Source organism: Apteryx mantelli, chromosome 1, assembly GCF_036417845.1.
Source record: "Apteryx mantelli isolate bAptMan1 chromosome 1, bAptMan1.hap1, whole genome shotgun sequence".
In the NCBI taxonomy this organism is placed as follows: domain Eukaryota; kingdom Metazoa; phylum Chordata; class Aves; order Apterygiformes; family Apterygidae; genus Apteryx; species Apteryx mantelli.
The window spans coordinates 156038480-156110568 of NC_089978.1; the positions used below are offsets into that span (position 1 = coordinate 156038480).

The 72089-nt window shown below is 38.6% G+C and overlaps 1 protein-coding gene across 1 annotated transcript; it reads right to left on the reverse strand.

Moving 5' to 3' along the window:
* Positions 1 to 11195: 11195 nt before the first annotated feature.
* SYT10 (synaptotagmin 10) lies at positions 11196 to 47901 on the reverse strand. The gene is made up of 7 exons (XM_067289860.1): positions 47751 to 47901; positions 35327 to 35684; positions 27651 to 28215; positions 14943 to 15063; positions 14438 to 14609; positions 12831 to 12960; positions 11196 to 11395 (listed from the first exon to the last, which is right to left on the reverse strand). Exons 1-7 carry the CDS (start codon positions 47899 to 47901, stop codon positions 11324 to 11326), a joined length of 1569 nt encoding a protein of 522 aa, XP_067145961.1. The 3' UTR covers positions 11196 to 11323.
* Positions 47902 to 72089: the final 24188 nt, after the last annotated feature.

Below are 72089 nucleotides of genomic sequence, written 5' to 3' on the forward strand. Positions count from 1 at the left end.
AGAAATGAGAGGCTTTTAAGGACTCCTCTTGCAGTGACTGCAGGGACTTTTGGCTCATGTGCAAGGAGCAGGTGCTGCCAGCCCACTTCCTAAGGTGGGGAGGACTGGGCAGAGCAGGACAGTGAGTAAATGGAATTGGCTTTGCCTACTCCTTCCTGCCTAGTACAGCTAAGCTGGCATGGAGGGTGCTGAAATGGGCTTTTAGCATAGACTAGCATTAAGACCCACTACATCAGTCCATTCCCATTCAGCAAAGCACCTGAGCAGGTGCTTCATACAAGCTGTATGCCTAAGTCACAGTGACTTCAAGGGGACTCAACTAGCAGCTCATATTTAAAAATATTTCAAATGGTTTGCTGAACAAAGGCCCTTATTGCGAGCCCCACAACAAAGGGGAGAAAGCACGAGTCAGACGTGCGTCTCCAAATCAGGACACCAACAGTGGCCACTTGTAGGGTAGAGAACTAGCCATATTCCCTCCTTAGATGCGTGCATTTAAGTCCAATATATCCTATTGAGACTACTCATGTAAATAGAGGGGAAGAGTTTAGACTCACATTTCAAAGAAGAGGAAATAAGAAACAATACCAAATATATATCTATATTTTTCATTACACTGAGAAATTGTTTTCTGTTTATTTAACAAAAGTAAATTTTGTTTACTCTTTCTCCATAGAAATATAAAGTGAAAAGAAGTGCTTCTCATCTGATGTGCAACAGGATTATCTAAATGTTACATATTAAAAATTTAATCTATACAGACACCCTCTGAGCTTCAGTAGCAAGATGGCATCATGTGGAAAACTGTAGGCCACTATTAAAAAGGAAAAGCCCAAGAAAAATACATCTGACCTCTACACCTGACTACAGAGACCAGACTTTTTTATTCACCAAATCAGGCAGCTGAGGCTCATATTTCTTACCAGTATTAGTAAAATCAACATATGCAGTAACAGTTCATACCCTAGAGATGCACTGAAGACTTTGAATACAATCTGAACTGTCAGCAAGCCACAAACATCCATGGTGGATATAAGAGAATTCATTCCGCTTGCCCCAAGACTCCTTACTAGGTTCCTTTCATAAGATGCTACCATACATCATCACATGCAACCTGATGCAAAGCCAATTGAAATCAGTGGCAGTATTTCTGCTTGATTTCAATGGTGGGCTGGTCAAGTACATAATGCTGTGCTTCAGAACGAAATGACACATTAAAAAGACCTACAGAATCATTTTGCTGGATATATTTAATGGTCTATTGCCATGATATTAAAAAATATTTTGATTTTAATTAACAGCAATTAATAGACTTAAAAGAAAACTTGTTTTGAAAGCATATTACAATTTTTGTATATTGGAAATATAATGGTAATGAATAGATTTCAGTAAGCTTTCTTTATTAATGCAAAATATACAAATGTGTATTATTGTTAAAAGTACACCTTAAAGGCTGAATTGAATCACTTTTTGTGCTATATTATTTTAATAAATATTAAAGCTACAGTAGATACATTTACCATTTTCTGGTTTTCTTGAGAGAGCCAAAAAAAGGGGGTGAAGTGTTGTAATTCTAATTAAAAAAGGAAAAAAAATCACAGGAAAAGCTAAATGTGTTCTTGTCAGCATCTTTATATTTTGCTGTCACAAATATTTTTGCTAAAAGGCTTTTAAATTTTTTTTTGCGTCAATATTATCTTCAGTGCATGAGTAGATTGGTACTTGAGTACCGCTTTTTGCCCTGCTTAGAGATGGAATTATCAAGTTTTGTCTTAAAAAAAGTATGTTTTTAACAACAGTACAGAAAACAAGGCAAAAAATTCTAAAAGATGCCTTGAAATAATCTGAATGAAGTCTCTTTTCTCAGCATGGATTGCTCATTATCAAGCCCTCTTTAGGTAGGACTGCTATCTGACTTCATGGGTTGCCCTGTTTCTTGAGGGCTTGCAGAATCAGACTCAAGACTTAAGAAATTAATGCTCAGAGCTTCCTGGCTATGACCTACAATTGTCTACCTGCTACTGGCAAGTAGCTAAAGTGCAATAGCGCCAGGCTCCCATTTGGAATAATACATAGAACATCTAGCTGTGTAGATTCAGTTGCTGGCTGAGATAAAGCTGTACACCTTATAGTTGGTGATTTTGATTCTCTGGCTCAAATTTACTTAGTAATAGATAAAGAATGATTTGGTGGACTAAGAACTGAGAAGGTTAAAGAGCTAAATAAATTAATCAAGTTCCTGTGCCATAAGGATAATTAAGAACATTAAACACTTACTCTGCGTAAAGCATGAAAGGAATAAATGTAATATTGTGTAAAGTGCTCTTTGGAGAGTCTGCTGAATCTCCTCTTTTTTCGTTTTCTGGGGTAGCCAAGTCTCTCTTTACATAAAGAAGACACACACCCCTCCACACATACCCATCTGCCAAAAATAAGTACATTTGGCACCTCTATGACTTGTTCAGCTATGTAGTCATTTCCCTCATAACTATTATTATGCAATTAAACCTCAGAAAACTGTGGTGAGGGAAGTATGGATCGATCACTAATTTTTAGTAAAATGCAGCCACTCCCAGGGTGAAACAATCACAGCACACCCAGTACTGTGTGACAATTCAGGACAAAGGAAGAAGAATTCATTATTCAGCTGAACCTGCATGAATAGGAAGAACAGGAGGAGATGAGATTTGTCCGGAACATCAGTTCCAGGACCCTACTCATACACAAAGAGTTGTGGGATATTAAGTGAGAAATACACTATAATTATGACCTCACTTTTGTGAGTCATCTGGCACCTGCAACAGCCCGGTGACTCTTACACCATTGTGTGACATTAGTCTAGCCATGATCTGAAAACAAAACTGGTACCTTGTGAATCACAACAGCGTTTTTAAAAAGTGTTTCCTAATGGTTTCTAATTCAAGTACTGATTGTCTGAAGCTTTGAAAATGCAAGAGGTGACATTAAATAAAAATTATTTTTCACCCTTCAGAGACTCTCAAATCTATGCCAGGTGCCAATAAACTAAGAGGCCATTAGAGCAAATAGAGAGGAATGTGTCTGAGCACACCCTGGCTATGCGCGTTTTGGCCCCAGTCATGCTGCAAGAGACAGACCGGAAGGGTAGGATAGGCTGTGAGCAATTGACAGTACTCTTTGCTGTGTAAATCCTCTGGGATCAGGATCTCTGGGGCTGAGAGCCATTTTTATTTTAAGAACAGACCCACGATCTGCAACAAGGCTCCCCACTAGCCTTGCAAGCTTGCAAATGGCTATACAAGACATGAAGTAGGGGAATTGCATGCAAAATCTTTCTTCTGGAAGTGTGTGCTACATGCACTTTTTCTGACCATTGAAACACTCACAATTCACCCCTTTCTTATATTTTTCACTTTCATTTTTAACAGTTTTTTCTAGAGAGCTCTTTACATGCTCAGTGGGCTTTCTTTGCTTCCTGTCTTCTCTTGTGTTCATGACCCAGATGCTACAAAAGCATTTAAATATCTTACTTGTTCAGTCCTCTTCACTTCTGATGCAACTATCAGTCTCAACTCCTAGCTTATTAAACAAACACGGCCCCTTTATCTCTCCCCTTTTGCAAACTGTAAGTGTATTCATATAAACAGACCTGCTTTATAGAAACAGCTGACAGCCCACAACTCCTCCTCCCCAGAAATTTATCTGCAAGCTGTCCCAGAAAACAGATTGCTTTTTGGTGATGGTAATGTTAAGTGCCTAAAATGCCAGTGTCTTATGTTGACAAGCATTTTTTAGAACATCTCTGATAACAGGAATCACATAAGGGCTAAACAAGTCAGGAAGCCTGTACCTGCAGGAAAAGATAGTTGAACAGTAGGAAACACATCCTTTCCTTTTAACTCTAAGCTGTCTCAAGATATCAGATCTTAAATCTATACCATTCTTTTATACAGGAAAGGAACTTTAGGCGTGTTCTAGAGCTTTATGGATTTTTAGTGAGGGTTTTAATTTTCTTTGCCCTTTTTTCACGTGGGTGGATGCATGGATAGATTCATTTTACTTCAGGTTTTTGAATTTCTAAGGTATAATAATATCCCAAACTATTCTTAAAAGTAATCTCTCTAAAACATTTTCAAGTTTTTATTTTGAGGGAGAATAAAACTGTGTACACTGGGCAGGTTACTGTAGTGAAAACATGTTCCTGGAACTCTTTTGCTGTGCCCTGTATGATACACAAGTGGCAAAGCTCTCTGTGAGCTGTCATGAAATAGTTGTACCTCCCATCCCTTCCTCAGTCTGTCTCCTCTTCTCCCTTCATGTCAAGCTTCCTGATTTCACTTCTCCAGGGAGAGGTAGAATTTCACATTTTTCCTGCAGTTAGGCTAGGCCAGGGACACTGTCTCTGTAATAATTGTGCGAACCCAGAAAGTCTGAATGGATTTGAAACTTTTTTTTTCAGAGAGCCTGTGAATGCTCCCTTGAAAACATAATGTTTAATGGTAAGCTTAAATATTTAAAAGAAAAGGATTTGAAAATAACAGACTACATGTGTATCTATCTTGGCTAAAGGTTTTCCACCTATTAATGGGAGACTAATCCAGTCTAATTTCTCTGTGAAGTTCAGCAACTTGCATCCTAGTCTGCTCAGACACAAATCTTCCCTTTTCTGAAACAGATCTCTTGATCTTTACTATTCTGTTTTTCCTGTCCATGCCTGGGCTTTCACCATTTTGGATGACCTGCATTTTTGGGACTGGCTGTGGAGCTGGTAGAATCTCCAGAGCCACCAGCACAGATATTAACTTTTAGGAAACCTCTGTTTTTGTTAAGAAGCACCTTGATGTCAGAAGTGCTCTGCTCATTCCCCCCCCCCCCTTTTTTTAAGCTTACTTATTCAACTCACTTAATTTTAGACCAATAGCCAAGTCAACATATTGTATTCATAAATTATTACAGAGAAGCTCCACTTTCATCATAGCAGTTATCTGACTTCCTGCAGATTCAACTTTCAGAGCACGCTGTCATGAATTATATATCATCATATATCATTATACATATCATATATCAATCAATACATCAATCAATATATCAATATATCATTATATATCAGCCCTACTAGATAGTGCTTTGGTACTCTGAGAATCTATTTAACCTGTATTTATATTTATTAGTCATATTTTGCCAATGTTGACACTGAGGGTCTTCAGTAATGCTAACATACTTAATCAACAATTTATTAACATGGGCTTAGCACTACAGAGCACTCTAGGAAATGCTCTGTTGGTTCAGTAAGGCACCAAAGCTTGTCCTTAGTATCAACAAAGTGAATAGTCCTTGTGATAGTACAGGGCAGTGCTTTAATTGATTTTTCCTGTTTTAAAGATTTTACATGCTTTGTGTCCTTCTAGAGGACTGAGCCCCATGCAACATAAGAGGCATGGTCTGTGCTTGAGTGGAAAAATTTTACATAGCAATACCAGTGGCATTCTCTTCTCTGAGTCAGTAAAGAAGAGGTTTCCCAGCAACAGCAACATTGTAGAGGTACTATCAGATAAAATATAAAATCACACCCCTGAGCACTTGCTATCACCAAGCATCCCCTAGCACTTCGCACAAGATTGAAGGTGTTAGTTCTGTTTTCCTGGCCAGATTCCCCTGTGATATTTAAATCCCACATGCAGCTTCACTTTATCTTAGAGTTCCAGCTCTTGGTTTCCTGCGTGCTATTAAACAACTGCCAATTTCCAGCCAGGGCTAAGGAAAAGGGGAACTGTGTATGAGACATTTATTTATTTGGACTGGCGACATGGAGAAAAAGAAAGTTTTAAAGTCAAGGTATTATTTGTCTTGGACATGGCAAATGGCTGTGATCAGCACGTCAGTTAATTCCTGTACCTAATGCTAACTCTTATTCAGGAACCTCCCACTTTCTTCATGCTTTATAGTACACGAAGAATGGACAAGTGATATGAATATCGTAATGATCATCAGTTCTAAAAGGAGCTTTCCATTTCAGAGCTTTGCCGTTGCACTGAAGAGCTGCGCGTTTACTACCGTATCCTCTCGGTCATTTTCCTTTGTCTTTATTAGCTCTGTGGTCTGTTGTGTGGCACAATTTATCTATTTTCTGGTAACAAAGAGCACAGAGTTTAGAATGAGAAGCCTCAGAGTCAAGCAAAAGTGAATCTGTGAGCTAAGGATTAAACTGAATCTCAGCTGTGGTGTGAATGATAAAGAAGATTTTCCATCAAACATGACTAATATTCTCATCATATACTATAGTTTAGCCATATTTTGGATTGTCTGTTGGATATTATATGAGCTTTGTCCGGAAGTTAATTAACACCATGTAATTAACAGTGCACATGTAGGTCATACTTCACACCTACAGAATTTTCAAGCATATTTATTTGTAGGAATAAAGTCATATGAACTTTTCAGGTCAAGAAACTGTCCCTCAATATGTATTTATGAATATATATTTATCATAAATTGAAGCCTATTTCTGATTAGGCCTTATCGTTTGGTTGTAATAGAAGTGCTAAATAATGATTATACATTTTGCAAGTGGAAATACTTGTGTGTGCAAATCTAGGTTTTTGCATGTTCAAATAAGAAAAATTCAATTTTTGCAGGCACATTCATGGATTTCTGAAAAATTTGGCATTTTCATCAAGAGAAGAGCTCTATTACTGAGTTCTGAAATAGTTCCTCACCCGCTTTTTCAACCTTTTGCACAGTCTAAAAATATAGACAAATGATTTCAAAAGTTGTATAAAGTAAGACCATTAATCAAATTAATGGAGTTTAATAAAAAGCTGATACATATAAAAGTGTGTGGGATATAGTCAGTTAGTTGATTAAAAAATATAGCAGAGTAATCCGGGAACTAGATCATCATATATGTGTTGTGCATCACCATGTTCACCAACTTTCAAAAGGATTTAACTGAAGTCAATAAAAAAACTGAGAAGTAGGAGAATGGATGGATTGAATATGCCTTTTTTTGGAAACTTTGTTTTTTCAACATTTTTAAGAATATACATCCATAGAAAGAAGTAGTTAGAAAGTGATTGCTTTTTCCTTCGGAAAAATTTAACCCAAATGAAAACGTTTCATGCTTGCTCAAAATTTTCTTCAAATATATTGAATATGGTTGTGATTGTTTAAGAAAAATGTCTAGTTTTGGTATTTAAACATAAGCTGCCAAAACATTTCCATATATTGAAAAAACATTTTTGAAGTGGAACTTTTGACCTGGTATACTAGGTTTTGTTTTATCTTAGTGAGTACTGACCACTTTCTCTGCTCCTGACCAACGGCTAAGGAATATGTATTTTGTTCTCTTAGCTTTCTAGAAGCCAAAAAGCTGACAGTATTACTGCTCCCTGTAACTCTGACGATCATAAAGGACTTTGGAGAAGTTACTTCCTTGTCAGCTTTCTGTAGAATGACAATAAAGACATAGCTATCCTATGCCTATTGGTCAAAATCCCACAGGTTTCATACTCCTACATGTTAAGGCCAGGAGTTATCTTTCAGCAGTGCAGACAAAAGTAAGGGTCAAGTCTCTACTAATTGAACAGAAGCCCAGTACAGAAGAGAGATGGGGGGAAGAGACAGTTATTTGCTGGGAGAGTGAGAGGAAGGGCCATATCAGCAGAAGTATACAACACAGAGGTTTAAAGTTGAAATAAAGGAGTGCAATATGTGACCTGCATCTTATTGAATGTAAGCTATTGTTTGCAGTTGCACTGGAATCCTAAATCTACCTGGTTTTTAGGCTCCTACTTTACATTTTGCATAGATCTAATAACAATTTTATGGTTGCTTAGAGCAAATCTAATGGTCCCTGAAAACTTATTTAATGTGGGGAGGGGAAACAATTGATTGAAAACAATATTTACCCAAAAGACTAGAATGGCCCATTAGATACATTTGTATGTGGGCTTTTTCACTTTCCAGTGCATTATTGAAAATAAATATAAAAATTTAGCAGCTCCCCTGGAACCACTTAAACCATCTTATACTTTCTCTGTACAGTTCTGTGGTTTACTGTTTTGAAAGTACAAAAAGCTCTGCAGTGCAAAATACAATTCTTATTAAATACAGTTAATGTTTCCTGTAAATCATTTCAATAAAAAATAACTCAGGCTTTTAGAAGTGCAAGTTTTTCAAACTGTTGTAAAATTACTAGAATATACTTTACACCAATCATTTACCAAATTCAGTTTTTCTCAAATTAGGCTAATGCTTGTGACATGGCAGATAAGCAACATATAAACATTCAGGATGGGGGCAGGGAGTTTACACCTCTGCTGCAAACTAAAACATCTCATTTTACATCTCTTAATGAAGACCTACATATTCATTGACTAAAACTGTGCTGTTTTCACTCAGAGAGTACTTTTGTGAGTACACCCAGAAAGTAACTTGCAAACCAGGCTCTAAAGCCAATGGATAGGTTACATTAAATATGTACCCTGTCTTGTGAGATATCTAAGATAACAGTGAAAAATGAAAAATGATAATCTTTTACATTAATTCTATTAATCACTGATAAGGGACTAAAGAGAATTAACCAGGGGAGAATTTTTGAAGTTAGATGTCTTGACAGTATTGCAGACTGATTTTTCATAGATGCAGAGCACCCATAATTCAAGTTTAGATACAGAAGTCATTCACTATTGTTATTAACAATACCAAAAAAATCAACAAGCGGGAACAAACTAAGCTATTATTCCTTTGGTGTTTGATAATAATTTAAATTTAAGAAAGTGAAAATTGAAATATCTTACCATTTATAACAAAACATACATGATACTAACAGAACAATGAAATAGTTAAAAAGATGTTGCTCATTGCTGAACACTTATGCTACATTTGATTGTGAAATTGTTAGCTTTTTGGATATTAGGTGCAAAAAAGTGCAAAGAATATTTAGTCAACTGTTACAGTACCACATTACAAAAAGTATCTTCTAGGCCACAAAGGCCACTTCTGATATAGTTTATATTAAGATAAATGTATACACAAAATAGCTTTTCAAACTCCACATGTATATCTATGTATCTCTAACAATCTTGCAAAATCACTGTGAAAATGATCTAGGCCACAAAAATCTCATGATGATGACAGTGATGGGAGAAAAAGTCCCCACAAAGGAGAGCTTGTTCTCCTATTTAAAAATTTACCCACCCAGAGCAAATGGAGGAATGAAATTCTGCAAGGCTGCTCTGTATTTACAGTGATTAAAATACAATCTTGAGGACAGAGGTTCAGTGGACAGCATTACCAACCCTCTCTGGGAAAAACTATTTCTATCCAGAGGCCATGAAAAGCAACCTGCAATGGACATTCAAAAACCTGGGCTGGAGCCTCTTCTTTTTTTTTTTTTTTAAATATGTAAAGAATGACTGAAAGCTTTATTTGTTTATTCACTTTCAGTGTGTGTATGAAATTATTCTATACCTGATATTTTTTTGCCTCAGAAACACCTGGAATGTTAAGACCAGCCTTCCTAGCTTTCCTGAAGCAGTTAAGACACTTCAAGGCATATTTGACTGTCTCAGGGATTAGTTAAAGGAATGGAGGGACTGGATCTTTATAAACATATTCTATTTTAACTAGGCAAAACAAACCAAGCCAAAATGGTTCTTTAGAAGTTTGCCTAAAACCCTTTTCTGTTCATGACCAGATTAATTCTCACAAATTCTTTCATTATTATGGAACACTTATACACTGGCATTTTTCTGTGTATGACATTTTTCTGCTGTAAACATGCTACTTTGGAAAATATAATCTTCACAGCCTTCTTTATACATTACAAAGATATGAAAAAGAGCAACCACCCCAACTATTTTCTAGTTGCAAAACCCCCAGCCCAATCATGCAGTCTTTTCTGTGCCCTTCACAGGGCCGTTTATAGGAAAATATAAAGAAAATAACTATCTGATTGAGATAAACTTTAATGCTATCAAGAAGCAAGTTCACAAAATAATTTGCAGTTCTCTTCCAGCTTTTAAACTAGCTCACTTCAGCTAACATTTTTTTGAATTTGCTGTCACTGTGTGCTCTAACAAATGAGTTTACTAGTTTATAAAATTGTTACATTTTGATTTCTCTCTCCATATATTGATACAAAGCACATCTCAGATTCATAAATACTGGACACCTAATTCTCGACACATCCAGTCAGGGACCAGAAACAATCCCATGTGAGCTATGCACTCAGTCAAAATAGCCTCAAACAAATCTAATATTGCCGCACTAAATCAAGAATCACATGTCTGTTGTGTGTAACTGCAGGTGCTGGTCATTTTTTAAACAGCTAAAATTCATTAAATAAATTCTTTTACTTCAGAGTATTCACTCAGCTACAGTTTGGCCTGAATAAGGATTGCATGATGACCACAGCAAACGGACTATTTCAAAGGGGCTGGATCCACCTCGTCAGGAGACACATCTCTGTGGCGCTGCATTGACCTCAGCAGGACTCATCATGGACACATTTGTTGTCCAGACGGTACCCACACCAGCGTTGTTTAGTGCCAATGCAGAGACACCTGTGCTGGCTCTGAATCAGCTGGTGGGCAGCTGAAGTGAAAGCACTACACAAGTCTGGCCCTCAGCAAGTGCCAGGTATTTATGCTGGGCAGGTGAATGAGCTCCCATGTGCGCAGCTGGCCTCCTGACTGCTGGAAGGGTCGAACTGCATAGCCCCGGCTGCGGAATCTGATCCACAAAGGCTGAACTAAAACCCAGTGAAGCCAGTAGGGTCCTCCCCATCAGCTTCAGTGGGCTTTTGATCAGTCCTTCCTCCCTACTCGCGAATGAACTAATTTTCCAAAATGCGACAACAGCTGTCTTTTCATGAGGTGTCTGCTTTGAAGTGTTATCTTAAGAAGTCATACAGGATTTAGTGCAATTTAGAGGAAACTTACTACAAGAGCTATATATGACTATTTGCTCTACCTCAAAAGAAGTATGCATTACAAGCTGCAGTTGTTTTGAATTGCTTAAGAGAGTTTTTTTTCTGATTTCTTTGTCTATGCAAAGGTATAGCTCGTACCAAAACACTGCTTGGATATGACACTGGATATATGCCAGAGAGAAAACAAGTGAATGAATTTGCATCAGGAAAGATTATATTTGGCTCAAGTAAACTTCATTTATAAGTTAAGAAATTATTATAAACTGTAATATAAGACTTAGAATAGGAAAAATGTACTTTAATACAAAAATATGGATACAGTTCATCTGCAGAAGCCAAACCTTCTGTTAATGTAGATGTGAGCTACATGGGAGCTTCGGACACTGAACACGATGAATCCATTCTTGTGCCCTAGGGCGTAAGTGGTGGTTTTGGAGATGAACAAGATCCCTGGCTATCAAAACTGGTTGCTCGGCCAGGTAACTGAAAGAAAAGTGTTAGCTTTATGAATGTCATCATATCCATCCATGCATTACAATTGTTTTTGAGGATAAAAGAATCCCCCACAGAAAAACATGAATCACAATTAGATTCTGTCTGTTGTTTTTTGGCTGATAATCAAAACCAAGTTTTTAATCAGTTCTTTCTGGATCAAAGTTTCCAGCAGAACTAACAATGGAAAGGAAATTCCTAAAGTGACCTCCTGAAAACCCCCTCTGACTCATTCCAGAGGAGCAGGCTTATTTCACCATCCAGGGTTGGTACCTCTGTCCCCAAACCTACATAATCCAGAGAAAGGCAGGAATCTGAGAAGAGGCTTCTCTCCTGCACTCAGAAGAAGAAGAACTCCTGGCTTATATTCTTCTTCTGGAGTTTAACTGGAGCCATAACACTGGGCTTTTTCTACCCATCCCTGGAGATTCTGTGTAGCCAGGTGCTGCACAGTGGGGAAACCAAATGGCTAGTGACACCTCAGATGGCAACTAATTTTCCTACAGAGATTGGTTCATGAGAGGGCTAAACAGTGCATCCTCTGGGTCCTAAAGCAAGGCCTGCTGCTTTTCAAGGCTTCACTAAGAATCCTTCCAAACCCAAAGCCAATGAGCATTTTGTATACAGAAAACCAGTAAGATGTGGCCACAGCAGGCTTCTCTCTAAGCCCAGGGAGCTGTAGGTAAAATCACCCATGCATCTGAATAAGCTTCCAATAAGCGGCTTAATAATTCTAGAAGTAGCTGCTGGTATGTTGCCTCAACTTAGCATAATTAGCAGGCCAGTTTCAGATTAATATTTTAGCAACATAACTCTTAATGCTAAAGATTTTAAAATAGGAAATGATTGCTTTTGAAACGCTTGCAGATATTCTCTTCTAAGTGGATGTTTTAAAGGTTTTAATGTTACAATGCTGCCAGTGGATCATGGAAATTTTTGAAATGGCACATCTAAATGAACATTAAATCCCCAAATTGCAGTTAAAGGTTACTTCTGAATAGCAACAGGAGCATTTGAATCAAAGTACATATATGTAACAGTCCCTTACATGGGAAAATTCTGGAGACTTAAGGGCATCCATCTTCTATTTAAGTGTGATACAAGTGGCTGAAATGCTCCTCTCCAGCTCCAGGTGAATTTATGATCTTTGTACTTCCTTATCCAGCTTTTCAGGCAAGCCTTCACCAGCTCAGGGAAAGGCTTGTTCTGGAGTATGAACCTATATAAACCAGTAATCTGCTGGCCATTCACCTGGCTGACCGGCCAGGCACCTAGGTTTAGGTTGTGCTAAGGATCTTACTCCTGCCCCATCAATGGGCAGTGACACTCATGCTGCCGTGATTTTCATGATTCTCAGAAGCTCATAAATGTGTGAGAGAGAATTAATTTAATACACTGAGAAAGAGAGCATTTGGCTTCTTCTTACCTCGACTAGTGGATGCCAGTGAGTTATTGGTTTACGTGGGTAAGCCAACATTTCGTTCCAATGATCTCTTCCAAGCCCTTCTGCATCAATTCCTGTCCGACATACTCCAATGACCTCATTGTGCCCTACTCTGAGAATTGTAAGAAAGCAGAATTTCTTTTTAATGAAAATTGTTTTAATATCATGTCTGATGTATAATTCAGCTGACTGGTTCAATACAGCATGGAATAAAAGATGCCCAAGGTTTTCGCTTTATTTATTACAGACATTACTTTTAGTGGTAGTATAGTAATATTAAGTTCTGTAATGGTAGTATCCAAAAATTCTAGTCACTACCAGAGTGCTGCTCGGAGTTATAAAAATAGTGATGAAGACTTAACCCTTACTGTCAAAAGGTTACAGCCCAAAAGACACAAGGACAGAGAAGGACCATGATATAGGGAATGATGTAGAAGGAAAATATGCTTACATTTTGTGGGATAGGAAAGTGAAGGAGAATGCAGGGAACACATTTCCTGCTCCAAATGCCTCAGACATTGTTTCACACTATATTTCTTAGCTCTAACTGTGGTGGCCATTGGAACTTCAACCAAAGGTGTGAAAAGCAACCCAAGGGTATATCCATAGTAGGCTATACCTTAATACTTCCATACTCCTGGCATGCCATAGACTGATTGAGGGACTGGACTCTTTACCTTGCCTGTATGCACATTAGAATATTGGTATTCTACCTTCTTCTACCTTCTTCTTAGCAAATGCTTTGAAAGTAGCAGTTGAAGAGGACTAAGGTACACAAGTTGCCATACAGTTCTCTCCCTTAAGGCACAGTTGTGCCCCTTTCACAGCTGAGGGAGACTGTCTTCCTGACAGAAGTTGGTGGAGTATTAGAAATTTAATGACGAGGAAAAATAACCTGAAGTTTTTGTTACTAAACTAGACTTTCACTGTTTATTTGCCCTGCAGCCTCTAAGTACTCATTACTAATGGCATTTGAGTGAAGCAGACTTGGCTCAGGCATGATTCTGTCCATAACTTTCTTTTTTAACTTCTAGTCCTTGGCTATTCTAAGCAAGACTCTCTTCCTGTGATTTCTCTGTGAGGACATGAATTAGTTGAGATCCAGATGTGTTATCAGTGAGGTTTACAAAGCATCTCTATTGCTTCAATGAAAGGATTAATTATGACCAAAGTCAATGAGGTAATTAGGCATTTAATTCTTACCTCCTAGGCTTTGAAATTTTCATTGATTTTATATGCCTGACATTTAAACATAAATTAGAAGTATAAATGCCTTTTTTTAAACTGGAAGACATAATTGATTTATAAAGCTCTTACATAATCCAGCCACCAAATGGGGACAGAAATGTATACCAATGCTAGTGGCACATGACACCATTCAGCCATGTTACTTCTTCATCACAGTTATTTATGACACAGATAAAATTGTTTGAGCTCTAAAAGGCATGGAAGTGTTGAACCAGGTTAGGAAAAGGCCCAAAGGATCTATTTTCTGTGACACTTGAAAGTTCAAAGAGGTGAAAAACAGTTGCTTACAATAAGAAAACTTCTCACTGAAGATTAATGTTCAGAGAGCAAACTGTGCTTACCGATCGTAATCCATCACTGCAATGGAGAGGCTGACCTGGTCCACATTCTCTGGAGGGATATCAAAGATGATGGCCTCGTTATAAACTGGATTGAGTGTGTTCCTCTTCGTAGTTGTTTTCCGCTTTTTCAGTCTTCGACCTTCACACATCAGTGATACTTTGACATATGGATCTGAGTAACAGGTAATCAGTTGTGTGCACTTTAAATCATTCGAATGTGAATCAAAAAAGCAATATTTTTGTATGAATGTCATATTGATAAGACACAAAATTACATAGGTCTTAGTGATGCTGGACAACAGTGCTTTCAATACGCATGCAAAGGAAAGGTATAGGCATATCTACAGCCAGACCAAAGAAAGCAAGTAGGTCTGAATAGGGCCTATACCAATTCTCTTGCTATTTCCATTTTGCAACCATGTTAAACACACAGAAATAAGAAGCTGCTATTTGCCACCTTTCTGAATAGACTCTGTCCTGTTATTTAAAAAAGAAGTAGATTCACCTGATGAGCCAGTTATATCCATTGCTTTGAGATTTCTACATTTGATGACTGTTAATGTCATTCTCCCAGCAGTAGGCAAATAACAAAGGGAAAACATGATCTCACCCAAATCTATGCTCTCCTGAAAAAGAAAAGCAATGGTTAGAAGTCTGACCATCCTGATAACAAATCAGTTCAAATCATGCAAAATTTTAGAGATACTTTTTAACACGCAGAAACTTCTTTTGAAGCTCAGATGCTTTTGAAGACATTACACACAGGAATTTTCAGAAAATATATTTTTTAAAAATATGGAAAGAGTACCAGCAGGATAATACTTTAGTGACAGGATCTAGAATTATTAGACTGAGGAATTTAAACCAAAAGCAGAATGAACACTTTCAGGATCCCTGAAGGGGCAGGAGTATGTCTGTGTTGAATTCACGGTTAGAAAGGGTGCTGAATGTAGAATGTTAAGTTCTGCTCTTGAAAAGACTCTGCCTCCATCTTCCCCAATAAAAAAAACTTGTGGGATATTTAGATGACACACATTTACATGCATTTTAGTCACTGAAACAAATGTACGAAAGAGTTCTGTTTGTTCACATATGGATGCATGTGAAAAAATTAACCTCACTACCTAAGAGGTTTGAAAAACTAAATGTACTTTTAAATGTTGCCAGCTTTATACTGGGTTTGGGAGGTGTCCTACTCTAGAAGAAAAGCAAGCAATGTAGTAGCACCTCTAACTTTCCTGGCTCAAGGGCATCTTTTAGGAGGATGATATACTAGGAAAGATAGACAAGGTCCATATGGATCCTAATAATCCTCACAGAGAGATTGTTTTTATGTTCAGACCAGCCACTGACAATTCATGCAATATGATGTTAGTATATAGTCCAGATGCTACAACATTTGAAAAACAAGATCTACAGAACAGAGGTTCCATAAACTCTTATTTTTAATTTCCTTATAGATATATAATAATTGCCCAAATGCCACATACATTTAGTTGCTGAGATGTCAGCTATGTTCCAAATTGTTTTCCATTCTTTTAAGACTTTCAATACCCAAATTAATTTAATTAATTAATTTAATTAATTTAATATTGCCCCAAAACCCCAAAATGAAAGTAACATATTAAGAACAGCCTAGCATTCTTAAATGTAAGCTTATCAGGAGTTTATAAGGTGATCACTTCTGCAAGGCAGCAATTCTCAAACTTACCCATGTGATCTCAAAGGACTTTCTTTGACTACTACTAAAACGCTTATTTTTAATATCCCAGCTTCAATACTTCATCTGTCAAACCTGCAACTACCCTGAGAGGAAAAATTCTTTGGAGAACTGATGGATTTATGGTACAGCTTTTCTATCATCAGAAGGCAAGTGTGATATACTTTTAAATAATATATACCAAAATAATTATTGCTGTGTTGAAGACAAATACATTTCTTATAGTTATGAGACAGAGTGGGGCTTCTTGTTCACACTTTTTCAGCTGCTTATATGAACAGTTGTACTGACTTTCGTGGGAGTTAATGCTCTGTCTAAACTGAAAAAGGTACTTCAGATCTTTCTTGAGTAAAGATGGACTTAATCACATGCCTCAGGTTCTTTTCCTGCAGATGCTACACTGAAGAATGTGGTTTTGGAATAGCTTTAAATTCTCTGTTGCACTGTTAATAAAATATTGACTTTTGTGTAGGTTGGTTAATTCACATGTTCAGCCATTTTGCTGGGATTCTGTTCTGAGAATTAATAGATTGATATGCATGTGAGCATGCACACTGGGCAATTTTCATTGCTTGACAAGATTTCTCAGGTTTTCAAAATGATTTAGCTCAGTCAGTCCACATAGGACAAATACATCTATTTGACATATTTCCCCAGTCCCTTACTTTGCCACACAAAAGGCAGAATTTTGTGCCTGAGAATATAGTAACAAATTCACCTATTTCAGAAAATATAAATAAAATTTGAACAAATGAAATCTGACTTCTTTTCACTCATTTGTTAAAGTGGCAAGTGCCTTCTGTTACAGTTTTTACCGTATCTGAAATCTGTTTTAAACACAGCTTTTGTTATTAGTATTACTTTCTGAATTCAGAGTCTGATCATGTTCCTTATATCCATATGTTAAAGAGATCTCACACTTTCATTTGAAAAGGAAATATAGTTCCTCCACATTCTTCCACATGCTTCAAAATCTATGTTGAGGGAGATGATGAAGATGGATTGGATCATGTAACACAGGGGGCAGGTCAGGAAAAGGACTAAGAGGACACAAATCCTTCCTTCTAGATCTGTAGGAGCTACAACAAAAAGATAACGTGCTCCAAATTAGTGTTATTTTTCCTAAATACTTCCTTTACTCCTATCACTGGTCCACCAGACCAAATGGCAACCACACATAAAGGGAGAATGACTTACAATTTTAAATAGGATCAATTTTCTCTTTGAATTAGATTTTCAAATAATAATAACAACTAATAATTAAACAACTATTTTCTGATAAGTTACATAACCTGATGTCAGATCCATGGTATTACTGGTCCTTAATTTTTGTTGCTATTTGTTCTTTATTCACTAAGAAGCAGCAATGTGCATGGCACAGTATCAAATATACGGATAGGACACAATACGTTCTTAAAGATCTTCACACCATTTTTTCTCTGAAACTATTTTTCATTAACTTTTCACAATTTAATTCCATGCCCCTCTCCTCGTATACTAATGCATCCCCTATCTCTCTGCTGCCATCCTAAAAACTTGGGAAAAGCTTGAGCAGGAATAGCATTACCAGACTCAGAGGAGGATGTTATCTTGGACTTGAGAAAAAAACTTTAAAAAGTCATTGTTCCAGTAAGAATAACCATACTGTTATAGTGCCTGGCAGTTCACAGAGTGCCTGCCAAAGTTAACCATACCTAAAATGTTGGCAACAATAATGTACAGAAATATAAACGTTTTTAAAACTAAGGTGATACACTGTTGCAGTTCAAATTATACTATGCTAGAGGTGAAGGCTGTGGACCCAATTCTTCCCTGGGATTGGTAGCTGGCTTGGGAGCCAGATGATGGGGGTGCATGAGCAGAACTGTCTTCTCAAGCTATAGACTCAGGAAGCTAATCAGGAAGTTACAAGACATCTTCAGAGACATGCCTTGTGTAGGCAAATAGAGAAAAACTCGTTTTGGTAAGATGGGAGTATGAACACTAGTCTTCTGCTATTTCTTTTTGAAGAGAAATTTTATAGACACTCAAAGGTTTGTGTGAGCTCAAAGGATAAACAAGAATGCAGGCAGACAGGACAATTTACTATGACTTAAGAAACATTGCTCAAAATGCTTGTAAAACTCCTTAAGGCAGTTACTCTACCTTAGTTTTCTGAAGAGCTGAGCAAACCATCAGTGCTTAACAAAATAGCAACAATTTATTCTTTTTTCTTTCCCTTCTAAATTCCAGGTACTATAGTTATATCGAAAATGAGCTAAGAAAACACCTGCAATCAAACCCAATGTTTTTGACCTTGTAATAAATAAGCAACATGCCTTAATGTAAGAAGAAATGTTTTGGCAATGAATGGGGGATCCTTCCACCCCACACAGCAGACTGACCAAAGAGCAGATGCACTGAAGTTATCATAGCTCTGTAATCTGCGATACACTACTCCTCAATCTTAAAGTGGTTAGGGATAGGTTTAGAAGTGGAAAAACTCCACTGTTTATGCAGATATTTTCAGATACCAACAACCTATGCCTGGAGAAAAAGGGGCTTGTGCTGCCCTGAAATGCCCAATTGTCATATGAAAGAACACTCATGTGGCTTCATGTGCTATTATAACAGATAAATTCTGCAGTATAGTAGAATAGATATTACTTCAAATACCTACTCTTGTCTATATCAAAGAGATTTATGAGTCTCCCTGTAAGATCAAAGGACTAGAAATAAAATTACTAGCTATCCTGCATGAGCCCACAGATACAATTTCACTCTTCTTCCAGTGGCAAGAACTGGATGTCATTAGATTGCCGCCAGAGACTAGGAGTTCACATGGTCTTTGGATTAAACTCAAATACATTTCCTCCAGAATCTGTTGAAACAATTCTTATGATTTTCTCTTTTTAATTTGATTTCATACTCATTGCATCATCTGATGTTTGCTCACATTTTTGTAGACATTGACTTTTTAGTTAGTAAAGAACGGAAAGTCCTAAAATTTTTACTCAGTTTCTACTCTGAGCATCTATTGAGATGGGTTGTCTTTCTTCATATTCAGATTAACCATGTACATTTTGTTAGGACCCCTAGAAATCATTTGGCAGCTGGGGATTAAGATATCATAATGCATCATTATAATAAATATTCTTTGGAACTGGTTCACAAAGGGTGAAATTGTAGGCTAGTCTAAGACTTATGAACATTTTAAATGCTCTTTTGAAGGAAGATTATAATTCTATATATATAGATGATGATATCTGAAGTTGGGTATTGGGTAAAATGAATTATCACTTTCTTGGTTTTTTTAACTGAGGCATGAGAGGTTTAGTTTTTTGGAGCTGGAAGAACAGGTTCAGACTAAGATAATGAACAAAGTAAGACTCAACTTTTAAACATCTCATGGCAGTCTTTGTCTATCACATTGATTATCATTAGTAACACTTTTAAATGCCCCAGAAGCTTAAGTACTATTGATTTTAATTGAGATTTAAAAATAGGATTTAAATTACTACAGAATCCCAGTGCTCTAGAAAATTCTGATTTCCCTTGCTTTATAGTACACTAGATAATTAAGTTCACACAGACCATCTTGATTGGAACACTTCAGTACAAGCAAACCTGTGGAAGTCAAGGAATAAACTGTCCTCATTTGCTTTGCAGTACACTTCAAACAAACCGCGACTTAGAAGATACAAGCATGAAGCCAGTGGCTGCCATACATGCATATTTTTAACTATGTTGCAGATTGCTTTAGAAGTAGAACCATATATTCACCTAGAACTTTTGTTAGATTAGCTGCATGTTTCTTAAGTAACTCCAGCGAAGTTTTATCACTTTCCTTGGCCTATTTTGAGTTTTTATTTTTCCTCTTTTATTAAACTTAGATTTCAATTAACAGCTAGCTTTACAGATGCTCATAATGATTCCCTCCCACAGACTTCCAATAACTGGTACAGAAAAAACAGCATTGAGCACAGCTGCACTAATGCAAAAAGAAGCATTTGTTTAGTACTGCATGTCTCTTCTTCATTTATTTCCCTTTTGTGTACACAAGCTATCATACAGAACTAAGGAACTGGAACAGTGGTAGGCACTATACCAGCTTCAGTTTATTTTTATGACTCCCAGTTCACCTCACTAGCCAATACATTTTCTGGTACAGTGATGCTAGAACAAAATAAAACAAAGAAAACACAGACCTCACATGAAGGTGTCAGCTACTTGGATGAACTTGCTTTTTTAGCTTTAGAATACAGATTTTTTGAATAGTATAATTCTCATCCCACACAAATGACCACACCTGAATGGACATATTAATCACGTTTCCATCAGGTTCCCAAGGATCTGTATGCATTCATTGCTTCATGAGCAATAGTTGGGCAATCAGTCCAGGAGTCAGCAAAGTCAGCTGAAAAATGGCCCTTTTTCTATTATGTTTGTTATTGGACCCACTGGAGACCAATGTTCTTATCTTCGCACTTACCCTGTGGAAGAAGTAGCAGCAACTCTACAAAGGCTGTACTACCTACTCACAGATTAGATAAACAGTAGAGGAATGTAATAAGAAGAATGAAATCTCCATCGAGGAGCATCAATAGTCTATGACTGAGTTTTTAAAACCACTGTCGCTGGAGAAAGCTTTGATGTTTCTCATGCAGGTTACTTTTACCAGCTGTTCCTATTAAATTCAATCAAAGAGACAACTTTTAGCTAGGAACTGCAAATTTAGTGGGAAAGTTGGGCAGAGATCCTTCCACATTCAAGATGGTTTCATTATCATTCAGACTATTGTAATCTGCAGTAATTAATCATTTAAATTCTTAATTTCAATGTTATTATCCACCCCTACTTTCATATTAATTGCAATTCGAAGGATGTTTTAAACATTAGGCTGTATGTGAGAGCAGCACAGCAATAATATTTAGGGCAGTATGAATTTACTTTGTACTTAAATTCCTAAATAACCAATTTAAACATTTTTTCTCTTTATTTTCTTAATGTATTTTGAGTAAACATCTGTACTAAGTAATAATCATTTTCTAGATGTCAAAGAAGTTTTTCAGGCATTCACATATACCATGGCTTTCATGCTGAAAACATGCTGAAACTGAATAGTGTATTAATTTTAAAATAAAGTTGACAGATTTAAGCTCTTGGATTTCTTGAAAACTACAGGAAGATAACCCTTCTCCAAACACAATTCTCTCTTTCTTGTTTTTATTTAGAAACATATTATATATATTTTCCTACTTTCCATTTAAAACTACTTTTGGTATAGAGAATGACTTCAAGCTTCAAGAATCAGTTAAGGATGAAATAAAATATGTATAATGATCAATGACGGAGGTTGGATGGAAACAAAAAAAAGAAGAGAAGAAACTGGCTTCTGAGATAGTCAGCTAAAAATGTATTAAGACGTTTCCAGTTTTGAGGTACAGATCAAGTCATGTTACAAGAATGACAGAAAAGGGCAGTATAGGATTCTAACAGTCTATTTGTTTTCCCACCTATGCATTTCAAATGTGATTGTATTTATGCTATCTCAGAATTTTCAAAAGTTATATGAAGTCACCAGCTGGAGTTGGAGAGCTAATTCTGCCATCTTTCAAGGCAACTCTTCTTTGGAAACCTTGTCCCCACAGCTAATACTTCTCTCTCTCTCCTGTTATCCTCTGCATATCAGTTTCAGTTCTTTTCCTTCTTCCCAGCACCACTTATTGATTGAATTGTTCTGGGAAATGAATCAATGAGATTTGTATTCATTCTTGTCTCTGTGGAAGACAGTCTGGAAGCAGTGAGGGGGCTTGTTGCTTTATTGACTGTCTTCTGTTTCTGGAGACCTAATGCTTGCTGTAGTCTGACATCCTGGCTGCCCTGGGTACATGCAGCTGCTGACTGAGGTCCTGATTGCACAGAGAGGACTCCCTGAGATAGCATGCAGGGTCCAGCAGGCTGAATGCTGTCAGTAGGAGACCCAGAAGCCTCCTGGATGCTTCCTTTGTCACTCTCTCTGTAAATAACCATCTGGCTTGTGCATGTCCTACACCACCATGGGGATAGTTTAACCTTGTGAGCCAGCAAGGAAGCCCATTTCTGCTTCAGAATGGCTTGGAACAAAGCTACCTAAGTGACCTGACCATGGCATTTACAGGCATGCAAAAAAAACAGAATGTAACTGGATCCCAAAACAAAGATGCACTTCTGAAGCAGCGATGCATTGTGTACAAAGAGAATATTTGCAGTGAGAAACTCAGAGGGCACAGCAGATCAGTCAAGCTGTGCGTCACAGCATAACTACCACAGTACCACTCAGACACAGATATTACCTTCCCTTGAGGAAACTGTATTCTCCATTCACCTAACATTTTCTACTTTTAACGTAGATGGAGAAATAGCAGTTTGCCTCTAACAAAACAGAATATTCAAATGATTTTTTTTCAAATGAAAAGAAACATTCAATAATAAAAACAGAAACCTCCCCTGCTTTCAGTAACTGGAAAGCAACCCAGCCTTTCTCCATCATCTTCTCTAGCTACCTCCCAGTTCTAAAGCAGTCCCAAACCTAAACAAAAAACCTCAACATTTCTTCCTGTAAAGACTGACCCAGAGTATTCTCTCATCCACTCAGCAGCAGGTAATGACACGAATCTTTTATATCATTGACCGTGATTGGAAATGACAAGTGCCAGTGATTCTTGGCTTTAAAGGCGCTGTTCTCATTACAGAAATGGTAACTGTTTCTGTGCTTACAAGCCGTTATGCTTTCACATGTGTTTAACATTGTGCCAGAGCTTTTATGGACATTTTCAGAAACACTAATGGCATAAGTCCACTCTAATGAGGATGACTAATTGTAGGTCATAGCCCCCAACATTGCTGTGCTAAAACATTTCCTGATAGTGCTGCTCTTTGAATGCCAAGAAATAAGCTAATCATTATAGTGTGGTCCCAAAGTTTGACCACCATAAGACAAATCTTTGTCAGCTCTGGATCACTACTGCCTTACTAAGTAAGGTCTAGTAAACTAATTTTTATCCAGACAGGAAATAGCAAACCACGGGGAAAACTAAGCAAAGACTATGCCTGCAATTTCTATGGGTGAACTGCAGTGGCGGGCTTGACTGGTGTTTGATTACGAAGTCAGAAGCATCTTTTTCCATCACTGAGGACAACAGCTAATAGGTTTACCAGTGTGACATCCTACTCTGGCAAGTGTAAGATGGATCTATTAAGAGACAAATGTTACTGTATAGTTTTTTAAAAAACGGTATCTAAGCTCTTCTATCTTCTTCAGCAATGCTATTCATTTATATTCCAAGCGCATCAGAAAGAGCAATCATACATCATGTGCATCATATGAAGTCTGTGTCCTTACAATACCTTCTTTCACATCCCGCTTTACAAAATTGTAGGACAGAGATGTTGGGTGTCGTAAGACTAAATAATAATCAAATTCCATCAACTTACATGAGATAATCCCAGAGGCTACAAATACATGACAGCTCCATGACTAACATCCCCAAGAGACCACCTTTATTCTGGAAATGGCTTTCATCTAAATTCTGAGCCCTATTTTTTATACAATTGCATAGTTTCCTATAACTGGCTACACTTACAGAGTTCACAGAACATCTTTGGAAAAAAAATGTTTTTGAAAGTCACTTTCCACTAATATTTTGAGCAATGATGTTAGAGGAAGAGATTTCCAAAGCAATTAATCCATTTAAAAATAATAAGTTAATAAAAATTTACATCCAGAAAGTACATTTTATGTGTTACATTAACTCAGTCAGATCACAACAACAAGTGGCCTCTTTGCCTAAACATTTTTATAATACTGAGTATTTGCACTTAAATTCTTGTCAGCAATTCAAAGAAATGGGGTTTCTTTTTTCAAAGTATGCAGTATATGCTTTGGGAGTAACAAAAACATCAGATCTGTATGCAATGCTCAGAAGCACTTTGCAATAACAGAAGCTAGATATTTTGGCTAAGCAATTGATTTGATAGTATTTACTTGCCTCTGATGCCATGAGTTATTAAAGAGTATTAAGAATTACAGTAGTCCAATATACTGAACATGCTTCGGAAGTGCTTCAAAGCTGCCTCTGAGTTTGTCTTTTTTTAATCAACCAAATGAACAGAAGTAAATGCTGAATCATTTAATGAAAACTCAATCACCCATGTATAAGCAAAATTTGGGGATATTAATATCATCAGATATCTAGGATACTTCTTTTCCACAACAGATTGTACACCAAATTTATCTTGATAATTTAACATTAAAAAATGAAAATGCTTTAGCGCTTACAACAGGTACCTGCTATATATTACGCAATAGCTGCAGGTTTTTAACAGAACGTATAACAGAGAAACAATGATATGAATGAAAAATTAAAGGAACAAAATACAAAAACTACAAAAGATGAATACCAACAGTTGAAAACTATAAGAATAAAAATGAGCATGTGGGAAGCCAATCCTGTACTTTATAAAACAGTTTCAAATGACTATCATGAGCAAGAAAAAGGATTCAAACTGTGGTCTTTCACAGAGTCATAGGTCTTAAGACGAAAAGGACTCAGTGTGACCATCCAGTCTGATCTTCCCAAGAGTATGTAGTTCTTCCTGTACCAAATAAAAACTCTTTATGGATCTGCAAGCATATCTTTTAAAAATTGTATTAACTACTGATAAAGAGTCTTCAACTAGTGCAGAATCTCTTGTTTCTAGCAGTAACTTCCCTCACTGGTAGAATTTTGTAGTTCATTTCCCGGGTAAATATGTCTTGTGGGTCTTCAAGTCCTAGCCTGCAGAGCCTTGTATCATAAATATACATTCTTTCCAAGTAGGTAATAGGGATGATTTTTACCCTCATTCTACCTTCTGAATAGAAAATGCTTGACTATGGAAGAGATGTGAGGGACTCAAAGCTGTGGAGACGCCACTGCTTGGTATTTTAAGTTTTGGACCAATTCTTTGATCTGTCACTTCTATCATTTGCTACCATCTATCATTTAGGAATGGTATAAGCAAATCACTGGGTGTAGGAAGCATATCCAAATTCTGAGACTGGAGACTTCACAGAACATACAACAGAGAAGGGGTGAAGAAGGTAAAAGCATGAGAGAAATATATTTGCATATGGGTGTCTCAGTTTCAAGCCATACAGTGTGATCAGTTTGGTAAGGACCTTCCCACTGAACCAGACAGTTTGCTTTTTAAAGATTCTTTATAAACACCAAAATATGCTTGCCCGGAGTCCAGTTATTTCTCACTAATTGCAGAACCAACTGGATCATTTTTTCGAGGCTTGATCCAAATCTTCTTGACTCAGGCAAGCATTAGTTAGGTATCTAATTGGTAGTTAGTGACTTTGGTAGACTTTAGATTTGGTACTTAGAGCATAATTCCTCATTGATTAACAGCTTACGCACTGTTTAGCCCTGTGCAGGATTGGCTCCCTCATCTTACAGTTTCTGAAATGTCAGAACTAGAAATCTTTATTACTAACCCAATTTTAATCTATATAAAGCAGCTAAAGTAAAACACAAGGCAGGATATTGCATGTATAGTAATAGGACATATTTTCAGGTGGTTTCATTTTGACAGTAAAAATCAATTCAGTCAATTTCTAACAAAATTTGCTGACAATAATGTAAGGCTTGTGAAGGTTGATATGGTTACCCATACTATAAAATATTTCATTTTTATGTGTTTATTGTTAATTGTTTAGGTGGAGACAAATTGTTTACACACATGCAATACTATAAACTATACTTGCTGAAAGGCTGAAATCCAAAATCTTGATGCTCTTTCCTAAACTTCATAGATTGCAGAACATCAGCAGAGTGAACTAAGCCCTGTAATTGCACATACTGTCCCTTAGTGAAGAAGAAACTTGAATTAGAATTCAGCAGCCATTATCAGTAATCATTTTCATCCAGATGTATATTAGGATCTCTCCCAACAGCATCATTGGATATCACACTGGCATTTCAATCTGTTCAAAAACAGTGAGGAATAGCCCAGGGATTCTAGTATATTGAAATCAGTCTGGTTATCAGCTAAAGATCTTACTCATATGCCTGTTGCAAAGGACCAGTAAGCATTTAAATCATTACTAAAGTATTAAAGATTATATCAAAGCTAGAATAACCATACAAAAAAGTTATCAGGCTATTATTCCAAGACCTTAAACACAGATTTAATTTTAAGATTGAGAGCACAGTTTTTAAATTTACCTGAAATCTGAGCATGGTAAAGCTAAGCATACACAGATGCAGCTTTCTGGAGATGTGCCAGAGGCTGTTCAGACCAGTTTGGTAGACCTACTAGTTAAAATAAATGCCTGTTTTCCTGAACTCACAATTAGAAACTGTGTCCAGTATGCTCTGCTCCCTGGTACTACTTCTCCTCTCTCAGGAAACACATTGCTCATGCTCAAGTTGGTGAGAAGCTCCAACTCCTCTTTGTTCTCCTAGTCATTCAGACCTAGACTTCCCTGTCCAACAAATATGAACACCATGAAAACATTTGGGAAAAGAGTCACGAGAGATCTCTGGCTCCATTAAATAGACAGTGTGAAGCTTCTGTCTCTGAAGGAGGTGTCTAGCTTCTGCTTTGTCCTTTAGATCCCCCACTTATCGTACCTACTCTACAGACGGCAGTCCAGCCCATGCTGAATACCAGGGATAACTCAGAATGTTTTGGGTATCTCAGCAGAACAAGGTATGGGAAAATTTCTATATAAATAGCGTAATAGCTAAAAAGACAACACAAACCAAAAAAACCCAAATGAAAACAAAAACCAAACCCCTCAATTTTTGTCTAAAATTTCCAAATGGGAAAGATGAGTTTGGTTTTCTAGGCTAACAAAGGTAGTGTTTAGAGACTGGTGGATTTCCTGATGGTAGCCTGTCCTCCATTCTGTGGGTGACTTACACAGGCCTCCTTTCCTTGCTTGCAACAAGAAACAAATCATTTCTGTTTCATAACTTTCCTTGCTTGTGTTTCTTGAGTCTTGCTAGCAACCAACAGCAACACAGATATATCCACCAGGAGACCCTAAGCCTGGGGCAGCCAGCAAAGAACATCTTAGACTTTAAACTCTTTTAGCCTCTCACTTTTCTTTCACAAGATTCCTAACTCATGAAAATCTGCTAACAAGAGCAGGGATAGGTGGACGCTTTGAAGGACAAAGTATTTTGCTAACAGGAAAATGTTAATTGTTCTTGTTAAGCAGTGACTCTTTGTGATGTACTATTTAATTAATAAACCTAATTTACATTCATATAGTGAGCCATGAGGGTGACAGTATGTTCCCAGAAGATTTTTTAGTAATTAAATTTTATAGCTTCCTAAGCATCTTATTCTCTATGCTGAAAGGAAAATATTGACAACATTTTTCTTCTTTCAGACGCACTGATAAACAGGATGCTCTGCCACAAACTACAAAGGAGAAATGGAAATATCACGTTAACACTTTTGGAACATATTACTTACTGTGGTGGCACAGTGGATGTCTTTCCATACATTGGCTTCCCTGGAGAGATCTGAGACTTCAAAAAGGTTATCAAGAATAAGTTCCCCAATCATGTCATGTCTAGAAAATCTGTCAAAATCATAAACACTGAAATGCAATTTCCTGTTGCTGAGTTGATCATAGGCTACAGGAAACTGAAAGGTTTCATCAAAGACAGGATTTAATGTCTTTCTGTGAACTCGTGTCTGAAACTTCTTTTTCCTATCTGGAAGCAGGTAAATCTTAACGTAGGGGTCGGATGTTCCTGTGAAGTCTTTAGCAGGTAGATCTAAGGCTTTGACAATTGTGACAACAAGGAGTTCATTTTCATAATTATACCGGAGAGTAAAATTAAGTTTTCCACAGGTTTTCACATCTTCTTGTTGCCCATCAGAATCCACAGACTTCTGTTTGTAGAGTTCTGGCTTTATTCTCCCAATGCTGGTTGTTGTCTCTCCCCTTTGTAAAACTGGATCTGTCCCCATGTTAAAATCAACACTGGACACTTGCATCTGCCTTGGTAAATGCCTCCTGAAAGAATTGTGCCTGCACACATACATACATACATACATACACACACACACACACACACACACACACACACACACAAAATGAGCCATGGTTATCTCCAGGAAAAGATCTGGGTGTTACTAAATAGAAAATACAAGAAGTCTAAATTAATAAAGGTTCATCTATTAAAAATAATTTTAAAACAATCTCCTCCAAAAGTTTTTCAAGTTTTAAAACATCCTTGAGAGGAAATGGTCATTCAAAATTGACCTTCTTGGTCTGAGACACACCAGTGTCCTGGCAATATATATATTTATAATCTTGTTTTCAGGCTATGCAGCTAAAACTGAATTCAGGTTCTTTCATGCAGCAAGTGACAGCTCCAACATTGCTTGCTCCCACAGTGCTAGGGTATGAATAAAGCGTAGTCATGCAGAAAAAAATCACCTATAGCATTGTCATCAATACATCCTGTTGTTCGAAGGCATTCCTTGTTTTTTTTAATTTTTCCAATTAAATATCTACCACACTTAACACTGCTTACCGTGAAAGGACTGAAAAGGCCATGAAAAGCTATGCCTGGAGTTTTCAGCATAGTGCTTTGCCAGTATAGGCCACCATCCTACTACATTTTATATATTTGTATGCAGTCTTTGCTACACTGAGGTACAAGTTGCCTTCTCCAATAATATTGTGAATATTTTATCCTGGCTGTAATACATTTCAAAGTTTTGGTCAACATTTTTCTGATAGCTTTTTTTTTTTCTGTTCTCAAACACTTCTGTGTAGTGTATTAGAAAATGGATTTGTGTACTCCTACCAAGATGCATTATGTTTAAATCCTTGTAATTGTTCAACTTATTCATCAATGACCTGGATGAAGGGACAGAGCGCACCCTCAGCAAGTTTGCTGACGATACAAAACTGGGAGGAGTGGCCGATACACCAGAGGGCTGTGCTGCCATTCAGAGAGACCTGGACAGGCTGGAGAAGTGGGCAGAGAGGAACCTCATGAAGTTCAACAAAGGCAAGTGCAGGCTTCTGCACCTGGGGAGGAATAACCTCATGCACCAGTACAGGTTGGGGGTTGACCTGCTGGAAAGCAGCTCTGCCGAGAAGGACCTGGGAGTGCTGCTGGACACCAAGTTAACCATGAGGCAGCAATGTGCCCTTGTGGCCAAGAAGGCCAATGGTATCCTGGGGTGCATCAGGAAGAGTGTTGCCAGCAGGTCGAGGGAGGTGATCCTCCCCCTCTACTCAGCCCTGCTGAGGCCACATCTGGAGTACTGCGTCCAGTTCTGGGCTCCCCAGTACAAGAGGGATGTGGCACTACTGGAGCAAGTCCAGCAAAGGGCTGCAAAGATGATTAGGGGACTGGAACATCTCTCTTATGAGGAAAGGCTGAGAGAGCTGGGCCTGTTTAGCCTGGAGAAGAGAAGGCTGAGAGGGGATCTTATCAACGTGTTCAAGTATCTGAAGGGAGGGTGTCGAGAGGATGGAGCCAGACTCTTTTCAGTGGTGCCCAGCGACAGGACGCGAGGCAACGGGCACAAACTGAAACACAGACAGTTCCATCTGAACATGAGGAAAAACTTCTTCACTGTGAGGGTGACAGAGCACTGGAACAGGCTGCCCAGAGAGGTAGTGGAGTCTCCTTCTCTGGAGATATTCAAAACGTGCCTGGACGCGATCCTGTGCAGTGTGCTCTAGGTGACCCTGCTTGAGCAGGGGGGTTGGACTAGATGATCTCCAGAGGTCCCTTCCAACCTCAACCATTCTGTGATTCTGTGATTCTGTGTAATTCTGGATACCATGTAGCACATGCAGAGTATTTATGGGCTTATCTTGACTCATGAACATCAATGGAAATTTTTGCTTTTCCTATTAAGAGTGAAATCAAACCTGTGGTGTGCCATACAGCCTTACAGTAGTAAAAGAAAGTTGGTCAAAATTCTTCACAGAATTAATCATCAGCATACGCCATTATGACCACACTGTTCAGCTCATTTTTTGGGCATATTCACACTTCCATGGTGTTTCACTGCTTCTACAATCTGTCCTGGAAAAAACTCACTACCTCCTCCTGCAGGTATACTTAGTTGCCATTAAAAATGCTATAACTGTCAGAATTTCCTCTGCTTTTTGAAATCAACTGCTTATTAATGTCAAACACAGCCTTGCCTTATTGCTTGGTTTCCCTGTGGTGCTGTGTTCTGAAAACAAGAGGTGACACAGCCGTGTTTCTTTCTTTAAACCAGAAATGCAAATTGTCCATTTGAAAGCTACCAGGGCCCATTTCATAGACACTATTTGTATTTTTGCTGTAAGTGAAGTGGTTGCCAAAGACATGAAGCACAGAACTACTGCAGTTTAGCTGAGCGGAGATGCAAGAGGGTAATCTGCAGCCACCAATAATAGACAAGAACATTTCCCCTTTTGGCTATTTCAGTGTTAGATGTAGGGAACAGTCCTACTGTAACACAAAAAGAGGGGACGGAGGACTTCATAGTCTAGATTTGAAGTCGCTTCAGAAAATCCAGGTGTTTTGATCTCCAGTTTAAATGAATAACACACCTCTCATAACACATTCTACTTTTTTTCCACAGACAGACCACTTCAAAGATTTTTCTACCCTCAAATGTTAAGACTCCTCAAATTCATAGCATACAATGTCCACCGAACAATGTCCAATGGAGCGAGGAGCTAAAAGGCCCAACCTAGTCAGAAAAAGTAAGTATAATCATGTCAGCGGGGAATTTGAGGGTTGTTATTCTGCCTTTGCCCTCTGGAAAGTTCAGCCTAGTAGGTTTTCTCAGAGGGCCAAACACAAGGAAGGAACTGGACTCCGCCCAAAGTGTACTGGCAATAAAAGTCTGGGCATCCAGCAATTCATGCACTAACTCTCTAGTATCTCTGCCTCAAAATAAAGTCCACAAAGACCTGTGTTACGGCTACTTTTAATCTGTGCTAATGAGATTAATCTGTGCAGGTAGGTCTTCCTGAGTGCTCCTCACACCTGCAGCTGTAGTACAGATATGTCCAGATAACCATGTTCAAACCCTGCCATGGACAGGCAGTAGATAAAACTGCCTATGCAAGGGAAACAGTGAAAGTGGCTGTGTGACATTTTCCAGTGTTTGAATTAAGCTGGATATAAAAAAACCTATTTTTGCTTGTATTCTCTTGCATATATGATGACCTGAGTTAACACCTGTAAAAATAATAGGTAAAAACCTGAATCTGTGATTTCTAAGTTACCAACCTCCTTTCAAAATTTCAGATCTCATATATGTAAGATCCTCTAGTGAGGCTAGTCATTGTTGTGACGTGTCACTGAGTAAAACAATGCAGCTGTAAGATTATTCAAAGTGGGAACCAGCAGTGCTTTTGCTGTACTGAGCCAATACCTTAATTACATAGCGCCTAGAATCTGTTCTGAGTCACAGCATTTTGCCAAGATAGCTAATTGGTCTGTTAATTATTAAGATGCTTCATTGTTGTCATGGCAACATATTTATCTTCCTTTGTTCTGAAATAAAAAACGAATTAATGACTGTTGTAATGAAGTACAAGGATGACAGGCAATCAGGTTGTGAAGATGCTGCAAAGCTACTAATGTGTGCAAATCCAGGTACTTTGACCACTATTGGCTCTCAGGTAGTACTCATATAATAGACATGTCTTCCTTTACTCAGAAGAAATAAACTCAGAGGCATAGTAAATCTGTATGTAAATCCTCAGTATAAAATTGTACTTGTAGAGGAATAATGATAATATGAAGCTGATTCCTAACTCAGTACAATTGCCACAAGTAAGACAGAAGAGAAGGATAGGATGGTGATTTCTGCTACGATTTGAGGTTTATGAGGGATGGCTCTGTTCTAGTTCTCCTGGATGACATGAGACTAATCTTTACAACCAGAGCCAGGAATGGATACCGACACTTAAGTGGTATTTAGACAGAACAGAGACTGCTGCCTCTCCTGCAAGCACCTAAATTCAACAGACCTGTTTGTTTTTTTTCAACCTTAACATTCCCAAGCACCTCACTTTTGCCTTTGTGCCTCTTGGGAGCTGACTTAGTTTTTGCTGAGCTGAATGACAAGCTGCTCTCCCACATAATGCTAAATAGCTCAGAACATGTCCTTTGAAATTACAGATGAACATTGGAATGAAGGAATATCACAGAAGCAATAATTTATATTATAGAATACCCTCCTGAAGTATTGGGAAGAGTGGTTCTCTTTCACACGGAACTAAAGTGTAGTTTATTGTACAGCACTGATGCAGGAATGCTTCACCTATTGTAGTTTACTGGTTAATTGGGATTAAGGACTGAAAAAAAATATTTTTTTTTAATAGGCAGGGATTTTTTAATATTACTGGGAACCATGAAAATGATATAGTTCTAATTAAGCAAAAATACATCATTTCCCTGTACTAACATGTCTCTGTTAAATGTGCAGTCTAGAAAAAGTGATCAGAAACATTTTATTATTGCTCTGAATGGCTTTTTAAACTTTGTACTTCAATTATAATGAGTTAATATGATTCCATTTCTTTTATTAAGAGTTGGTGGATGCAAGAAGACAAAAAACGGCATTTGACTTTCACACAGCAGTCTGGCAAGGTAGGCAGAAATTATGAGTAGCTATTGGAGAATTGGTTACAACTCTCTTCTCTGCACAAGCTCAGGTGAGACTAGTATAGAGGAGACCTTAACACAACCCAGACAACAAACATTTCTCTTAGATCCCTTGTCAACTGAGTACAGTTAGGAGATAGTGTATTCCAGTCACTCAGGACTCTGAAGTACAATGAAGTAGTTTTGCACTGAAGGTGGTATAAGGGAAAGCTATGCTACTTCCATGCCTGGTAAAGGCTCCCCTTTCTTTAAAGGTTCCCAAGGAAGGATACTGTGGCAGTTTTTAGTAATTTTGTGATTCAACGATCTGTGATACAAACAAAAAGTTGGTCCAAGTGTCCAGCCTTCATCTCATACATGAAATTCATACATTAATACATAATTAATATGGGCTGTGGGAAGTTAAGGACTCAGTAAGCAGGCAGCTTTGTGAAATAAGCAGAGGTATAGAAAAAATGCATTTGTAAACACAGAAAGGTGCATTTCTGTGTAGTAAAAACGGTTTGTAACAACGGTGCAGAGTTTTTCAGCAAACTCTAAAAGAAGATGATGTCTCCAAACACCCTACTATTAATTGGCTAAGGTGGGATGACTACTCAAGGGGAAGGAATTATTCCTCCGAAGAAAGATTTGACACTGGTAATATAGAGGGAATGGAAAGAAAAAAGCTCCCTTACAAAGTTACCAACCAACCCGTGCAGAAAAAATAGGATTGATATCAGGTTTTTATTTCATAAAACTGTCCTTAGCTTGCTTCAAGGATATTTTATGGGTTTAGGTCCCAGTCCAAATCACTCTAGAGGTCTGTGGGAATATTTTCCAGACTGAAACAACTCTGGACTATGTTCTTGGAACGTCTTTCTTTCTCTACAGTATCATAGAGAACATTTGAGTTCATTTGTCAACTAGCTATTTCTTCTGTCTGTTCAGGACATGGTGATCTGACTAGCTAAAGATTTACCTGTTGGCACATGATGGATAAAACTTTTTCTATTAATATCCAGTTGGATAATATCCCATTAAAAAATATCTTTGTCATGCTAAATTGTATCAGTTTTGGTACCTCTATATCCAGTATGACAATTACAATTTCAGAGTTGTCTTCCCAGTGTTTTGAAAAAGTTCCTCAGAATGGCTTGGATACTGTACTCCCTCTCTTAGCAGATGGATACAGTAGTTGGAGCCAGGCACAGCCAGGGCATTGTAGCATAAAGCCATCTGTACAGCCTCAAAATTCAGGAGATCATTCAGCTGCTAGATCTTCATTGGCTGGAGCGCTCTAATTTTTGGTAGCCTCCTGTGGTTGCCTGTGGGCTGTTCCACATGTTGGAATAGCTGGAAAAAAGCACTTCAGCACTTGCCATCTCAAAGAATGTACTGTGCTGGCAAAATGCTGTTTTAGCAACTCACAGAAGACCAGCAAAATATGTGTCCACTGAATACAAAGAATGTGTCTTTTCCAATATTGTGGCTCCAACGCTTATTGTAATGCAACTTTTTTGCTTTAGTAGCATGTGTTCATTTAGCAAATAGTCTATTGAGTGAAAGCTACTTCCTATATTGCATTTGTATTCTTATTTATGTCATTATGCAATACCACAGGTGACTCCCCCTTTAAACTTCATTTTCCTATTTTGTGTTTACAAAGCATTCTTTTTTTTTTTACGATGTAGGATCTGACCTTTGTATTTCATTGTTTGTTTCTCATGCATTAAATCTGATGATACTGTGTGTGGAAAAGAAAAAAAAAACCCTACTGATACTATAGATCACTGCACATCTCTTTTTCACTGCATATCAACATAATCCAGTACCTAAGACAAAATAAAAGTTTGTCTCCTCCACTTTAATATTAAAGAAATCACTTCAGCCATACTATATGCTTGTCATTTATTTAAAAATCTGTATAAAATCTGTAGTGCTTTAAGATGACTCCATAAGGATCTACATTTTTAGACTTAGGATTTTAATTCCTTTAAAGGTATTTAATTTAATTCCTTAATTTAATTTAATTCCTTAATTCCTTTATAAGTGGCAAACTGTGTCTTAAAGAAACGTGCCATCAACAATCAATCTGTCATTTATTTAATGAAGAGGGAAATTTTTATCTGCAAAAGCAACTGTTATATCAATAAAAATATCTCCCTGAAAAGCCAGACTCTACAGACTTGCAGTACTTTAAAAAATAACCCTGGTATAGCTTTTCCTGTACATAAAACTTAAAATGGAAATGCTTGACGTAGTAACATATGTATTGAAAAAGTAGCTGAAGATATAGATTTAATGTTTGTACGTTCAAAAAATGATGTAACTGAAGGTGCACCTTATTTTTCAGAATATTTTGTTCACAGAACACTGAGGCTTTGGCTTAACATGACTGCTGTTTTATCCACAACTTATAAGAACTCAGTGAATATTCTAGGATCTGGGAAATTCTTGAGCAGAATGTTCTGGCTTTTACCTATTTCCAGGAAACATGCCATAAATTTGAGTGTCCCTTACCTTGATGATGATGTAGGCTCAGTGATCTGCCTCTGCATGCGTGCATGTTTGATTAGATGTTCTTTCAGTGCATTCTGGACCTCTGCTGGTATATCAGGTGAAGTGTGGCTAATTTTCAATGCAGCTTCAAGTACCTTTGTTGAAGGTTTCCCATTTTCTTTAACTTCTTTTTTCTCACAGGTCTCAAAAACCTCCGTAGGAGCACTGGAGTTGCTTTGAGGGATATTACTGGCATTAGAAGTGAGAGGTTTGCTTCTCCAGCAGGGCCAACACAACTTCCAAAAGACAAAAAGTGAGACTACCAGCAAGGCGAGCCCACAGAAGCTGACGACTACTGCTAACAGACTCACTGAGATGTCTGCAAGGAATTAGAAAGAGGAGACCATCATGACAGACAAATATGGAGAGGGAAAAAAAAATGACACAGGTAAGGAGACGGAAGAATTTTAATTATCCTTTGTAGAGTTTTAAAGTTCTATTTAATATTTCTCCTTTTTGATATCCAAGCCTATACCTTTAGAACATTATCATTCTCTAATATTTACCTTACAAATATTCCATTCGTTATTGCTGAAGCTAGGGATCAATAGCTGTACCACTAGCCACACATAATCAGTCAGGCTTCTCAAAAAGGAAGAGACTACTCAAATGGTCCAAAATACACCTAGCCATTGTTATCAAAGGATGTTGGCTCAGGAACATATCTTACCCAAAAATTAAATCAAAGACAACATTTTCTGTAAGTGCACATAAAGACAGATCAGTTCTAAACGTCCAGACTGATACACATTTTTCTTCAGGACTTTCCAAACTTTTAACTCTGTGTGCTAGCTGCTTCAGAAACATGTTAAAACCTGAAGTTTAATGGGCATAAACAGGGACAGGATATAATCTGTCATAACCAAGAAGTTACAGTTATCTGGGGTTAAATCTTAAATGCTGCTAGATCAAGCCAGCATGTATATGTTGGTATCTAAAATTCCGCTTTGAAATTGAAGCTAGCCTCAGAGTACACTGTAGAACACTGAGTTTTACAGAGACCATACCATACACATTAGTTACCCCTGCTGCCCTGTATTTGACTTTTTCTGCCACAGTAGGTTAACATATCCAATAGTACTGCCAAAGTAAGGAAAACAAATTTCATATCAACCGGAGTTTGTGAACAGACTCATATTTTAGGAGATGGTGGATCATCAGAAGTGCCAGTTAGAGCTGTAATTAGGAGTTTTCTTATATGTGACATGTTTCAGTTTCATTTTTCCAGTATCATATAATATCATAAAATATAAATAAAAAACTCTTTCCTTTTGAAAAGAGCCTTTTCTATATTTAAAAAATATTCAGTAAATCCTGTTTAAATGTCCCTCAAGCAATGGCTGTTGCTGCTTGTTACAACAAGGCTTGACAGTTTTACAGCTAATATTTTGCATCCATAGCTCGAGGCTACAGGCTACTAAATTGAACCAGTGGAAAAATGCACCAAGCAGTTTGAGCATATTTTCTTCTAAAGGATCACAGGAAGAAAAGTAGTCCTCTAGGCATGTATTGGCTCCATGAAGTAGTATGTAGCTCATAGGTCACTTAGATTAAGATTTTTTATATTAATGTATAAATACCAGATACATCTCTCAGTAACAAATACTGAGCTCAGCAAAAGAAAACAGAAATTGTTTACAGTCTTGAGATTTGAAAGGCTCAGTTCTGCTCAACTTTACTTCACACATGTCCTGGCAGCATCAGAGGAAATGACAGAGGATGTGCTTCTTGATTTAAAGAGGTCAGCACAAACTGCTGCCCTGCCTTGATCAGAACTATGCCTTCTTGAACATTTCCTGACAGTGCTGACAAAGGTGTCACCCTTTTCTGTCCGTAGATAAATGTCAAAATGTAGCCCCTGGAATATGCATGTTAGCTTAATGAGAAACTCATATGTCAACTTCTGATTTAAGATGCTTCCATAATATAAATTAATGCATAATTATAGCTAATAATAATGTAACATAAGAAGCAAACAATACTTTTGCATATGATTTTTCCAGAGAATTTATCCTCAGGAGAGGTTATTAGGTTATTTGTTTTGATCTACTGTTTTCTCTGATACCTTTACTGAGCTCAGTAGTTTTTATTTTGCTTGCGCATATCCTGCAGCGGAGTGTCCGATCTTGACATCAAGACATGAAGAGATGCTGAGTTTACAGCTTGTTTCAATTGTAATCACTTTGTTGCAAAATTTGTGTTGCTAATTTGCATTTTGTAGTTCTAATTTACAGTCACTGCTTCTTTTATGTCTTTGTATGAAAGATTAAGTAACCGGTTAGTACTCAAAACATATGCCTATGCAAGATAGAAATAAACTAAATGGTGCAAGGAAACAAACCCAGTCACTGAAACTCAATTGCCTATAGTAGTTCATGGAATAGTTTTAACCTGGGACAGTTCACACTCTCCCAACCAACCTCTGGGCATGATTCAGGAATTAGGGTAGGCCAACAATCATTTTTAATAGGCAGTTTGTATGTGGCCCTTCTCTTTTGGTAGATGACAGAGTTTAATGGCGTGGATGCAGGCTGTTACATGTGAGTTGGCCTCAATGCCAGAGAATGGTCATATGCAAATCTAATTTATGAATACAGAGGTAGATAATATTTCTACCCCAGTGAATTTTTTTTTTCATTCTCAAAACATAACACAAACTCTTCAAAATGTTCATGAACATCTCTTTCTCTCTCTCAAAAAAAAATTTTTTTTTGAGTCATTTGCAATATTTTCAGCTCAGTTTAGAGACACTTGGCATAAATAGGTTACACCTTGAGATGAAGACTTTTAGAATGGAAAGTTATAATTTTTCATTTAGAATATCTTGAAACAGGATGTTTCAATAACTTTGAAGCAGTTGGAAACATTTCAAAACCAGAAATGTGAAAACTGACCCCTTGCAGCAGAGTTTCAGCTTTGTTCTTCAGCTGAAGAACATTCCATCAAAGCATTTCTAACCAATCCTACTTTAAGCTTCTCACTGCAAGACATTTTTTCCAGCCTTCAAATAACTTGGTGTCTCTTTTAAACACCTACTCCAATTTTTCAACCTTCACTTTTTTCCCCCCTATATTTCCATTAAACTATTTCAAATTCTAAATCAGTCCCCCAAATCTTTACAGAAAATGTGTATTTTATAGCTCAAAAGAACTTCATCGAACATCTGAACTCTCAAGAGCAAAAAAAAATCTAAGAGCTAATTTTAGAAATGGTTTTCCAACTTATAGTTTCCATACCTGGTATTTTACCAATGAATTCAAGAGCCTCACATATTGTACTTTTTCATACAAAATACCTGAACAAAAATATGAAGTACTATAATTGCCAAGAATTTGACTAAAAATTAGTTCATTATAAAAGAAAATTAATTTCATTACATCGTATGCGATCATTGCTATAGAGCAATCAGCGTGTCACATAAATCGACACAAAAACTAGAGTGTATTGTTTTGTTTCTTCACTTCTGATAGTTGCTCAATTGAACAAGTATTAGGAGAATTTTGCTACTGTGTGAAGACTGAAGTCATCTGTGGAACAGCAGACAAACAGAGCTTCCCTAACCCTTTATGTGTTAGACTGGTATGTCTCTTATATTGCCCTTTTTATAGGGAGTTTTGTTTAAGATGACAAAACATTAAAAGACAGTACTACAGACCAGGAGTTTCTTCACATCCCCATCAAGGAAACTTGGGAAGGAAAATGAGTACTGAAGGATGGATGTATCATCAGAAAGAGGTTGCATTCTATATATGTCAGAATTATTTAAAGATGTAAAACTGGTGACAAATTCAAAGACTGCTTAAGTTTTTAGATGCAGGTGGAGATGCTTTCATTCTGCTGGGACACCATTAAATGCCAGAAGTCTAAACAATGTTCTCACTGGTCTTTATGGAGGAAGAGAAAAAACATTTTGAACTACATCTTGTCTTCAATGCTACATGTTCACACAGAATAGGACATCTTTTCTGAATACTTATTTGGGCATGGAGCATTATCCTTGCCATTCTTGTTTACAAGCCAGGTAAACTTATGAACATGGAGAAAATCCTGTCTTTTACACACCTCCTTCTGATCAATGGGAATATTCCCATGACTTCAATAGAGTTAACAGTTCGCTTATGGTGATTTTTCATTACATACCTCTATCCATAATGTCATCTTCATAGTCTTGACAAGATTTCATGACAGGAAGTGTCCTGTTTACTCGTGGTTTTCCACTTAAAACTGCTCTTTCAAGATGCTGAAATTTCGGGCCATTTTATATTTCTCATTTGAGAAAGTCATGTCTATTTTGGGAGTGCTTGAACTATATTTCCTTCAAAATCTCTCTGCATTTTTTATAAATCTCCTGAGAAACACTTCCACCTTGACATTTAATGTTTCACATTAGGCAAGTAATGTGGAAACATGGGCATTTTTTTCTGGATGCCTGGGAATGCTTTGAGCAATGGTTTATGTACCATGGCTTCCAACCACTTGTGCTTGAAACTTGCCTCAACCAAGTTCTGCACACAAATCCATTCAAAGACATGCATGCTGGCAGACTTCCATTTTTTATCAAATTAAGTTCTTTTACATTTTAGTGAGTGCCCTGACGGCATATACCCCTTGATGCTTAGCCTGGAAGAAAAGATACTCCATGAAGCCATGAGCTCGCATGGAGAGAGACCAGGGAGTACTGTGATGCCATTGCCCACGTGTATAAGCGGCAGGCAGAACAAGGCAGGGGTGGTCCACCATAACTATGTCAAATCACAAGGTTGGGTCCCTCTCGCAAGTCAGACCACATGCCAGAGGATATGCAGAGGCGCTTACAGTAACATAGCTCCTGCCAGAGGTTAAAGGGATGGGGATGAGTCTGCAAGACAAGACTGTACCCCAGGCTCATACTCCACGACTCCTGCAGAGCACAGCAGTATTGCACCAGCTTTAGATGCACTTGCTGCAATTGCCCTCGGCTGGCAGAAGACAAGCTGTGTCTGACAGGCCTGTGAAGTACTGCACTGAGAACGTGCTCTTGCCAGCAAAGCGACTGGGGGAGGAGGAACTCATGGAAAAAAGGGATTACAGTCTCTTTTGGTCCCCTCTTGGTATATACTGGATCTTGGTTACTCTTAATATTTAAAGAACACTGTCTCTCACTTTTTTTAAATCCATTCTTTTTACTTTTAATTTCTTTCTCTTGCTAACCATCCATAAGCAACTCCACCCTCTCCTTGGGGTCTGTTCTGAATGGAACTGACTTCTGGAACATCAGGAGTCAGCTCATTCAGGTAACTTAATATGCCTTTGGTTTTCCAGAGGTGTTCTGGGGGGAGGGAGGAGTCTTTATCAATGTCTGGGTCCAATAAATCTCCTTCATCCCCATGTATATGAACTGGTTGGTCCAACCCAGCATTTCTGCTGTTCAGTTTTCCTTGGGGAAATCAGAAGAACATCAAAAGTTGTTGGTGCTCATTTTTACCTGGCATTAGCAGATCTTCCACACTTACCTCCATTTCATCCAAATCGCTACAGACCGGGGACATAATGCTTCAGCATGCTTCAGAAAGTGACAGGTATAGTGTCTTGTATTTTCTCCTCTAAGCTGAACCTTGAAACATTGACTTACCTTTCAAACTGCAAAAATAGCTTTTCATTGAAAAGTCTAGATATGACCTCCTCTGCTGTTCTCATGAAAAAACATACTTTGAAGGTCTTCCTCAATTTTTTTGACTCTAGCCCTGTTATGAATGTGTTCCCTCCTATGCTGTTAATTCAGGCTGATGATGTAGGAATTTACTCAAAACAGCTATCACCATCTACTGGCTGGTTTATTGCTTCTTAAAGCTAACAGGGCTTTAAGGTATCATGTTTTTTGACAGTAAAGGAGGTCAAAAGGAGTCATGTATCACTATGATTTATTGCATCCTTACAGCATATAAAATTATTAATCTCTTGTCAAAATTGTTTTATCTAAGTTATTGTATTTATTAATGCATGTAAGCATCTACACTTATCCAACCACAAATGAAACATCCTTTTTGCCATTTCAGACTCCAAATATGGGCCTTTAGATGGTGTCACATAGCAAGTATTTCCAGATATTGGAATGCAGGTATTTCTTAAAAGCTTATTAGCCTTTTCCTGGCCTGTATTACATTCTGTTTTCCAGAAATCAGAAGCAACCTGCCACAACAGCTGTGTAATTATGAGCCTCAGTACTTCATTAGCATGCTGCATGTAATTAGAAAAGATGGTTGTCACTTTGCCTGACTGGGTCATCATGTTTTGCCTGCAGTGTAGGGAGCAAAATTTGTTGCACTGAATGCTGGCCTCTCCTCTCTATCACACAAAATGTAGATTATTTGTCTCTACTTCCAAGGCTTTTTCTGGCCTCTCTACTTTCCTACTTGTTAACTCTCATTTAATCTCAATGGGAGATAAACTCCCATCTCTGCTCAGCCCATGTCTGCCACCCCCTTGACTTCTATTACCCCAAAACCCAGCTTTGGGCTTGGTCCCATGCTGTTCTCACATTTGTGAGGATGTTTCTGTAAACATCTGCAAGAATACCTCATCAACCTCTTTCAGGCAAGAAAATGAAATGAAAACACATCTTAGGCCCATAGGACAGCCATTAATCTTGAACGTGCCATAGCTATAACAAGGTTCACACAGCTCAAGTGTCATTTTTGAACTGTCCTGGTTACATTTATTCAAGCCCAGCATTATATAACAATAATCTCATACATATGATGAGACCCAGCAAAACACTGTGTCTCTTTATCTTCATCATCACAGATTTGACCTCCAGCTGTGTAACCATTTTGGTATTTTTTGTCTGTATTTCTTCGAAAAATGTATAAGGAGGAAGCAGGAAGATTCTTTCGCATAACTCCCACTTTTCCTGTGTATCACTGCTCTCTATGTTGAGTACTTCTGCATTGTTTTGACTGCCTTCACTTTTACTGTAAATAAACCTGATCTCTGTGTATGTTTAGCCCTCTGTTCAACCTTTATGCTGCTGAATTAGATGCACTTTTGTTTTTCACAGCTGTTAACACTGATTTTGGAAAGCATAGTTTTCAGTAACCCTGCACTCCCCCCCTGCCCCCAACCATATTTCTCTCTGGTAATATCTGCTCTTAACAGGTTATGAGTTATAGCATAAATAATTTGATCTGTCTGTTACCTGTTCAAATGTTTATTATTTAATTTTATCACATTTCTCTATAACAGAATGTTCAATTGTTACACACAACAGTTACTTTCTTATGAAGAAAAATGTGCCTTTCTTGTGCAACATTCCTACATTGATCACAGTATTCTTCACACCCATTCAAGCCATTTGTAGTCACCTTCATGCTTGCTTTGGCACAGTTGAGAGGAACTTGATAACACACTACTGGGTAAATCTGTTCCTCTCCTCCAAATGGATCCAGGCAGAGACTGGACTGTTATCCAGTTAAGCCAGGAGAAGGCTGGCTGTAAGTACACTTACAGTTTATACTAAATATATATGAGTGCATATGTATGTTTAAAGGAAATGGGGCTGAATGAGAATCATTAGCTGCCATAAGCAGGTTGAGAGCTGGCAGGGAAGCAGCTGATGGTTGACAGAGGACTCACGGTGGCTACCGCGGGGGACCCATGACTTTGCTCTTCTTGGAAGAGTGAGACTGCATGACAGGATGGCCATGTCTAGGGTGCTCCACTGAGTTCTTATTACTTTTATACTCCCATAGTAAACTGTCAATCAGGGGGAGGGTTAGAAGCTTAGTTGGTTAAGCTTTTATGGTAGTAAAATAATTGAGTGTAGAATATTTAGGCAAATAACGAACAATCTGGTAGAGGCAGATATTCTCTGCATGGTCAACTTAAAAATTTATTGTCTGACAAGCAAGAGTCAACATCACTCTGCAGACCATTGGCTAAAACATGCCCTCCTGAAATGATAACCACTGGGTTCCCGGCTCAGTTCTAGATGCTGGTACCCCATGAGAACTGTTAATGGGACTCTGTTCTGCAGGATCGGCAGGCCAAAAAATAAAGACAACGACAGCAGCAGATGCCCACCATTTGCAGAGGACATGCAATAGCAACGAATTTTAAACACGTGTCCGTAAAGCAGGATTTACCTCCTTTCACCACACTTTATGCAACTGCCTTAACTTATAGAAATGCTCCCAGATAGAACTTTGATGTACACAGATTCTTTGAAAATCAGGAGGGATACTTAACTGGCAAAAGTGAATTGGAGTTCTTTATCAACCAGGCAACCAGAGTATAAATACAGGTATAGCCAAGCTGCACATGTGAAATTTAGACATTTCTAGCAAATACTTTTTTTTGGATTGAAGACCAATTTTGGTAGGCACAATCCTGCACCTCTAGCTCCCATTTATTTTCCAGCTGAATTCTTCCCATTATTTGACAAACACCGTAATCATTTTGCTCAAATCTATTGGAAGTAAAGGAGGTGTCTATAAGAAAAATCAGTTGCACATCTAATTCTGCATTTTGCCAAAAACATTATACTCTTTAGAGGAAGCTCACGGAGTCATCTAACTATATAAAGATACCATAAATGTAAATAGCTTCCTAATCTTTTCTCTTGAACATTCCTCTGAGACATGAGAATTAATAGTCCTTGTAATTACCAGGGCAGAAAATATAACAGCAGATGTTGTATCTTCACTAATTGTCTAATGCTCTTGGAAATTTAGAAAATTATTTCTCTCAATAAAATTCTTTGCTGTGAGTTCCATAGATTAATTACCCATTACATTAAATATGGTTACCCCTTCTTGACCCAAGCGGTAAGCAGTAAATGAAGGTTCTAAGGTTTTGTTGTTGTCACTGGGAGGGGAAAAAAAAAAAAAAAAAAGAACTATTGAAGAATCAGGGATTTCACTGATGCAATCCTGTTTGTCGACAAAGAATGCCCAAACTCTTTTTTCTCTGAGAATAAAAGGAATTGAACATGAGGAGGTTATTTCCTTATTCCTTATCCTAAGCCTTGTTTTGGTTACCAGTATACCTGAATAGCTCTCCTTCCTGCTTTGTTGTTTTATTTTGCTATGTTCCATTTCCCCAAAGCCATACCCTCCATTTTTGTTCTGTATGTGTCTCTGGCTTCCTGTTCTTTGTCTGTGTTTGATTCTATTATGCTTCTTTCTCATGCCTAGACACCTATACAACCACAAAATCAGTGCCCAGCCCCTGCACTTGCCAATGAAACTTGGGACGAAGTTAATATTGTCTCATACTTTGCTTTTAGCCTAGGATTTGGGTGGTGAATGATTTTGCTCAACTAGCTGGTTCCTCTGAGAAGCTCAGCTGCTCTTTACACTCTGGCCAAAAGGCAATCAACACACCTACAACATAACCATATCACATCAGTTTTACTTGTCTATGTCAACATTCTTGATTTCCAGTGCATGTTTCTATTTGTGTATTAAACAGAAGTGGTCTGCTTTCCTTTTTACTATCCACTCTTTTACTTTCTGAAATGTAACTTCTATTATTCTCTCCTTTCCAAATGTGGATGTCTTAGTCTTTTAACCTTCTTTGCTCCAATGGAATCTCACTAGTGATTCTTACTTATGCTATCTTTGTGTCACTTTTAGGTATCTGCTTTTTCAGTTGGGGAAACCAGAATGAAGACAGCATTCAAAGAGAGAATACTCTGTCAGTATATAGACAGCTCTTACTTTCTCTTTTCTCACCTCTTTTTTGTGTTGTTTCCCAGCATTGGATTTTCACTGAATGTTTACTATATGTTGTTATATTATAGAATACTAATCATCTATTATACTTTAATAACCCTCTCATGGGCTTTTCTTTATCCTCTCCACATCATCAGTAAGTCCTCCTAAAAACTCAAAAATCTTACTTGTACTATGCTAGTTTCTTCTCCACACACTTCAGGGCTTGTTGCAGGTGCTGATTCCCAACATGCTGCTATAGCTGCACAGAGCCCAAGACAGAGAATAACTGAAATGGTTTCATGATGTGTATCACCCAGCTTGGGCATGCGATGGGAAAGGGCTCCCTGCACACCACTGTTTGGAAACATAGCAAAATTGACAGGGGTACTTAACCATTGCTCCTTTCTTCCCTCAAAGAGTAGGAAGGATCGCAGCTGCATGACCCCCGAAGTGTGCATAATTTACTCAGCCACACAAGGATATGGCTATCTGATATGGACTTTCACATCAAATGCTACTATCTTTGTATCAGGCACAGATGTTTCAGGAAAAAACAAATATTTATGGCTTCATTCACAGAATGAAGATAGAGAACATTTAACATTTCCACCTTTAATGAACTGGAGCTATGGATGTTCAACACTGTGGATAATATTAACTTTATTCATAGAGATGAATAGGAACTCTCCACGCATTTGAAGAGTAGAAGAGAGACATCTCCATAGTTATCTGTTCACCTTTCAATAACCACATTTCTCTCAACCTAAACACTGTAATTACAGCCTACACTTCATAAAATTTATGTGAGTGTACACACAAGTGATATGTAAACTTGGATGGAGAAGATATTTATATTAAAATACTGTCAAGTATCAACACTGACTGACTGTTTGTTCCTTCTCTGTAGTCAGAAAGTATTTAAATATGCCTACTAGCAGTGTTATTAATTAGTGAGACAATGTTTAATTTAATGTGAGTGTAAATACAGTTGACACCCATCATCTAATAATGGTTTCCTTTAGAGGAGGAAAAAGTGAGGTTTAGGGACTTAGCTGAGATGTGGGACCAGTGTTTCAAGCTCCTGGTCTGCCAAATATCAACTTTTTGTAATCCAACAATTTCAGATTAAGGATTTCAAATGTAAAACTCCAGCAACACCGTTGATTTTGAAGAAATGTACAAAAAGAAGCTCTTGTTACTATATGCAATGCAGTATCAAGGCAAGCATTTAAGACTCAAATTTTCTAAACAGCAAACCTTGCTTTACCTTATGGGACATTTTGTATCCTTCACATCCCACCTGTTTATATGAAAATATTCGCTTAAACACCTAATACTGACCCTCTGTGCAGTAATCTCTAAATGCCAGACAGACAAACCAATCTTTTCAGAGCCCCGTTTTTTTCCAGGCTCCGTAAAGTAATTTTATTTTAATGCAGCCTCCTACGATTTGGACGATGATGATTAATGCAGTGTGTGACTAGGCTGCGCTCGGTAAATTGCACGTACAAACAGCGACAACCGCGATCTGGGCTGGTGGAAGAGCCACGTTACCACCCCACCCCACAGTCCCCCCGGCACCCCGGCGCTGCTGCCCCAGCGGCGGGGCCGGGGCCGGGTCGGACCGGCCCCCCTAGCGCCGCCGCGGCCGGGGCGCGCCTGCCTTTGCCGGCTGAAAACTCCGCGCTGCCTCCAAACGTCTTAACCCAGACAAAAGCCCTGGGAGACGCGCGCAGGTACCGAAGTTGGAAAGAAGATCGCTCCGCTCTCAGGAAGGTTGGCGGCAACAGTTTTCTGTTCTGAGATAATACAAATATTCCCGATTTTGCAGTAAAATCTGTCAGCATTATAATAATAATAATAAGAAGAAGAAAAAGAAGACAAAAATAGTAACAGCTGCCGCGGTAGCAAAAACGCGGCTGGGGCACATACTCAGGACCTGTTGCTTCCCACGACTTGGTATTAATTTTTTTTTTTTTAATTTGAACGGTACGTTTGTTATTTGCTGGCCACGACACAAGCTGTCTATTTCCGTTTATACACCGACAGAACAGGTTACCAATTACTTCAGACAGAAATTAAGCACAGAACTTGGACTAATTTTCAAACCCCGTCCTAAAAAATAAGTACTGTGCGAAACCACGGGTCTAGACAGTACCGTGCAGAACAACGCAAAAGAGCAGAGCCGATTCTAAAAGACACAGACAACATGGAAATCTGCGGGCAAAGACAACACCGTTAGGAGTCAAAATCCTGGCTTCGACTCCGATAACGTTTCTGGTTTCAGAGCATTTAAATTAACCCGCCAGTTCTCTCCGGATGGGTCCTGGAGCGGGTCGCACCGGAGGGTCGGCACTGCCTAGCAGAAAGCCGCCCTGCGCTCCCGAGGGGCTGACGGAGATGGGGGATATTAAACACCTCAGCGCCCGCTCAGGAAGCGCCTCGGGCTCTGCCGAGTTTCATCGCCTCAGCAGCGAGTCACGGGCGGGAGGGCTCTGCCCCCAGGTGCGCCCCGACCCCCAGCCTGCCCCGTGGGGACGCCTGCCCCGGGGAGAGCGGAGGAGAGGGGGCCCCGTCTCCGGCTGTGCGGCGGCCCGTCGGGGCGGGTTTCTCGCCCCTCTAACCCCTCTCCGCTCCCCGTGCCGGCGCCCGGCCCCGCATCCCCGGCCGCTCCGCCGCCGCCGCGCCCCTACCTGTGCCGCCGATGCCCTGGCGGGCGGTCTCCAGAGGGAAGATGCCGGCGCACTTCTCCCGCTCCACCTGCCCGCCGAGGCACAGCTCGGAGATGATCTGCAGCGCCTTGTGGCACAGGCTGCCCACGCCGTCCTCCGCCGGCAAACTCATCTTCGCCGCCGGCCTCCCGCGGCCGCTACGCCATGGCCGGCGCGGGGCGGCGGGGCCGAGGAGGGCGGCGGCGCGCTGCCCGCCTCAGCCGGCCGCCGCGCCCGGGGGGCAGCGTAGAGCGGTGGCCGCACAGCGGAGCGGAGCGGACGCGCTGCGAGTGAGCCCGGGCGCCGCTCCGAAGAAGTAGTGAAAGGGGGGGGGTGTGAGGGGGGGGGAAGGGGAAAAAAAAAAGGAGGGAAAAATAGGGCTCCACGTAGCAACGCCTTTTGTGCCTAGCGGGCTTCGGTAGCGGCTCGGCCAATGGCGGCACAGCCCGCGCTGGCGGGGAGGGGGGTGCAGGTGGCGGCGGGGCAGTGCCGCGGCGGGCGAGCGAGCGGGCCGCGTCCCCGGCGGAAAGTTTTCCGTCGCGCCGCCCGCCCTCGGTGCCGGGTGGGGCCGGGGGGGCGGGTTGCCCCCCCCCACGGCCCCGCCGCGCCGCGCCGCGGGGCCGAGGTGAGGGCGCGCGGCGCGGGGGTCTGCCTTCTCCACCCCGCCCCTTCCCCCCGGCGGTTGGCGGGCGCGCGGCGGCGGGTAGCGACTGTCAACGGCTGCCAACGGCTGCCGGCGCCGAGCAGCCGCGGCGGTGGCGGGCTGGGGGGACGGGGCTGCGCCGCGGCACAGCGCGGGAAGGGTGGGCGTGGGTCGGGAGTCTCTCGGCGGTGCCGGCGGCCGTCGTGCTCCGCCGCGCACCGTCGCCCCCGCGACGGGCAGGAGCCGGCCGCGTTTCGTGGCGCCCAGCTCCCTGTTTTTTCACCTTATTTGAGTTTATTCTGAACCCCCTCCGCTTGTTTTCCTGAAGCATTCTCTTGTTTAGGTGGCCTGGGGCATTGTAATCGTAAATACAGTCCGCAGAGCAACGTCAGATAACCTCATTAACCAAATCGCCATCTCTACTGCACTTTTCAACAGAATTAATAGTTGACTTCAGCTGTTTCTCTAACTTGTAAAGGATTTAGAGTAGCCTTCCAGTTGTCCAGTCTAGTTCCCGAATAAGTTTTTTTGAAGTTATTTTGTTATAGAGATAAAAGTTCCAGGTACTTCATATGCTTGAACATAATTTAAAAAAATCAGTATGGCATATGCTGCTAACGGTTCTCTTAATTATTGGCTGCATAGCAGTGAAAAACTTCATGCTATTAATTTAATAATATACTTACTGATATTCTGATACATTTTTATATTTATGAAAAAAATGCTCTTTGATAGCATGTGTATGTTTTTCAATACTTAACACAGCTAATTAGACATAAAGAAGTCTGCTAGCAGTTTGCTTAACAGCACTGCATCTGGTCTGCTGCTAGGATGTCTTGGTTTCGTAAACATCAAAAGTTAACTTGTGCACTGCTGTGCTTTTTTTCCTGATTTCAAATTTTTTATCTGCTGCCTGAAAATTAATGATTGCTGTCTAACAAAATGCAAAGTTTAATGTTTGAAAACTTTATAACCATCAATTAACAACTGTAAATGGTGAAATATTACAGAAATATGCTTCTGTCAGTTGTAGTTCTGAAAGTTCTTAAACTTATATAGAAAAAAATACTTGTAAAAATCAGTCATTTGGCATTTGAAGGCTCATGCATTTGTGCATATGAATTCATACACATGTATTTTTCAAAATGTTAGGAAACTAGTAGACTCTGTAGTACACAAACTGTAACATCAACAGAAACACTGCTCCTTAAAGCTCTTTCCTAGATATAGCAGGTATTCCGGAAATATCAGTTGCTCCCAAAAAATCCTTCCCTGTTCAATGCGTTTCCTGAGACTAGTGTTGTCAAAACTGTCATTTCTTCAGAGTGTTCTGACAATTTCTAGAATGTTTAGGCTCTTATTATAATTAGTCAGGGCACAGAATTGTGAAGACCTGTTTGAAGACTCATTTAACCTTCGCAGGGATCTAAATCAGGATGATTATCTCATGAAAATAGGCCTGCTGACAGTAAAAAAATTAATGTACATATTTTCATTACAGTGAAGAAAACTGATGCTTACTTCCAAACCTCAAAATATGAGCATATTTACTGTTCATATAGTGTTTGCAGCCCTGTTCTCAAAATTGTCATGCATCACCAATAACTAATCAGTCTGTTTATTTTTGAGACATATAACTAACAGAAGCTAGCAGGAAATGCATATGAAGACTCATGAGGAAGGGTCTTGACTAGAAATCATAGTTTTCACAGAAGGACTCCATTTAAAGTCTGAGCTATTTCTATTTCTGAACTCTTCTAAAGACTCTCTTTGTGCCCATGGATGTATCACACAGTCCATGAGTGAAATCTTTGTCTCTAAAATTACTGATAGTTTTGCCATTGAATACAACAGAGCCAAAATTTCATACGTAGATCAGTTTGCTGCACTGTAAAATGGCAATGTCTCTTCCATCCTTTTTCTTCCTTGTTTACTTGTATAGTAAGTCTTTGATACATTCTTATATTCACCTTCTCACACAATGCAACCTTCGTTTCACTGGAGTTCTTACCATCCTGTGTATTGCTGTTGCTAGTGATAGAATTGATAAGTACATGTATATGGAAAAGCACAATGAGGTATCTTCTACATTGCTGCATTTGAAAAAATAATGAAAACTGAAATTTTCAGATAGATGTTGGGAGGTAGGTGCCTGTGGTCTGTGACAGGTACCCCGCTGGTACTGGTATTAGCTGTCCTAAGTGTTTTTGAAAATGCTTTTAGGTATACAAACAATTCCAGCCACAGTTACTAGTGCCACTATGTAAGGCATCACAATTCTGCATCATCCTGTTCTTTCAGTAAGTTGCATAGCTATAAACTTGAATTCATCAGTAGAATAGTTTTCCTCAGCCTTAGTACTATGAGATCAATTTCTCCAGGAGGTGAATGATTCTACTGGTGAGATATGCGAGCTCTTTGTCCTAAACCAGATCTAGATGTATCTTTTGTTGCTGGGGACAAGTTATTGCATAAGGAAATTCTTCCCTTGTGTACTGAGGAGTTTAGTCAGAAATGTAAATTCAGATTAGGAATCATGTCCTTTCTCTTGAATGTATTCTTTCAATGGAAAAGTACTTCTATATCTGAAAGGACTTAAAACCTTGTTTCCTAGCTTCAGTTTCCGCTGCTCAGATCTTCAGCAGTCTGGCAGTTTTTAAATGACTTTGCAGTTGCATCATGTGCCCTTGTGTCCACAAAGCCCAGTTACTTTAGTTCCCCTTTGGAAGTGCTCTGAGGCTGCCTCCCCACATGTGATTTGTTAGAACACAGTGGACCCATGACTCGTGGGTTCCCGCTGCTGTGATCACAGCACCTACCCACTCTTGCTATGCTGACTGCCAATCATTGCTGAGTTCATATTGGCTTGACTCCTTTTTTAGTGCTTGGCATGGACTAAGGCAGAAAATTGCCTTTTTTTTTTACATTAATTGCATGTATTCACATCCCCCTATTGCCTGTGCAAGATCCAGCCAGTTAGGGTTAGGGTACTAAGCTTTGGACTGGGTAAGCATGGGATAAATATTCAGTTTTATAAGAGGGATCCTTCAACACTGCGTTAAGATTTTTGAAGTTTAGTCAATAGCATGTGGACAGCCTAAAGACAGATATGGTTCAGATGTCTTACAGAGTTACGCTGCACTACTAAGTGTAAAGCCACATTTATCTAGTGTACATGAGGAAAGATGGGCTAGTCTAGTGAGTATTGAGTCAAAAGTGCTCTCTCTGCTGCAGGTGATGACAAGCAAGTGTAAAGATGGCCATAAGTGTATTACACAGTTCATGGCTTTTGACCACTTGTCTGTCTTGAATTCAGCCAGACTGGCAGTATACAGTGCCAAGAAGTCTACAGTAGAAAGTAGGCTCTGACTACGTTTGTAGCCGGGCTTGCAAGCTTTCCTATTATAGAGATACAGGGACTGGCCCTAAGGGGCATGGTTAACTAGAGGCTTTATAGATACCTCCAGAGAAAACAATGCTTTATTCCCTTGCTCTTGACTTGTGCAATTTTCAGCAGCTTTCCTCTGTGCTTCTTGTACATCATGTCTAGTTTTTATCGTGAGGACTCACTCTGTACTTGTAACAAAACGGCACCCTCATCTTAGCTGGAACCTTCAAGTATTACTGTATCTTTTTACCTCAGCTGATAATTTGGCCTTGCTTCCTTGATTTAGGATTAAATGATGATACCAAAAAAACCCCAACACAACTGGGGGCAAATAGAGACATTTCCACTTTAGGCTTTTAAGAAGCTGTGAGTACAAGAAGAAAGTGAAAACACAAGTGAAGTTACAGATGCAGATTTTTCCTGATAGCATCTCCTTAACTTTTAAATCCCTTTTAAATAGCAAAATAAACTCTAAAACATTAAGGATTGCTTTAGTCTGGCTGAATATTTTTAACCCTCTAATTTTGAATAAGAAGTGCCTTTCACTGCTAATGTAAAAAAAATAGCTGTCTGACAGGCATTATTACAGTTATACAGCAATCCAGGAGACAGTCAAAGTGGAGCGTTCCTAACCTGCAAATTAGAGAGAAAGGGTGCCATGAGCAAAGTAAAGGTGCCTGTAATAACAGACTGAAACATTATGTCAGCGGATATGGGAATGCTGCTGTCCTTTGTTTCTTTGTCATCCTAACTGAATAAAGATGAGATTTTGGCCAGAATTTGGCCTCCACTCATGAGGTAAAAGGCTAGCACATGAATCCAATGCATGAAATCATTATGCCTTTCTTTGTTGTGATATGAAAGGTAACTACTTAGCATTATTTTGTCATCAGAGCAAATATTGAATAGGTTGGGAGACAGCTTCCAGCTTTTTGAATATTCAGAACAGCCTCCTTGGAAGAGGACTGTGGCCTTGTGACTAGAGCAGTGAAGGGCCACAGTTTTGAGTTCCCATTTTCAGGCTGCCCCTGTGACATTGAGAGAGACCCTTAGTTTTGTAACTGAGCCTCAGTTACAAACTGTAAAATGGGGATAGTAACACTGTCTGTTATTCTTTATTTTTCTTGCCTACTTAAGTTTTGAACACTTATGAACAGGAATTCTAAAACTAAGAAAGAGGTCATGCAGATGTGTTAAATTTCCATTTTTTCCATCATTCTTCTCATTTTGCTCTTCTCACTTCCATACTTTCATAGTACCTGATACAGTAGAGACCTCATCTGGGTTGCTTTTTCCAAATTTTACTTTACTACCAAATAAGAATCATAATATAAAAGAGACCCCCCCTTACCCCCCATTTGGTCCAAACAGATAGTGCCTTGATTTTCAGAAATGTTGAGCAACTAGTACTTTATATTTTTCCACATAATTTGGCATAGTTGATATACAAGTCCACTGAAAGACTGAGCAATAAGCATTGTACAGACTTTTTTACAGACAGCTGAAGTAACTTCTGAGAGTCAGCAACAAATAATGCTTGCAGTTTTGTGGAAATGTTTCTTAAAAGAAGTATGGCATGGAATAATTTATGGAGATTTAAGATGTTATAATTCCTTGAGAATAATTGGTTAGAGACAGAGGGCAAGGCGATTACTATTCTATTTTATTTCTAGTTGTGCTTTGTAAATGATACATGGGCTGGGGAAGTTTCTGGAGTCTCAAAGTCCTGCATTCACTGTGAATTGTTTGCTTTTCAACTACTAGCTGGTAATTAAATAAGGCACACTTTTCTGCTAAGTCATAAGCATGTGGTATGATATTTTCTGTGGCCATTTGAGCAGAGGGAATAAGCAAAGCAATAGATATGGTAGCCAGTGGATCCTGAGAAGTCATTCTGGCCATCTCGGAGAATGCCCGTATGGCCTTGTGTCTCATTTGTACCGTATAAACATATTAAGACCTACCTATCCAGTTATGTACAAAGGAGTTACGAAAATTCACTGATTAATGATTACAAAATGAACAGTTATGTTGATGTCAGGGAGCAGTGAGGGCCAGCTGCTCCCTAATGGATTGGGAACCAAGGGGGATAATGCAGCTGGCAGGACAAGGCCTTGCCAGCCAGGGCCCCATCCTGCAGTACTTGAGTGAGGGAGTGGGGCAGGCTGCGGGGAGAGCCAGGTTTAGCCGAGAGTCCAGACCAGCAGGCAAGTCTGTGGTGGTGAGACAGGTCCGAGGTGAAGCTGGGCAGTCAATTGCAAATCAGGGTCAGGATCAGGTCCAGTGATCACTGGGCAGGTCCGTGGTGACGAGGCAGGTCCTGAGGTCAAGCTGGGAAGCCAAACTGTGGGTCAGGATCAGGATAGGTGGGGCCTGTGGCTGGGCAGGAGCAGGGCCGTGGCACGGCTGGAGCCTGACACCACTATGGCATTGCAGGGCAGGGACTGACAGCCCCGGGCTGGGCTGAAATGGGGGCCTGGGGCTGGGCAGGGTTGGGGAGGCCTGGAGCAATGGGCAGCGACAGAAGACCAGTTGATGCCCTCAGGGCCCTGGCAATTGATATATAAAAGGTCAGAATTCTTATTAGCTGGAACTACAGAGTGCTGAGAAAACATCAGCTGGCTCATTTTCAGTCATAAATATGTTGAGACAGTGGTTGAAGGTGTGGTGCTCTATGATGAGGTGGCTCCAGGCTTGTGACAGGCACTGAGGCAAGGCAGCAGTGACTTCTGTTGACTAATTACATGTTGGAAGAGGTGAGAAGAACAATCTGGAGACAGTGCCTTCCCCGATAGCCTTTTTTTACCAGATAAAGTGTTTTTGAGGCTAATAAGCCTTTTATATCTGTCATTTCTCAGGTGAAGGGCTTCCTTTTCTCTGCTCTCTGACAGCTGGCTGGATCACCTGCATCACACAGAATTTTTCACCTACTTTTGAAAAACAGAAGAAAGGGAAGGTCACAGAGAAACCATGTATTTGAGCATGCATGTATGATGTGCCTTAAAAGGACATATTCTATCAATAGGTGGCATGTTAACAATTTTCATTTCCTTTTTCCTTCCAGTTACCTTCCCATCTTTCTCTTAGTTTCTCTTATTGAGGGATGAGTTCATGACTGGCAGTAGAGAGTTTTTTTTCAGCTGTGAATAAAAGTCATGTTGACGTAATGTTATGATCTGGGAAATAAAGTAGGTTTGAAAAATTCAGTGATTTTTTTTTTATGCCAGACTTTTCAAAGTTTTTCCTCAAGGCCAGCTTCATTAAAATAACTCTTATCTCTGATGATACAAACCAGCCATAAGCCTTGGTGAAATAAGGTACGTATTGCTACTAGAGTAGTTCCATACAGTCAGACTTTACTGATGAATTTGGGTCATTCATCTGCATCTAATGAATTTATGTCCATGTGTGCCTCCTAGTGAGATGGCTAAGAGCATGCTCCCTATTGATTTCCAAAAGCTATTATCAAACTGAATCCAGCCAAAAGCAGCTTGTTTGGTGATTATCCTTTTTTTAATGTTTGTCTGTACCTGATTGTTTCATGGTAGAGTACCCACTATAGCAGCTCCGAATTTGGCTTCCAAAATATTTCATTAAGATGCCCATAAATTAAGGATTTTGTGACCCATTATTTTGTATCTCCCTCTCGCTATAGCAAACACACAATTTGGTGGATGTATGATTAGGTCCTAATGGAATATAGTGCAAAACTCACTGAAATAATGCATGGTAGTGTGTTTTTTTTTAAATTACATTGGTTTTGAAGGACTATGCTCTTTTGCAGCAATACATTAAGACATCTTCTGTCTAAGCTAATTAGAATAAAATAGGTCAACTATTTATGAAATGAAAACCTGTTCATCTGTGGTATCAGTAGCCACTGAACAAATCATTACATCTATATCAATCATTTAGTTCCACATAATAGAAATAAATAATTACAACTGAGCATTGTCAAAAGAGTAAAGCTTCATGCTTTAAAAAGACACCAGCTCTGCCTCGACATTCATTCATGATAGATGAGCCTCATTTCAGCATTTGTTGAGTGGCAGGAGACCTTTATCCTGTGACATTGTTCAATTCCACTGTCATTATTTCTTAATTATCTCTATCATCACTAGTTTGGAGCTTGGTATATGTTACTGGCCAAATTCAGCTTTGACTTAAGTGGGTACAATGCCATTTACTCTGATCAGAAAATAAGTCTGTGTTGGGGCTGAACTTAATTCTCAGCTCTTATCCAGTGATTCATGATCCATTTTTCCTTGTTCACAAAATATTCTGGAAAATGAGCTCAGAAAACTAATTTTTACAATGCGAAAATGCCATTAAGTACCCATCTGTGGATCAGTCTCACCCTGCTAACTTCCCCCTCTCCTTCTCCTTTCCTCCTGCCTTTATTCTGCTCAGGTAAAAGGAGGGGGTGCCTGAAATATCCTATAAGCCAGTTTAGCCATTTTCACCATGAGACATGTTGTTTTCAGGGCTGAAAGTGACAGCTAGAATGTAGTGCTCCCTGGTCATTCTCAACCAATGCTGTCCCCTTAAGTAACTGAAAATTAATTGAATTCCCCCTGCTGTGCTCAAGTCTTTTGTGCTTCGAAACATACTACCTAATACTTTGGCTTGACCACAGGACCTTAGTAATGTGATGTATCATTTGTGACTGTGAGAGAACCTGGAAACCTGTGTTGAGTTCCCAGCTACATCACAGTAAATGAATTCTGTTAAGCTTAGAAGAATGTTGTCTCTTTAATATTTTGTAATTTAATTTTTCATTGAGAGAAAGGAGCTAATCTCTGGTAATTCTAATTGACACAACTTCAATTTTGCATAATCAGTCATTTCAGGGATTTCTTTCTAGCCCTTAATCAGAGCTCTCCCTTTAGTTTATAGGCAGAGGAATAAACCAGAAACAAAGTGCGAATACAGTATGTTAGCACCAAGCAAAGGTCTGTCTGTGGACTCTTTCATACATATTCCCATTAACAACCAGAGTGCTGTTGCTACTCACTGGAGAATTTGGTAGGGATAGGAGCTGGCAGCATACATGTCTTCCCAGAAGGGATGGGAAGGGAGGAGATAGGGCCATGGCTTCAGTTCTTCCTCCAGCTGACAAAATGAGCAAGCCTGGTGCACTGCGAGAAGCGTGCTGCACCTCTTTGAAGGGTTGTCTTTCTCCTTTCACATGTGGCATGAGGGGAGTCAGAATTCCTTCTGGACTCCTCCTGGTGCAATAGTTGTGTTTTTGCAAATGGCATGAATAAATGCCAGGAAAGCTGATTCCCTCCACCCCCCTCAAACTCTGATTGTCCATCATGAATTAATTAACATATCCAAAAGTACAGTATTTGCATATTTGTTGATATACTGTGTGAGCATTGAGGAAATTGACAGCAAGCAGCAGAATCTGCATAGAGTATTAATGATTGCCAAGGCTGTATCAGGGCTATTTTATTTTAAGCACACTCCGTTTTTTCATGTTTATTAATCAGCTTCTTTGAATATGCTATCACATTGGCCCACCACATTGATAGGAGTCCTCTGATGTATCCACAGATGTATGAATGGATCAGGATATATGACTGTATACCATGTTAACAATTCAAGCATGTAAACCAACATATTTCAAATGTGGCTGAGTCATGAATAGTTTTTGTATCAGGATTTCTAACTTGTCACTCAATCATTGTACATATATATGACAGAAATATTTACATAAATAAAGTCTGGTGAAGCATACATAAAGTTACAGGGGTGGGAGCAGAGCCAAACCTTCTTGCTAGTACATCTGAGTCTCTGTCACCCTAAAATATGTGGTTCACTAATTTTCACAGACAGTTTTTCTTGATATCTGATCTCAGACAGTTCCATCTGAACATGAGGAAAAACTTCTTCACTGTGAGGGTGACAGAGCACTGGAACAGGTTGCCCAGAGAGGTAGTGGAGTCTCCTTCTCTGGAGACATTCAAAACCTGCCTGGACGCGATCCTGTGCGGTGTGCTCTAGGTGACCCTGCTTGAGCAGGGGGGTTGGACTAGATGATCTCCAGAGGTCCCTTCCAACCTCAACCATTCTGTGGTTCTGTGATTCTGTGAAATACTCTCTGGTGTGCGGAATTAGGCAGGGGTGAATGTCCCTGTTCAGATCTTCTGCAGCAAGGAAAACAGAGGGTTTCTGGAGTAGTTAGAAGTAAAGATAAAGTGACAGGGCAAGTAATTCATTAGTAATAAGGAGAAGGATCCAGAAGTGTTCATTCTCTGTGAGTGTGTATAAAAATAAGGCATAAATGAAATGTTCTGATTTCTAAATTCTCATGACAATTTAAACTGAAAAAATCAACAGAAAAAATTTATCCTTTTATTATTTTTTTGCTTTGTATGAACACAAAAATCCTGCCTTTGCTTTATTTTTTGCAGAACATAAACAACAGAAACCATGTCATGACTTGTCTGGCATCATCATGAACTGTGCTAATAACAGTATTGTGTGCTATATGAAAATAATGGGGGGGGGGTGATAATAATGTGTTCTAGGTGACCCTGCTTGAACAGGGGGGTTGGACTTAGATGATCTCCTGAGGTCCCTTCCAACGTCAACCATTCTGTGATTCTGTGATTCTATGTCCTTATAAGAAGGTGTTATAATATCCATTTCATTCACAGAATGCTTATCTGAGCAGGAAAATGACAGACATGTAGAGGATGTTTTATTGTTTCAAAGTCCCTTAAGAAAATCTATACCTGCAAAATGGCACTCCTGCATTTGTTCAGAACTAGTTGTCACAAGTGTTAGGTACTTATTCTTTTAAAGCTGTGAGCTTTCTCAATTAGTTTACAGCTGGCACACTCAAAGAGAAAGAGGAGCCAATAAACATGATGATAAAATAATATGGTTATGATTTTAATCAGCCTTATATTAACTGACTGTAAACAAACCTCTGGAGAAGTCTAATTACAGCGCCTTTCCATGTACTGTAAAATTCAGGAATCAGGCCACAGTTTTAAGGTAGAATCACTGCCAAATAACTGTACATTGAGTTTTTAGTGATTTTCTCTTAATAGTGAATGATACCCTTGGGGAGAAATCACTGAGATGATGAACTTTAAAGAAGCAGGTTTTAAAGCAAAAAGAGCAAAAGTTAAAAGCAAACTTTTTTGTTACACTTAAAAGCTACAGTAGTTTGGACTGTTGCACTGTAAATATCAATTTCTTCTCCCAGTAAATATGACCAAACTCATCTCCATATGCAGTCATCACAGGATGTGATAGAAAGAAGGCTGCAAAGAATCCACCTGCAGGTCTAGTTGTGAGGCTGGTCTTATACTCAGATTTTGATGTACTTCAGGGCAGTCTAAAAGCTTTTGTAAAATACATTAACAGATTATAACTCTATGATGCCAGTCCATCAGCTAGAAATCAGGAAAACTCAGAAGTACTTAAGACCTAGACCTATAAAACAAGACTGTGGAAGATTTTATGGGTAGGATTTATCTCACCTATATTTAATAACTACAGTATAGATGTATGTATCTGAACTGGTCATCTGTTTGTAGCTTATTGGTACATAGAAGTGGGTACTGTACTGTGATTTATCTGAGCCTTCTTACGTGTTTGCCTTGAGACAAGATAAATTGCTCCCTCAGCATACCTATTCTTCTCCATTGGCTGTAAAGTGTTGACCAGCTCAGACAGGCATGTGAATTCCACTGCAGGGCATTATGTCCAGTGCTGTCATTCAGAATTTCAATCTTTTAAGATAATAGCACCCATAAAAAGCAACAAGATTTTGCAGCATATCAGGATAAATGTGGAACCAAGAGGTTACGAGGGAAAGCAATTCCCCTCTCACTAACCTCCCAGTTCCCAACATAGTTTGATCTCATGGGAGTGCTTGGATTTGTCTCCTGAAGAATGTCATCCATGGTGGAAGCCACAGGCCAAGGCAGTGCTGAAATCCCCTAGCACAACTTCCTCCTCCACCTACTCTTCTGGGAATAGAGAGTCCTCCACTGACTCCTGGACACAGAATCTGCTTTAGCAGTTTGCTGTGGAAAGACAGAATTAAAGCCACTTAGCTGGTAGGACTGGAAATGGGGTAGGAATGGGGCTGGAATTGGGAGGGCAGATTAAAATGATTTATATTTTCCCTGGAGCAAAGATGCCTCAGTTCTGGAGGGCGTGACTGGGGTTTGAAGGAATATGCAGAAGCTCCATTGCAGCTCATAAGACTGTTATAGCATCTAGATTATTATTAGCATCTTGTGATTCTGGAATAATTTAGTACTGCATATACTCATAATTGCAATACTGCTATGGTATTGGCATACTGCCCATGACCACCAGGAAGTAGACATTCTCCTTCCTAAGTTCCTTGAGTGACCTAACGTAGTTACCATGCTCTGACAGATCTCTCATATAGGAGCAGGATTTGATGTCTTACAAAATCCAATTGAGACTTTCTTTCTAAAATTCCCTGTCAATGACTAGTTGTCTGTTCGATGAAAAGTTGATTCATGCAAGTATCATGAGCCTAATAGTCAAAAAGTAATAGATTTCCTGCATAGGCATAGGCCCATGTGGGCAGCGATGTTAAAACTGGCAGCCCTGAAATATGTAGAGTGCCCACTGTTTATTTAAAGGCTTTGTGATTACAGCACTTGTTCACTAAGTGGAATGAGCTTCTTTGGGAGTCTGACCTTTTCCCTGAGAAGAATCTAACCCACATATTCCAGGTGCTACAGGGGAGTGTGTTAGAACAGTTGGGAAGACCCAGAAATTCTTTAGTCTACTAAACTACCTGAATAACAGCAGAATTTGGACTGAAGATGGGAATCTGATCCAATTAAACATACCTGTGGATATAGCTGGTGTTGTTGCATATTTTGTGGAATTGCTTATAAAGATTATATGTGTTTCCTCTAAGAAATCATTGGAGAGGACAGTAAGATTGTGAACTAGTGAACTAATCATTTTCTATTGGTATTCTTTTTGGAAATGATGGTGAAAATTCTGAACAGAAGGTGTTTTTCATGGCAAATCAGCATGCAGACTTAATGGAGACTGACATCTGAGGAAGATATTATATGGGACTTTTAGAAGAGCTGCAGTACACAATGCCTACATGATATTTTCCCAACAAATCTGATGAAAGTAAAGTGTAAAGTAGAAGAAAGACTGGCATGAATATGAATTGTTGGCAGCCAGCTACTTATGTGGTGAGAATTTCCTACCAGAAAAGGTTCTTCAGGGAAATTGAGGAAAAAATTGAAAAGATAGAATCATAGAAAAGGTAGGTAAATTTGGAAAATAAAAGATGTACCAAGTTATGCCTATACTGACTAGTGGAAGAAAAAAAAAAAAACAACCCACCAAACCCAAACAGAATAAGCAACAAACATTGATTAAAAGGTAATTACAAGACAGGAAATAAAGTAGAAAGGCAGGCTAGAATGGGAGACTGATACTGACACCAATATATTAGTGAATAGTCTGTCAAGTAAATAGGGAGTTAGTGAAATTTGCTGATAAAGTTCAGAGGCACTTTATTTTGATTCAAGAGCTGGTGACATGGCATATTTATTAAAGTGTGACGTAAAGAGTTTGTGATTACATTTGATTTGCTGGGAATTCTGACATTCTCTGGTTAATTCCCATTGCTTGGTAGTATCAAATAGTTTTCACTCTTACCCACATTTAATAAACAGTATGCTGATGAAACATAATAATTTGCTGTTTTTATCACTTTCAGCTGCAAGTTCTGCATGTTCTTTGTCTGGGAGCAATGTTAGACCACATCAGAGAGGCTTCCTTTGAACCACAGACTGGGAATGCATGTCTAGAGTATCCCAATAAAAGGGTGTGCATGCTTAAAAATTTAGAGCAAACTTTCTTTTATACTGATTAAAATACTATAGACAATGGTGCATTCAACACATTAAAATATTACAGTAGTGAACAGCGCTTCAAGGTACGAGGTTTGTTTAATCTCAGTCGAGTATAGAACCATGATGGTTCATGGTTGATAGGAAGCTTGTTGAACAGTAATAATTCAATTAACATCCAAGATGGCCATTTCATTTAAACTGTTGTAGAGAGCTATATGTGTAAGTGTATATAGGTATATATACACACACACCTACATATAACAGACATATATACATCTATAACATGGTTTCTCAGTGTGCAAATTGCAGCCCCTCACTGCCCTTGCTTTCTCCTATTTATTGTTGTGGTACAGTAGCAAAACAGTCCTGAAGTTGTCTGTGTAGCTGGTTAATGTTATACAATACCTGTTTAGGACCTAATCCAAGGCCACTTGAACTGATGAAAAGATTCTTGTTAACTTCCAGGGGATTTGGAGCAAGCGCTTAAGAGATGTCTGTTACTGAACAGATGCACTGGATTTCTACTCCTATATAATCCTTGATCATTAAAAAAATATTTTGAGACACTCTGATGCAGAAGGAACACACCATTTTTTTATAAAAATGTATGTGTGTACACATGCACATAATATAGTTATCTTTGAAATAGTAAATCTGCTTTAAGGCTTTTCATATATCAATACATATCTTTTAATGATGTACAACTGTCTAACATATTTTGTAGGCATTATATCTTTGCGTACTAAATAATTAATCACTTCATCTTACTTTTCAGTAGAGGGCACTCAGAACAAATCATAGATAATAATATATAAAAGACACTAATCGTAATGCAAGTTATTCATTAAAAACTCTCCTGTGCCTTAAAAAAGACTACTATCTATTTACATCTTTTTAAAAGGTAAAGCAACTATATTAAAGGATAAAACTTTGCAAAACTTGAGTTGTCTCCTATGCACATTCTTATGTATTTCACAGCACGATGCAAGTAAGCTATTAAACTTTGAGAAAAAAGTGGTTTGTTCATTTTTATGGATTAACTAGCCAGGGTCTAATAAAAAATTTAACAACTTTTTAATGAACTAAGCCTGTCCTCTCTTTCCAGGCATAATGAATAGTGTGTATAGGTCTTGTCAATAGAAGTTATTCCCTTCTTTGGTACAGATCATTTAAAATATGCAAAGTAGAAAACATTCAGGCTTTGTTTCCAGCAAAAATTGAACAGTTAATAAAAAGAATAGGATCTTGATTCCTCACTGTTTTTGTCTAGCTTTTATACCAGCATAACTCTGATGAATGCAACTATCACACCGTTATAAAACAAGAGTAATGCACTGTGGATCTGGATAAGCAATTTGATTATATTACATTTCATAAAGAAATACTGCAGATTCAAATGAGCTTTTATAAAAATGCTAATATTTTAAATAACATTCAAGAAAAGAATCAACCTTTGTCACTTAGAAGACATTTCCAAATGGATGTGAAACAACAATTTTAAGGAATGAAAACTTTTGATGCCTTTCACACAACTGTTACATAAAGCTCATTTTTATTATATTAAAATAGAATATAGAAGCTAAGTTTCTTTTTTTTTTTATTTTATCTTACAAATATCCCAAGTTAGAATATGTACCTGTATTTGATGAAATGAATACTTGTGATAATATTTAAGTGAATGTAAGTCTGGCCTGACCTAAGCCCATAACCTTTGTACACAAAAAAATGTTCCATGAACACATGGTTTAGGTAGCTTTTGTTTAGGAAAGGCTTCCTTGCTTACACAGAGATTGCTGTCTATCATCCGTTATGTTGGGATTAAATCTAGAAAACTATATGTGTGTGTATGTGTGTGTGTGTGTTGTATACCTAGAAAGAAAAAAGTCATTCAAAGACTTCTGATTGTTTCAAGTGATTATTTTATATCTTTTTATACTTTTTCCATCCTTGTGGAACTACTATTTATCTACAAAAGAGATACAACAAGAAGGTAAATTTTCTTATACTTTTCCCAAAGTGTGATTTCAAATTTGACCTTCTAGAGGAGAAAGCAGTTCCATCTGCATGCCAGTTCTTTACTGGGCATGACTTCTTGAAAAATGGTCATATTAAGGTGAATCATTGGCACCCTACTTTTGAGACTCAGTGACTAGAAGCACTGACTTTAGCTATAGATGTTATGAACTAACTTTGCCATGTAATGCACCTCACTAATACTGCACTACCCCTGGTATTCTAGTGATAAGTTTCTGTTAAACCAGCACTGTTAATCATCCCAAACCAGGCACCAGTTCTTTGAGACTAACCACTAGGTATTAGCATGAAAATTGCAAATTCATTTTCTTTTTGAGTTAAACTGGTACCAGAATCTGAAGCTACTCCTGTAGAGGTAAAAAGCAAGAGAGCTAATCTACTATAATGCTAACTCTGAAGGTTTAGCCAGTGCTGTATCGCTGTGGGATGTAACTCAAGGCTTTCATATTTTGAAATGTAGAACCCTGGTGATTTAGATATTGACTTTAAAGATCTTCCTAGAAGGAAGTTTATTATATTATCTCTTCTCCATGTCAGAAAAGTATACTCTCTGAAATTAAAGTAACACACCATTTCTCAGACAGGAAGTGAGTTTGTGCTCTAGCCCTATTGGGGGAAAATTCTTCATCACAAAGTAATTTAAATGTGTTTTATAAATGTATATGTTGAGTTTGTAGAGGACTGGGACTTGGTTATGCTGTTTGAAATATGTATTTATATATATTTATTTATCATACACTATATTTAATGTACTGCATACCACTAATATTTTAAACTCCCATGATGATACTTAGCAGTGCCTCAGAAATTCACATACTAAATAGGAACGTTAAGTATCTGTGCTTCTATTTTGCATAAGAGAACCTATGTTATAAATTCTGACAACAAGCAATGCCCACATAAGGTGCTTTTGTTCAGACCAGGAGTGCAATTCCAATGTCCCCTCTTTCTGTGTTTTGGTTCAAACCATGGAGGGGTCTCAGAGCTGTGAACTGGATTCCTTTCCAATGAAACTAACCTGGAAGATGAAATCCAGGAGTGTGCTCAACATGTTCCAACCACTAATGAGTATTCATTAGTCATTCATTCATCAGGGGGCCAGATTAAACCTCCTGAAAAATGCAATGTGGATATTGGGTTCTCAGCACCAACAGTTTCACCCTGCAGGTCTCTCCTGTTGAACTGTACTTCTTCCTAATACAGGCAGAGTCAAAACAACACAAAACCTATATACTTCAGTCATCCTAAAAATTCTCATTAATATTTCTTGATCCATAAACTACGCAGAAGCAGTTTATCACAGCATTTGAAAGCTGAAATTTGTGCTGGGATGGCTGATTTAAAGTGTGTATTCAGATCAGATGGTAAGCTTCATACCCTGATTAGCTGAGGATGGGAATGGAATATTTATAAATTCACAGTTTGTTTTCCATATATATTCTCCAGTGGTCACTTAAGGTTCAATGTTTTATATATTTCTGCCAAAAAGCAAGGTTCCTGTAATAGTCAAACACAAAAAGGTTCGTGATTATAAGCACTGTGAGAGCAAATTAATCTTCTTAGAAATGGTTTTACACTGTTTGCCCAAGACTAATTTGGTCTGGATGCCTTTTCACCAACAGAAAACATAGTTTTTGACAGTTTTAATAAGCATTGATAATATTAAAGTATTAATAACCACAGGAAAAGTTATTATTTTTATTTGCAAAATAAAACATTAATGATGGCTGGAGGAATCATTACCCTTTTGCATAATGGCATACACTGTAGCCACACAATAAAATATCAGAAAAGAAATCTTTTACCTAGTTTTTTAAAAACATAACACATTTTAGGTTGTTAAAAACATTATTTTTCAAGATGTCTGTTCCTATTTAAAATTTCCATGTCACTGTCCTCACCCAACTGCAACTGTAAACTGTCTTATGCATATTTTCTATTAAGATGCCATAGCTACTTACATAAATGAATAAAAGTGTGAATGCAAAAGAAATCGTAACTGCCTGTTTCCATAAAAAAGTTTTCAAATATGAACAAGCTTTGATGGATACCACAAAAGCCCAGGGTTTTCAGGCCTCACAAGGAATTCCAGAATTTGTAAATAATGTTGATTATATGGATGCATTTTGTTTAAGAAAATTAAAATGTATGAGGAAATGAGCAAAGACTTTATCCTGAAAATGATTCTACATGATGCTTTGTTGATGGGTCTCTGTGTAAGTACAGAAGTGCACCAGCAGAAAGTCATTTGCAGAACTGTGGTCTTTGTTCAGAAAAAAATGCACTGCTTAAAAAAAAAGTGATCTTTTACACAATCTACATTCAGAATATAAACATCTCGAGACTTAGAGATTCAACTGCTGAGTTATCAATGGTAAACATAAAGCAGAACAATTACCAAATTGTATCAAATCTGTCATGTATTGTGTGTGTCACCCTATACTTGCTAGAGTCCTGGTAGAATTTTCCTAACATCAACTTTTTGTTGATATATGCCTCAAGAAATAAGCTTTGTGTTCCTTATGTTCTCACGTAATGAATGAATACATCCATTACTCATACAAATAGTTTCTAATCCTTTCTTTTATAATTTTACTTAGATCTTGCTTTGAAATGATACTTTCTGGATGAAAGCTTTTCAGGACATTTCCACAGGTCATAAACTTTGGATTTCAAATGAGATGCATCCCAATAAATACTTTTAGTATCAATTCTATCTGTCAGTTACATGGGGAACTAGTTGTCCTGTTTCCTGATTTCCAGAAGGAAATCAGAATAGCACTGGTCCTGGAACAAGTTATGCTTTTGCTGGGATCTGTGAAAGAGGCATGAAGTAATCTCTGCGCTTTAGGAGTAGATATTAGGCATGTGTAGACTTTCCTATGTTTGTTTGCATTATGTTTGACTACACTGTAACATTGTACGTGCCTTTACTGCCAGAAACCACTGCAAACATTTTAGTAGAAAAATTTGTGTTCTTTTGTGCATCTTCATATTAGCCTAATGACGCCAGTACTGGCATGATGAGGGTAACACAGGAATATGCTCGCAGTGCTATCAGACTGCGTCAGACCAGTGACCACCTAGTCCTATATCTACTTTCTGACAGTAGCCAGTATTTGATGCTTAGGGAAGAGTACAAGAAACATGGGAAGAGCAGAATAATCCTTCTCTAGCTGCCAGCTTTTAATCCCCTTTCTGATCTAGAGATTGCATCTAGCTCACTGTGTTAATAAGCACCAGACAACCTATCCTTCATGAATTTTTCTAATCCTGATCTAGAATCAGGAATCTTAGGCCAGTCACTCTGTGCCTCTGATTTGAAAATAAGAAATGAAGATCTTTTTCTCCAGAAGGTCATACTTTATGTCCATAATCAGCATCTTTAGTATGTACATATTTTCATATTTTTCCTGGATAAAACTTTTCATCACATTACTGAAGTAATCTGATCCATCCTTTTACTGGTGCAGATCACTATGCAGAGGAAAGTCGCCCTAATCCTGTGTGCCCATGTCCCAGCCACTTTGAACTGCTTTCCGGAGGCACAGTGCAAACTCCCCTTCAGTGCTACAACTAAGATGGTGAACAATGACTGGGAGAAACCTGAATCATGAGGACCCTTGTGCCATCTTTGCTGGGGGGCTGGAGGCAAAAGGGCAGTAACCTTCAGGAAAGAGACTGGGGTGAACAGCTAGGCAGTGTCATGCTTTAAACTAGTGCAGCAAGATCTGCCAGAGCTCACCTATCCTCTCTGCTTCTGAGAAATGTAGTCAAATGGCCGCTATTAGTACTGGTTTGATGAGGTAACTTGAGATTATTATGCACACAGGTGAGAGAGCATGATATTTTCCTTTTACAGAAAATGGCAGGATTTTCAACATGCTTTCGAGAATTCATTATTCTTTTTGATATAGGAGCAAGGTACTGTGCTTAAATGAATGAAAAAAGGAATATGTGCTTCCAGACTTGTTATTCTTAGTGTCAGATGAATGTAAGCCTGATCAGGCTACAGAAAAAAGAGGGGTGAAGAGTGTGCAGCTGCATGGTTAAGACCATGTTATGTTTATGAGAGTACATTCTGAAGTAGGCAGTGCTAGTAAGGAGGTTAAATTTCCCCAGGGTCAAGAGAAGACAGCTTGCAGAGCTGCTTCCTTTGGAATTTGCTTCTTATTTTATATGGACACTTTCAGCTGTATCAATTTTGCCTTTCTTCAATACTTTCTGAAGTGTTGGCATATACAGGAATCTAGTATATTTCATCAGAACTATAGAGATAATAAATCTATCCCTGAAATGTAACACTTTAAAATTAACATTTCTTTAAGCTCCTGTTTCTTTACACCAGATATTGCTCCTGTGAAACTGGCCCATAATATAAATGCATCAAAAACAGGGGGAAACAAAGGTTTTCTTCATAATCATTGGGCATATCGGGCATCATTTATATTAGAGACATGGTACCTGATGCACGTAACTCTCCTTTGCTGTTATAAATGGAACTCTGGGGCCTAACTCAGGACTGTTGCTGCTTCTCTGTAGGTCAAGCCCAAAAAGGATGAAGGTATTGACATACTCAGCTTTGCAATGATCAGGCTCCTTATGTAGACCCAGCTCCATATGTAAAGTGTTATTAACAAGGAGATGACAGTGACCAGAAGGCCAGCAGCTACTAGCCACCCTTGGAAGATTACATCAGTATAATCAAATGAGTGGCTTTTTAAGGCTTCTTATTCTCCCCTTACTATAAGCATTTCTTCATTTTGGTGATGTAGTGAATTATTTCCTTGACCATAGTTTGGAACAAAGAATAAATCAGGTAAGGGACTTTGCAGATGAAATAAACTCTGACAAGCAACATAGCCATTAAATGAGCTCTCTGGCTGTCTAGCTCAATACTGTAGTTTAGCAAAACAATTAAACTGCTAATTGTTACTGGGTGGCAATGAAATAGAACATTGTTTTAATACTCCAGCTACTGAACAGACAATATACTACAAAGAATAACCCAGCTGTAAATATATAATACAAATCAAGTCAGAGAGTAAAAGTCTGTCTTCTCATTTATAAAAAGCATTAGGGTGCTCTAATGCCAGGAACACTGACTGCACAGAGCTTTGAGACCAGCTTTGGGAGCCCAGCAGAGACCTCCTCTTGGCTTCTTTGTTACCTCGGACTTGGAAACAGGACTCCCAATTCCAGCAGTGATTATAATCCTAGAGCTGTACAAATTTTGCCCCAAACTTTGGTCCATCCAGGTACAATGTCTGGTAAATAACACTATGATATCAATCTACCACTCACCAAGGATGAAGGTTGAAGTGCCACTGATACAGAGGTGAACTTTAGGTGTGCTGGTGAGACAGAAACATGATTTACAGGGTCTGGGGAAACACTACTCAGTTGCTTTGAGAATCCAAATGCTCCAATACTAATTGCACACAAACCCAAACTCTTTTCAATTATAACTTACAGGATTTATGAATCAAGGCATCAAGGATTTATTAAAAACTTTGAATGAGTTGTTTCCCAGAAATGTAAGAGAACAATGCCATACGAGGCAATGAATCAAATGGTGAAGTACAGAAAGTCCGTACTATAACATTGCTTAATTTAGTTTTCTTCTATGTTTTTAGGAAAAAATAAGATTTTCTGACCTTCTCTTAGATATACAAACAATTCATTACCAACAGCTTTCCACTATTGCTCTTTTAACACTGATGTTTTGCCACAGACAGGAGAAATAAGGTTGCTCCATTTTGCAGGACTTCTGCAAAAGGTATCTGCTTACATAGGTGAAGCACTTGATTCTGTTGCTCCTTATATAGGTTCAGATTTGGTGATGTGGAAATCAGTGTAGCCATTTTCAGAGCAATGCCGTGTTTTAGAGAGAATGAGGTTGCCAGAATCTGGCCCCACCCCTGCAGCATTTGACAAATTATAGGGCAATATATACTGATATAACCAAATGGGAGCAAATGCAGGGTAAACTTGGATATTAAAAGCTTAACTCAGCCATATATTCCCATGTTAGGTGTTACTTTACCTTGTGATGAGTTCTTCTGGGACCATCAGTGGGGAAAGGAGGTATAACACACAAATCATGGTGGCAGAATGAGATCTTCAGTAGATTGTATTTGGAAGAAAAAATAGAATATGTAAGATGGGTATTATACCATTTCTGAATGAAGATCCAGTGAGGGTCCATTGTTCTTTAGACATTTTAACAATTGTAGGATCAAATTCTGTATCTGGGCTAAATCCTATTTACTGCAAATAGCAAGTAACTCTGCTCTGTCTATGCATCAAGCTAGGAGAAAAGGTGAAGTGGGCAACTTTTCTCCCTTGGTTTTGCTCTGAGCACCAGTCTAGAGTTTTTGGAGAATACTCTTCTCAAGAGAAAGGATAAGAGGCATTAGTCAGCCTGTGGTCTGCTTGCTACATGCCTTGCGCATGGCACACAAACCAATCAAAGAAGTAAGGCTGATAACCTGTCCATAAATTCTCCATTTATATAATATCATGGAGAAATCAGCCCCATGTTCAACTACAGTGCATGAGGGGTCTCTAAGACCCGTTTGTGTGGCATGACTTTCACCTCCTCATTCCACTACAACTGAGTGACAGTGTGAAAGCAAAACTGCTGTGTTTGGTGCTACTTTTACAAGTGAAGAATAGTCAGGACAGCTTTGCCTGAAAGACAGATGCAGGCACGAGATAATATGTTATATGTTATCACTTGAGTTTAAGTTGCTATAATATTGCTGATGAAAAGGTTACACATAAATGGTAATTCATAATGTCTGTCACAGTCAACTCTGAAACAAAAAAGTATTCTCTTTGTTGCTATAGTTTCTACAGCAAGATTAACGAAGTGACAGCTTTAAAAAATGTTCCTGCTACTTTTGGAACAAAAAACTGCAGTATAATCTGAATTTTGCTGTACAGGAAAGAATAGAGAATAATGTAATATCAGAGTTGAAAAAGGCTGGACTGGAAAGCTTGTACAGGACATTTAATGCAAGAATGGAATGAACTTTGGATAGCATTATGCCTTCTTAATAGTCCAAATCATGCGTAACATGTTAGTCTGACTTTTAATAAAGAAGAGATGCTTTTAATATACTATTTAATTTCTTTAAAGCTGGAAAATATTCAATACTAAAATAGAAATGGATTTGAGAAACAAGCAAATAATGTTCATTGAATTACAGAAAGGTACTTAAAATACATTATTAAAAAAGTAAAGAAAGCAATGTTCCAATACAGTAACCACTGTAAGCAGTATAAAGTGGTCAGGGACCTGATCTGTGACTTCTCTTTGAATGACCGCGGTGAAACAAACCTAGAAAGTCAACATAACTAGCCATCTGAAGATTTCCCAGTAGGTGTATAAATGTCGGAGATTTAAAAATCCATCACAGCAAGATGATTTTGGTGGCAGAAAAATTGCTCACAATGAGACAGTCTGCAGTACCCAAAAGAGAGTCCTTACCTTTGCACTGTCTGCAAGCAAGAGCAGCCAACTATTTTTAGACAATTAAAAAGACACCTTAACCACACGATCCCTTAAGGTGCAGACCATTAGCAAACTCTACTTTACAGAGTCTTGATTGGCTTTGAGAGCTGGAGGGGTAGCCTCCATCTACAGGTCTCCAGCTTCAGGAAGCTGGAGAAAGAAGTCTGGCAAGTCAGGTAGGTCTGTGACTTTGCAACTATCTTTTTATTCTATGCTAAGTGGCACAGAAGATCAGAAACACCATTCCAGAAAGCTGCTTAGAGATCTACCTGATACAGAAAGAACAACATTTTATAGAATTTGTTTTTTTGTTTGTTTTTAATATATATGAAGCCCTACACCTTACAGTTCCAAGCCTAAGTATGGAAGGCATTGTTAGAGTAACCTTTGCTCTTGTGTGATTTTTCCTGAGAATGACAAACAGCTGAGTAATATTTTAGCTGTCAAGAGCCTTAGTTATTAGAAGAATTTGCATGAATCTGCTATTGCTTTTTGTGTAAAATGGTATATAGATGGTGTCTCAAAGATGAGATCTTGTACAGTGGGTTAAAATTTGGATGGCAGTATAGGGTAGAAAAGATTACAAAAACAGCCATTATCTGAATAATTGCAAACAAAACAAAAGTACTGCATTTTGACTTTTTTGAGGAAGAAGAAAACAGGGAGGGGTGAGGAGCAGTCATTCTTTTCAGAAGCAGAGCCATTATTTTCTCTTAGTATCTTGGCATTGGAAAAGAAAAACAATTAACTGCTTGCAGTTTTTCTGAAGCAACAATATCTTTGGACTTTAAGAACAATGTACTAAAATAGAATTAAATTTTAAAGTTTTGAAATAAATAATTTTGAAATG

Excerpts from the sequence above, each read along its gene's own strand:
- SYT10 (XM_067289860.1), bottom strand. The coding sequence starts at position 47,901 with ATGAGTTTGCCGGCGGAGGACGGCGTGGGCAGCCTGTGCCACAAGGCG. Across the intron at positions 35,685-47,750 it reads CCAGGGCATCGGCGGCACAG|ACATCTCAGTGAGTCTGTTA; the intron begins GTAGGGGCGCGG and ends AATTCCTTGCAG. Across the intron at positions 28,216-35,326 it reads GAGCCTACATCATCATCAAG|GCACAATTCTTTCAGGAGGC; the intron begins GTAAGGGACACT and ends GTATGTGTGCAG.